Source organism: Ipomoea triloba, chromosome 4, assembly GCF_003576645.1.
Source record: "Ipomoea triloba cultivar NCNSP0323 chromosome 4, ASM357664v1".
NCBI lineage: Eukaryota > Viridiplantae > Streptophyta > Magnoliopsida > Solanales > Convolvulaceae > Ipomoea > Ipomoea triloba.
In genome coordinates this window covers 30,959,083-31,014,573 of record NC_044919.1, presented here as the reverse complement: position 1 = coordinate 31,014,573, position 55,491 = coordinate 30,959,083, and the positions used below count along the sequence as shown (strand labels likewise).

The 55,491-nt window shown below is 36.0% G+C and overlaps 7 protein-coding genes and 1 pseudogene across 8 annotated transcripts; all 8 read left to right on the top strand.

Annotated features, from left to right (window-relative positions):
• The first annotated feature begins 4,198 nt into the window (after positions 1-4,198).
• Positions 4,199-7,236, top strand: LOC116016328 (UV-B-induced protein At3g17800, chloroplastic). The gene is made up of 2 exons (XM_031256542.1): positions 4,199-4,728; positions 6,188-7,236. The coding sequence occupies exons 1-2, from the start codon at positions 4,346-4,348 to the stop codon at positions 6,957-6,959; spliced, it is 1,155 nt and encodes a 384-aa protein (XP_031112402.1). The 5' UTR covers positions 4,199-4,345; the 3' UTR covers positions 6,960-7,236.
• A 1,161-nt stretch (positions 7,237-8,397) lies between these two features.
• Positions 8,398-11,160, top strand: LOC116017218 (chloroplast envelope quinone oxidoreductase homolog). Its single transcript, XM_031257756.1, has 4 exons — positions 8,398-8,696; positions 9,112-9,253; positions 9,895-9,986; positions 10,199-11,160. The coding sequence occupies exons 1-4, from the start codon at positions 8,619-8,621 to the stop codon at positions 10,886-10,888; spliced, it is 1,002 nt and encodes a 333-aa protein (XP_031113616.1). The 5' UTR covers positions 8,398-8,618; the 3' UTR covers positions 10,889-11,160.
• Positions 11,161-12,592: 1,432 nt separating this feature from the next.
• On the top strand, positions 12,593-14,679 carry LOC116017405 (annotated as a pseudogene).
• A 3,613-nt stretch (positions 14,680-18,292) lies between these two features.
• LOC116016159 (protein FAR1-RELATED SEQUENCE 5-like) lies at positions 18,293-20,905 on the top strand. The gene is made up of 3 exons (XM_031256322.1): positions 18,293-18,386; positions 19,484-20,300; positions 20,434-20,905. Exons 1-3 carry the CDS (start codon positions 18,293-18,295, stop codon positions 20,903-20,905), a joined length of 1,383 nt encoding a protein of 460 aa, XP_031112182.1.
• Positions 20,905-21,873, top strand: LOC116016158 (protein FAR1-RELATED SEQUENCE 5-like). The gene has a single exon (XM_031256321.1). It carries the CDS (start codon positions 20,905-20,907, stop codon positions 21,871-21,873), a length of 969 nt encoding a protein of 322 aa, XP_031112181.1.
• Positions 21,874-24,776: 2,903 nt separating this feature from the next.
• LOC116016157 (protein FAR1-RELATED SEQUENCE 5-like) lies at positions 24,777-25,745 on the top strand. The gene has a single exon (XM_031256320.1). It carries the CDS (start codon positions 24,777-24,779, stop codon positions 25,743-25,745), a length of 969 nt encoding a protein of 322 aa, XP_031112180.1.
• A 15,580-nt stretch (positions 25,746-41,325) lies between these two features.
• On the top strand, positions 41,326-43,467 carry LOC116016156 (xanthotoxin 5-hydroxylase CYP82C4-like). Its single transcript, XM_031256319.1, has 3 exons — positions 41,326-42,264; positions 42,839-43,087; positions 43,159-43,467. Exons 1-3 carry the CDS (start codon positions 41,326-41,328, stop codon positions 43,465-43,467), a joined length of 1,497 nt encoding a protein of 498 aa, XP_031112179.1.
• A 1,700-nt stretch (positions 43,468-45,167) lies between these two features.
• On the top strand, positions 45,168-48,038 carry LOC116017185 (xanthotoxin 5-hydroxylase CYP82C4-like). 2 transcript variants are annotated; one of them, XM_031257718.1, is made up of 3 exons: positions 45,168-45,329; positions 45,455-46,477; positions 47,163-48,038. In XM_031257718.1, exons 2-3 carry the CDS (start codon positions 45,545-45,547, stop codon positions 47,790-47,792), a joined length of 1,563 nt encoding a protein of 520 aa, XP_031113578.1. In that variant the 5' UTR covers positions 45,168-45,329; positions 45,455-45,544; the 3' UTR covers positions 47,793-48,038. The 2 variants fall into 2 exon arrangements, with proteins under 2 accessions (XP_031113578.1, XP_031113577.1); XM_031257717.1 differs by having other exon boundaries at positions 45,168-46,477.
• Positions 48,039-55,491: the final 7,453 nt, after the last annotated feature.

Sequence of the window (55,491 nt, the reverse complement as noted above, 5' to 3'; positions counted from 1 at the left end):
AGGGTGCGTTTGGTTCGCACATGGGAATCGGAATCGGAATGGGTATCAAATACTTGGTAAGGGTAATGAGTTTTGGTGAAAGTATTTAGCATGTTTGGTAGTTGGGTGGAATGGGAATGATTATTAATAGTTGGGGAAGAAATGATGAAGGAAGATGAAACCCTTATTTAATAAGGGTATGCGTTTTGCCATTAATGGGGTATTCCAAACCCATAGTAGCATTCACAAAACCTATCAACCAAACACTAACAATCACTTTGATACCCATACCTTATGCCTAAACCCCCCAACCAAACACACCCCTAGTTTAATTTATTGTTTGACAGTTTTCAAAAGAGAAATAATTAAAAATCTAAGTTGATCAAATAGTGCAATTAAGCATTATAAAAAAAAACTTTCATCAAGACCCATTAAACTAATCAAAAAGTGCAATTAAATTTTAAAACTATATATTCAACATGTTATAGCTTACATGACTAATACGTGAAAATTGCATGTTATTAGTTTAAAAGGGTCTGTATTGAGTTTTTTAGGAATGAAGTTCAATTGTATTATTTTTGCAGCTCGATTTGTAGTTTAATTGCTGACATAAACTAGTTAATGTTAATTCTAAATTAAGGTAATAAGGCAAGAAAGGATATGTATTCAAATCAATATCACAAAACTCATATGACATTGATAAGATAATGTGTATCTCTTCTTTTTTTTAATAAAAAAATTTGGATTCAAATCTATGAAAAATATTTTATTATCTTTTGCAAATTTTTTTGTTTTGAAATACCATCTTTTATCATTTTACTCGACACGAAAATGAGATTAATATGAAAGTGCAACCCCTGTTAATTAGATTGAGTAGTCAGTCCAAAACCAAAGCTTTACTGTGAGTCTGTGTCTTTGTGACACCCCTTAGGGGGCGTTTGGTTCGGGTTATATAGGATAACTAGGGTTATATTGGGTTGTTTATCTAACATTCCTATGTTTGGTTGGAGTTATATAACATTCCCATGGAATCAAACATTGCCTCCACATCACACTTTTTCTTGTTTTTTAGGGAATGTGATTCCCTTGCTCATCTTAGGTAATGTTAGATTCCCTTGCCATTTTACATTCTTTGCCCTTAACATACATCAAGGTGAAAGCTTGATTTTTGAACTTTATTTTATTTATTTTATTTTTATGAAAGAGGACTAGATATGAGAAAACATAAATTTGGAAAAGAAAGAACATTATATTGTAGCAGTTTGACACATGTTCATATTTGCAATATGAGAGTATTAAGGTAAAATAACCATTATAACATAAACAATAAATTCAACCAAACATGCATGTTTATATTATATAGCCTAATTTTTACCAAACACAGGAATCTAACATTCCCAGTAATCTAACATTCCCAGCAATCTAACATTCTCTAAGGTAATCTAACATTCCGTGAACCAAACTACTCCTTAAGACTTAATCCCTTTTCCGTGAACCAAACTACTCCTTAAGACTTAATCCCTTATCCATTAGAATTAGAAAGATACCTGAATGGTTCGAATATTCTTGTATGTTCTCCTATCTCGAAACGACAACTCTTTTGTGTGTTTTGCTTTTTAGCTGTAGACTTGTACTTTTTGTCGGATAATATTAAAAAGATAAGCATTGTGATTGGGCCACTCGATGTTCCAGGTGTCCACAGTTGCATTATGCCATTGGTTAATTTTTTTATTTTTATTTCTTTTTTGTAAAATGCCATTGGTTAGATGAGTAGTAGTTATCAACAACTTTGATAAACACAAAAAACAAAGTTTATCAAATGTTAAGTAATAACTGATTAAGACAGAAAAAAGTAATTTTTTTAGAGCGTTTTAGCAATTTTAAGAACGGTGGGACCATCTTACAACCTGGCGTTGTATAATTTTTCTTTTCTTTTGTTTCACAACATATCAGTATCCCAACTATTTTGAGGTCAGGCTCGGTAGACCTTCACAAATTTTGATTCTTATTTTAAAAAGAAAATTGTTCGAAATTCTCAACGCACAAATGACATTACAGACTTATCGTTGCAATAGTAGTTAGTTTACAAATTGCCTCAACTCGAAATGACAAATGGTTGGGTATTTTCGGGTACCCAATCATTCCGAACCCTAATATGATGGTTTGGGTAGTGGCTAGTTAGGTAGGGAAAAGAAAACTTTTATTATCATGAGTTTAGGATAGATTTGGGGTAGGAGTGGAGTATCCATACACGGTATCTAATAAATGTTTATATATTTTTTTATGACGAAATAAACTCGTAACTATTATCTAAAGGTGTAAACGGAGTAAGCCTTGTTCATGTGTAAGTATCAAAATTATAATTGAAAAGAAAACTCGTCACGCATTAAGAGATGTGTTTAGGTAGCTAGTAGTGAGCTGAGGTACATAGTCTCGGCATCTAATAATACATGTTTATATATTTTTGGATAACGAGAAAATTTCGTGACCAATACATAAATGTATACACTAATAAATCATGTCATGTTAACTCTGTAAGTATGAAGATTATTATTGAATAGTTATTTAGATGCTTATAAGCTTGGAATTGAAGTTACATGTTCTGGCCCATAACACAATTATTTGATGATCATGCACAATCTTGGACTAGGGTTCACAATGTAATGTGGACTCTGCTGCACGTATATGTGTCTTATATTGTAAATTTTTGTGTTTTGTGTTATATGAAATTTTACACCGAAACAAATTAGTAATTGTCTCTTATGTTATGAATTTTTTGTATTTTGTGCTTTAAAATTGTGTCTATGAACACAAATTATGTACCTAAATCAGATTTAAAAAAATAAGTAAATATATAACATGTGTATGTGTCTTGTGTCTTCTTTTTTTTTTTTTTTTTTCTTTTTCTTTTTCGTTTCGTGTTATGAAATTTTATACCTTACGAATATAAATTTTGTACTTTGTCGTTTCAATTTAGGATCCATAATGCTGTATGACCCTGATCAATGATATAAATTTTAAATCGCGCATGCGTTAGTGCGTTACTTAGTGCTCAATATAAAAATGAGTGGCGTTGATTAAGATAAGATGATTTGGTTCCTACCAATCTTATTCTAATATTTATTTATTTATATATAATGAGAGGCACCTGTCCTTATCCCTTGAAGGCCGGACGCTTAACTTATTTCTCTGTGTATGTTGTCTTTTAATTTTTTGCAAGCCTGTGTATGTTGTCTTTGAAGGTGTTACATGCCCAATCATTATTGCATGGACCATGGTCCACACAGTTGTGTGGACCAAAAATAAAAAGTACATTATTTTTGTATTGTAAGTACATTATTTTAGGGTACACTATTTTTGTACTGAAGGTACATTATTTGATATATACTATCAAATAATGTACCTACAGTATAAAAATAATGTACCTTCAATACAAAGATAATGTATCTTTTATTTTAGGGTACACTATTTTTGTACTGAAGGTACATTATTTGCCGTTACCTGCATGAGTCATGCTTTTATTTTTAGAAAATCATAGTGTTGGGCTTCTTATTTAATGTCACTTAGCTTGTGAATAATAATTAGAATATGGTTGAAATAAGTCAATATAACATGGTTTTTGAATTTAAAAAGTCTAATTAAAGCATTTAAATTTGACAATAGTCTAATTTTGTTAGCATGTTAGCAATTAGTTATTGCTAACTGTACTTAAATACTATCTTTTTCGTATATTTTATTGTTATTTTCAGTACTCAATATTAAATTAGAAAGAGATGAGACTTGCAATTCTATAAGTGTGTTTCTAAAAAAAAAGTACTTGTGAATTAGACAATATGTAAAGTGCATTCATGTTATAGAAAATATACTTGGTAGTTGGTAATGTTGCGAAATACACTCTAAGTTTGATATAATTAATTTATGTATAAACTTAATAGATATTTACAAAATTGGTTGAATAGTAGTTGTGTGAGGATGTGAGCCAATAGGACACGACACAACAATACAAATGGATATTTTATATTTATCTATAATTTAAAAAAAAAATCTATCTATATTCTATAATATCTAATCTGAATGAATGAATGGGTCACCCCGGGCCCACATCCACAGATTCTTCGCAATCCCTATAGCTACAGCCCACCGTTTCCCCTACGGAAATTCATTCTTTTTTACTCCATTTTTATCCCTTCTTTCTGCGACTGATAACGTTGTTGATCGTTGGTTTATCACCACCTTATCACTCTCTCAGCTCCCATCCCATACAAGATTCCTTATAATCTCTCTCTCTCTCTCTCTCTCTCTCTATTGTACTGCGCTTATCTTTTTTCTTCCTCTTTTTGCGTGGATTTCGGTTATTGGTTGTTGAATGGACTGTGGGCTCTCTTCGTCCTTTCTCAATTCTTCGCCTTTTGCGGGGAAGAGCGTTTTGGCGCCGACGCCGGCGGCGGCGTCCAGATTCGGGTTCCCGAATTCTCGGGTCGGAGGGTCCGGAATCGGGTGGCGGAGAGCCTTTGTTGTGGCGGCGAGTGGGGGACGGGCGAGTAGGAGTCAGTGTGAGTTCAGTGGGTTGAACGCGCCGCTGGAGCCCACCACGCCGTCCGGGAGGTTCTTGAGCACCGTGTTCCAGAACGATCGCGAGTATTTCCCGCTCGCCGTGGAGAAGCAGCTGGAGCAGCTGGCTTACGACAGGGATGAAGCCGCGGCCAGGATGACGCTGAGCTTGGCCTCCGATGAAGCTTGCCTCCACAGGTAGTTTTCACTTTTCCTTCTGTAATTCTGTCACAGATTCGTTACATTTCCATGGATTTTCCTCTCAAGATTAGAGTTTTTTTGCTTTTGCATCGGTAGAAACATGTGAATTTTGAAAATCTTCACCATGGTTGTCTAGAACAAGATTTTAATTGCTTGCAGGAAGGTATAATTCTGCTTTACTGTCTGGTCTAAAAGAATGAATTAGCCAATTAGGTATTTAGCCCTGTGTTTCCGGTTCACAGATCCTTCTACATAAGACGAGCCCGATCAAGATAGAAATGTAATACTAATGAGATATGATTCTATTTGAGAAAAAATGTAATACTTTTAAAACAAGTGTAATATTTAAGTGTTGGAAGAGTTACTTAATGGAAGTGTAATACAGTATAAATACTTGCAATTAAATGTAATATGAGTTTTAAAACAAGTGTAATATTTAAGTGTTAGAAGAGTTACCTAATGGAAGTGTAATACAGTGTAAATACTTACAATTAAATGTAATATGAGTTTGGTCAAGATGGAAACGTAATACTTATGGTGAAAAATGTAATCTTAATCAAAGTTGATCCTAACTTATTTTGAGGAAAAATATAATATTTTAAAAACAAAGTGAAATATTTAGGTGTAAAACTTAGTACTTATGAGGGAAAGTGTAATACTTACGAGAAAATGTAATATTTAGATGTTGAAGAGTTACTTATAAGGAAAAGTGTAATACAATGTGTACTTATGCGTTCCCTTCCCTTATGAGGGAACCGTATAGGAGATTTTGCCTTCAGCAATATAAAATACTGCAAATTTTAGAATGAATGACTCTTAACTATGACTTCATTGTTGCTTGTTCTCCTTATGTGTTAATATATATGTGTGTGTGTGTGTTGCTTGATATGACCTTATTGTTCAGGCTGATCTCTTGGCAGCAAGCTCATTTTATCCATTCTTTAACTACATTGCACTCCTCAGGAAAATAAAGCACAAAAATACTTGGGGATTGCATGGATGGAATCTCTCAGGAACAGCTTGGCCTGGGAATCCATGCTTGATGCTTGTATTTGTGTGTTTCTTCATCTGCTTGTCACATTTTCCTAGGAGCTTTTGGATGATGAGATACTCGGGGCGAGTTTGTTTTGTTCAGTAAAGCCACCTTGTTGGAGTTCCGTTCCCATGGATGATGAGATTGTTTGTTGCTTGGAGATCCGCTAATGGAGTACACATTCTGTGATTGCCATGCAGTACCCCGGTTTTATAAGAGGCAAGCTAGAAACGATAGATAGATTGATAGGAAGTGTTTAGGCGGCTAGATTTTTTGCGAGAAATTATGTTAATGTAGGTCAATTGATTCCTCTGTCTGGTAGGATGTATGCTTTGTTTTATTGCTCGAAGCTTGATAGTTTACTGAGATGAAGAACGTGCTTTCTCGTGGTTTTACTAAGCGTTGAATGTGGTGAATTTCCAGGAGGATTGCCGATTTGAGAGCTCTGGACTGTCGAGCTGCGGTTGAAGATGTGATGTACATGTTAATACTGTACAAGTTCTCGGAGATCAGAGTTCGTTTGGTTCCCCGGCTCTCCAAATGCATTTACATGGGCCGGCTCGAAATATGCCCTTCGAGGGACTGGGAACTCGAGTCCATCCACAGCTTGGAAGTTCTCGACATGGTGAAGGAGCATCTCACGACCGTCGTCGGATGGAGAGCCAACTCCAAAGTCACGGACAACTGGGCCCCCACTCAAGTCCAACGTCTCCATCTCTGCAGGGTCTACGCCGCATCCATTTTGTACGGCTATTTCCTCAAGTCCGCCTCCCTGAGACACCATCTCGAACAGAGCCTCGACGGTCTCAGCCACTTATCTACGCGAGTCTGCCCGTTAGGATCCAAGAACGTCGCCTTCAGCCAGGGTGGCGGTATGCAGCCGTTGCTAACCGGCCCTATATCATTCATCCAGGGCGAGAAGCAGGAAACGCTCAAGTCCTACGTGATGGGTTTTGATCCAGAAACGCTGCAAATGTGTGCAAAACCGAAATCCAAATCGGCCATGAACCTGATCGAGAGGCAAAGCAGTGCGCTGTTTGGGGACGAAAGGTCGGGCCTCCTCGAGAACAATGAAGTGATTTCGACATCGTTGGCGAGTCTTAAAAGAATCGTGCTGGAGGCCATTGCCTTTGGTTCTTTCCTGTGGGACACAGAAGAATATGTGAACAACATATATGATCTTGAGGCCAACTAATTGAGTGGAGAAGAGCAATGGCTGCCATAGTAGTTTCCATGTGTATAGAGTTTTTTCTTTACTGTAATGTTGTATAGTGAGCCACCCACAACCTAATGTACAGAGTCCTCACGGAATTGTGAGTGATCGAACAGATAATTTTGGTTTGATCTTTTGTTTAGTCTCACAGCTATGTGTTTGGATTTCCTGGATCTTCTCATCTTGTGTGGTGGTTTAGTTCTTTTCCCTGAGCTTAAAGACTTAAATCAATAAGTTGATTAATGAAGAATTTTCACCCGATCCGACCTTCATATTTATAAGTATGTGTAGGAATCAATGTATTTTCCATATCAAGAATAAATAGTTCATGAATTTAGATAAGAGATGTGAACTACACTATAAAGATCCATTGAATCGGTGACCTTCAAATATGATAATCGTATTTTATTCTTTTTTGGACTCGCTATAAACAATTGTTACAGAAAAATAAACACGTGTCACATTTGTAATTGAAGCATCAACATGTTTAGTTGGTATGACTCTAAATTAAAAATGTAACGTATTCTAATTCCTTTTTATTGAATATTTGGTTAAAATTAATATATGTGACAACAAATAAACATTGTATATTAAATAAGACAAAAATAATACTTGATAGTATGAAACTAATTAAAAAGTTCTCAAATAAAAATGAAAAATAATTCCTATGTGTCCCCAAAATATCAATAAATAATATATTATATGTTGAAGAAAATTAATATATAGCTTAATAGTCAATGTACTCATGTGTCTCCAAAAGATCAATTTGTTTGTCCAAATTATAAGGGTTTAGCTAGGAGAGATTGGAGTTGTATAATGCAAATTATAAAAGGTTTGGCTAGAGCAAGGCCATTGGAGTAAGTCACGCGTGGACATGACTTGCACAAGCATGTGAGGGTGATTGCATTTTCTTTTCCGCTCTTTTATTTCTCAGTATTGTTTGGTGACTTTGCTTCACCGTTTTTTTTTTTAAAGAGTACTCAAGACCACTGAATTTGTTCTTTATGATGGTTACTAGTCGGTAATTGTGTAAGAGTAACTTTGGATACGATTTATGTAATACTTGTCTTTTCTTTTCAATGAATCATAAAAAAAAAGAAAAAAGATTGTTTTATTTGTCCTTAAATAACTTTAGCCTTTTAGGTAAGAATTATGAGTATTTAAAAAAAAAAAACAAATTAGGTATGTTATCTTCTATACATTTAGTTTTATTTTTTTAAACCAATTATAATATTAAGTACGAATATCAATCTTAAAAATAAAAAAGTACGAATATCAATCTTAATCAAGTGGGTGAAAAATTTAGTCCAATTACTCTAAATTTGTAATGACTCGAATTGAATGATTGGCATCTATGTTTATGGGTAGCAATATGAAATATGAAGAAAGTGAACGTGGACGTTTGGGTGGCATTGGTACATTGCATTGTAGACTGTAGAGTAGAAAGAAGTGATTGGACTAGGCAGGAAGTAGCGAGAAAGGTGTTTTTCGTCAATTCAGGCACGTACCGACACTCCGACATTGCAATTCTGGAAAATATCGATTCATACAATCATACATACACTGTCCCTCCGGCTTTGCAGAAGAAGATTTGCATTCTGCAACTACTTGGTAAAAAGGCGAGAGCTTTTCGGGTCGGGTATGGCTGCCGCCGGGACTGTGAGGCTTATGCACGCGGTGCAGTACGACAGCTACGGCGGAGGAGCCGCAGCTTTGAAGGTTCTTTTTTTCCTGCAATTATTTTTTGCTTCTTTCTGTCCTTTTCACTGCTGTGTTGTTGCTTAAGTTCCTAGTTTTCGGCCTTCTGTGATTCTTGAAGATGTCTTGTTATTTTTTTTCCTTGATTGTATAGTTCTGTAGCGATTTTATACTCAGTAGTCAGCAGAGTAAATTGATTTTTCCCCAAATAGAGAGAGGGAGAGAGATCTAAGGTTTATGTCAATTGTGTATGAAATACATTACTGTGGTTGCGGGTTGCCCCGGATTAGTGTTGTTCTAAATTTATAAGCTGTACTGCTGTAGTGCCCAGTAGACAATGAAATGTTTAATTCAGAGTGGTAATCAACAGATTTATATGCCACAAAATGATATAGGGTTGTGTGAGCTTGCAATTGATGGGCTTTGTTTGTTGCAGCATGTTGAAGTTCCTGTACCTACTCCCAAGAAAGGTGAGCTCTTGGTGAAGATGGAAGCAGTAAGCATAAATCCAGTTGATTGGAAAATTCAAACAGGTGCCATACGACCCATCTTTCCCCGCAAATTTCCTCATATTCCAGGTATGCTCGTTCTGCTTACCTATCTTTCATCTGTCGTATTAGGGCCAACACTAACTGGTTTTTGTAGATGTGATTGTAAGTACTTAAAAGAAACTTAGATAACGAGATGATTGATTGATGTTGTATGATGCTGATATTGTCCTGTTTTCCCCTTCCCGGAAAGAAATGACGAAAGAAGAACAGCCAATTTACCACACTCCCGTAACCTCCCTTAGTAACTCGCCAATTCCCATCCCCCAGGCAACTGCCACCGGCCTCCCACTAACCCCTAATGGCCTAATGTGGCATCTAGAAATGAAACCAATTGTCCTTGGAATTATTTCCCTTGTTTTGAAGTTGATTTGATGCACTAGTTGTGACTAGTCTTCTGGCCTAACTTTTGTTTGTTGTCATTATTTTTCCATTTATAGTTCGCTGCTGCATATTGATTCTCCCTGCAGCCTAATTTTTAGCGGCCTTTGTTTTCATTGCTATCAGCCACGATGTTACCAAATACCCATTGCTAAGTGTACCAAGATGTGTGTTGAACAGTTACCCTTATAATAGATCTGTTTGTATTCTTCTATTTCTTTCTTGCATTAGTTTTATATAGTAACTTCAATCTCGCTATAATCTTTCTGTTCTTTCTTGCACGGGAGCAGCTAGTGATGTAGCGGGAGAGGTAGTGGAGGTTGGTTCTGGTGTTCAAAATTTCAAAGTAGGTGACAAAGTTGTGGCTACAATCAGCACTCGTGTGAGTATCATTACATTTGGGAATATCCTCTAGTCATAAAATTTTCTGATCAAATGAGATTTTTCGTTTAAATGACTTAATATGCTATGACATATGATAGTATCAAATGTGCATTACTCAAAAATCATTGGCACAAAAATGGATGATAAGATTTGGCATTTTGAAGATCATTTGTGCATTCGTTAACTTGATAATTGTTATCACGATAACAGGACGGAGGTGGATTAGCGGAGTATGCTGTGACAAAGGAGAGCTTGACCGCTGCGAGGCCACCCGAAGTATCAGCAGCTGATGCTGCAGCCCTTCCCATCGCTGGCCTTACAGCTCACGAGGCGCTAACCCGAGTTGCGGGGGTCAAGCTCGACGGGAGCGGTCCTAGGAAGAACATCCTCGTGACTGCTGCCTCCGGTGGCGTGGGCCACTACGCTGTCCAACTGGCAAAGCTGGGGAACACACACGTCACAGCCACGTGCGGGGCGCGCAACATCGAGTTCCTGAAGAGCTTAGGCGCAGACGAGGTCCTCGACTACAAGACCCCCGAGGGAGCAGCTCTTCACAGCCCATCGGGCCAGAAATACGATGCTGTCGTCCACTGCACCTCGGGAATTCCCTGGTCAACCTTCGACCCCAATCTCAGCGACAACGGCAAGGTAATCGATCTAACTCCCACCCCCGCCGCCCTCTTAACGTTCGCCCTCAAGAAGCTCACCTTCTCAAAGAAGCAGCTGGTGCCATTGATTTTATCTGCCAAAGCTGAGAACCTAGACTACCTGGTTAAACTGGTGAAAGAGGGGAAGCTTAAAACTGTTATAGACTCAAAATACCCTCTGAGCAAGGCAGAAGATGCTTGGACTAGGAGCATTGAGGGACATGCCACAGGGAAGATAATTGTGGAACCATAAAACATTATATATAATGTTGTATGAAATGGATAAAATGGATGTGTGGTCTGTTAATGTCCTCAATAACCAAGTAGTTGGAACCATTACAAGGTTGTACTGATGTATGATGCAACTAGGAATATACTATAGTTGTTGATATCCCTCGAGTTTCATATCCTAAGTGTGTATTTGGAAGTGTTTTTATTGTCACACTTGTGTAAAATCGTCTTACGGATTTTAATTCGTGAGATGGATCAAATCTATGATTTAATATCTTGTTACTTATATCCTAAGTATGTTTTTATCCTAAGTATGTTTTTAATATCCTAAGTATGTTTTTATTATCTATGATAATAGCTTGTTACTTATGATACAAAGCATAATACTTATAAAATTTAATATCAATTTGAATTAACTAAGGGTGTGTTAGGAATGAGTATCAAAGTCATTGTTATTGTTTGGCTAACAGGTTTTTAGAACACTACTATGAGTTTTGATTACTACTTAATTTCAAAACCCATTTCCTAATAAAATAAGGATTTCATTACCTTCTTCCTCCGCTTCCCCAACTATTAATAATAATTCTCATTCTACCCTACTACGGGTTGTTATGCCGTGGACCCAGGTCCATCTTGCAAGGTGGACCTGAGTCTACATTCACATACACTATACTCTACATTCACAATTTGTAAACTCCACATTCACACATTACAGGATTATATGTTTAGTAACTATACTCTACATTCACATACACTATACTCTACATTCACAATTTGTAAACTCCACATTCACACATTCAAAACTCTATATTCACAGGTCTTATACTCCACATTCACAACTTGAGAACTCTACATTCACACATTATAGGGCTACAAATTGCTAGAACTTCTTAACTCTATTACAGATTCACACATGCATAACTCTACATTCACGATTTCTATACTCCATATTCACAATTTGAAACCTTCACATTCACACATTTCTGGGCAACTCTACATTCACACAATCATAAATCTACATTCACGATTTCTATACTCTACCTTCACACTTTGAAACCTCTACACTCACACATTTTTTGACAACTCTATATTCAGCAATATGTTTACTAATTAAAAAAAAAAAAGAGACTAAAACAATGTAGTTTTGGACCCAGGTCCACCTTGGTCCACAGCATAATTTGCCCCCTACTACCTTGTGGTCTAGTGGCACTCGGTTTACACTCCCACATGGAAGGGAGTGAGTTCGAGCCATTTACATTGTAACAGAGTCAGTAATTAAAAAAAATAAAAATGAATAGTGAATGTGATATGCAAAATGAGAGAAATTGAGTAATTCATAAAAATGAAGTGTCACTTTCTCTTTTTGAAATGTAAGAAAAGCTCATTATAGAAAGTTTCCGTTGATTGTGGACAAACTGGGCCGTTACTCCTGTTATCGTACCTCACAAGGCAATCCATGACTGCGAGGTGTGCGGTTACCACATCCCAGAGAGTTTCTTGAGCGAGACGACAGCAAAAACTTAGCCCAATTAATTTGAAATAAATTTAATGAATGGAATTGATTAATCTGAAATCAAATGAGTCAGCTGTTTGACTAACAAACATTTTTTAAACTAGTAATATTTTTGGGTAGGAATATGGGAAAGTGAGCTGAGCTTATAAATGTTGGACTAGGCACGACCGCACGAAGTAGCGAGGAACGTGTTTTTCGTCAACGCTGAAAAATATTGATTCATTCATTTTATTAGCTGTCCGGCTTTGCTGATTTCCATTCTGCAACTACTCTTCAGTTCACAACTTGGTAAAAAGATTAGAGCTTTTAATTCGGGTATGGCTACCGCCGGTAGAATTATGCACGCGGTGCAGTACGACGGCTACGGCGGAGGAACCGCCGCTTTAAAGGTTCTTATTTCACTAAATTTTTCCTGCAATTGTTTTTTGGTTCTGCCCTTTCCACTGTTGTTGCTTAAATTCCTAGTTTTCGGCCTCTTGGGTTTCTGGTTTTCTGTGATTCTTGAAGATGCATTGTTATTTATTTTTCTAAGGTTTATGTAAATTGTGTATGAAAGAATTTTCTGTGGGCAGAATATAGTTAATACTGCTACTATACCAGCCTGCAAATTTGTGTAATTGCCCATATCAATCAGCCATTTTTGTTCTAAGGGCCGCTTCCTCTAGGAGAAACTTGTAAACTTGTGGTTACCAAGTCAACAGTCTGGCTATGTTTTCCCTCAGTTTAGTGTACTTCTAAATTTGTAGGCTGTAGTGTCCATTAGACCATGAAATGTTTAATTCAGAGTGGTGATCAACAAATTCATATGCCACAATATTATGTGTTTATGGATAGATGGCATCAAAGGCATTCATATTGATTTGTGAGCTTGCAATTGATCGATGGACTTTGCTTGTTGCAGCATGTTGAAGTTCCTGTACCTACTCCCAAGAAAGGCGAGCTCTTGGTGAAGATGGAAGCGGTAAGCATAAATCCAGTTGATTGGAAAGTTCAAGCTGGTTCCTTACGACCCATGTTTCATTCCCCGCAAATTTCCTCATATTCCAGGTATGTTCTGCGTACTTATCTTTCTGTCTGCACTCTTGTACTCTATCTGTCATATTAGAGCCGATGGTTATTTGGACCTTTATATGATTAGTGATTTTGTATCTGTTTGTATTCTTTTCTTGCATTAGTTTTATATGGTAGCTTTAATCTTGCTATAATCTTTCCGTTCTTTCTTGCTCGCATTGGAGCAGTTGTTGATATAGCGGGAGAGGTAGTCGAGGTTGGTTCTGGTGTTCAGAGTTTCAAAGTAGGTGACAAAATTGTGGCTGGCTACAAACAGCATTGGTGTGAGTATCATTACATTCCAATGTTTTGGTCTCAATTTTGTTTCTTGCAACACTTTCTATTTGATGAAGATGTATGGATAAACATTTGGGGATATTATCTCGTCATATAATTTTCTGATCAAACAAGATTTTTCGTTTGAATGACTTGATATACTAGGATAGTATAGGATTTTGCACATTGAAGATAAATGTTATCACGAAAACAGGATGGAGGTGGATTAGCGGAGTATGCTGTGACAGTTGCGAGGCCGCTTGAAGTATCAGCAGCCGATGCTGCAGCCCTTCCCATTGCTCACGAGGCGCTAACCCGAGTTGTGGGGGTCAAGCTCGACGGGAGCGGTCCTAGGAGGAACATCCTCGTGACTGCTGCCTCCGGGGGCGTGGGCCACTACGCTGTCCAACTGGCAAAGCTGGGGAACACGCACGTCACAGCCACGTGCGGGGCGCGCAACATCGAGCTCGACGAGGTCCTCGACTACAAGACCCCCGAGGGGGCAGCTCATCGGGCCAGAAATACGACATAGTCATCCACTGCGCCTCGGGAATTCCCTGGTCTACCTTCGACCCCAATCTCAGCGACAACGGCAAGGTAATCGACCTCACTCCCACCCCCGGGACCTACTTAACGGTTGCCCTCAAGAAGCTCAGCTTCTCGAAGAAGCAGCTGGTGCCATTGGTTTTATCTGCCAAAGCTGAGAACCTGGACTACCTGGTTAAACTGGTGAAAGAGGGGAAGCTTAAAACTGTTATAGACTCAAAACACCCTCTGAGCAAGGCAGAAGATTCTTGGAGTATGAGCATTGAGGGACATGCCACAGGGAAGATAATTGTAGAGCCATAGAACTATATATATATATATATATAATGTTGTATGAAATGGATAAAATGGATGTGTGGTGTGTTTAATGTCCTCTAAGAACCATGTAGTTGGAACCTCTATGGTGTAACTAGTAATATACTATAGTTGATATACATTTGTTGCTGTGAAATTACTTCAAACATCTTGTTATACATTAAATATTAAATGTGTATTTCTTCTCAAAAAAAAAAAAAATATTAAATGCGTATTTTTTTTTTTTTTTTTGTATTTTTGTATTTTATATTTTTTATATATGTTTTTTGTCCTTGAATTATATATGTCAACTATTTTTGTTTCTCAATTGTGTGTGAAGGGTTTTTTCTGTTGATGATTGCTTTTTTTTTTTCTTTTTTTTTTTGGTACATGTTTTGTTTAGGTATAAACAGTTATTTTGTAGATAATAGATGAATAATAAGATACACTAAATTTAAGACAAAATAACTTTTTGACTGGACATATTTTTGTATTTTAATGTGGCTTGCTCTTGTCATGTGTCGTGATACAAGAGAACTGAGAAAAATTATGGATCACTTTTTTTTAAAAAAACAAAAATTATGGATCACTTTTTTTATTAGATGAATCAGAATACGTCATGTAAGGAGGAAATAAAACACGGGATAACAGATTAAAAACCCTAACGTTGCCTCCCTTTTCTCTCTAAAACCTGCTCAATTTCGGCTTCCACCGCCGGCCTCCGGCCGGAACTCTAATGGAGCTTTGAGCCAGCGATTTTGCATTGGTCACCTTCTACGTTTGCTCTCGCTCTTCTTCCGCCCCGACCACCGTCGCAGCTCCGTCCGCCTCCAACCACCGCCACAGATCTTCTTCTTTAGTTTTTTCTCCCTTTGAATAAAATAATAGTAGGTAGGTATTGGGTTTGTGTTGGTAGTCTTGAACTCCCAACTCTACTTTGACTTTACCCACTTTTTATTTTCTCTATTATTGTGTTTTCCTCTTGTTACTTTCACGAGCATTTTTCTTCTTTTTCCTCTCATTATTTTCACGAGCTTTTCATTTTCATTAGCATAAATCGTTTAGTTTGGTTTCGGCAAGTGTTGATCTTATCCTGGGCGAGCAAAAAAGAATGATGACGAAGATCCAAATATTTGATGAAGCTTTAAGTTCCCTGAAGGAACATAGCTTCCTAGTTATGAAACAGTCTGTGATTCAAGTTTTCTATAGCATAGTTAGAAAAGTTGTTTCTATGTCTGACTATAAGGAATGATTTACCATTTCATTGATCATTGATGTAAACGTTTTATGTTATGAATTAATGAAATAGCTACGTTTATCTTTAAAAAAAAACACGGGATAACAATGGGAAAGACGGTAGTAATATTGCATAAATTTGCAAACTTTATAAGTGCACTTTGAAATAAGATGAGAGATAAATTTAGAATTATACATTGACGGAAGATGTATACTTGTATAGCTTGCATGGATCGGAAGCATAATGGGCTCGAATCTGTCAATAAGATGGGCCAAATACATAAGTTGGCCCAATCGAGGTGATGATTGTGGTCAAGAACATGATTAAATTATTGTGTGGATCATGATCCACATATTTATGTAGACAATGAATGCAATATAAATTTTTAATATACTAAAAATACATTATTTGACAATATATAAAAAATCATGTATCTTTCAAATGATTTACTTTTAATATATTATAAATATACTTTTTATTTATGGTTCACACAAATGTGTGGACCATGGTCCATGAAGTAATGATTGTCTTCCACGCCCATGTTATTGGCAAATTATTGTATAGACCATAATAAATAATGTAATTTTAGTACACAAATAATATACTTTTTCTGAATATAATGTAAATTTTAATATACTAAAAGTATATTATTTTTGTACTAAATATACATTATTTGTTAGTATGATCCACACAATAATGATTGTTTTCAAGATTGTACCAACCCATTGCAATATTAATTACACACATACATGTCTTAATATTATTTGTGTACAACATACTAATATATATATATATATATATATATATATATATATATATATATATATAGTACTACTGGCTTTATTACATTGTAGTATATGTTTATCTATATTTTCTCAACTTGTTGAAACACAAAAAGTTAATATCCTTGATCTCATGACTTTTCATTTGGGAGAGTCGCTACATGCTACTCGATCATTGCTCAAGATAAACTGATTACAGCTAGTATCAATATTGTGTGGTGATGCAGGGACCTACCTACCTGCAATTTATGGCACGATATATATTGAATGCGATGGCATATTATTTTTCTCTTATGAAAATGCAAATTTAATTACAAATTTTAACTCTTCTTCTTGGCTTTATCCTATTATTGTTTAAAACGTTTTTCCCAACAATAGCAATCACGACAACATTTTATCATGCCCTATTAATCAGTAAATTATTGTCCACACAGTACTATGCGAATCAATAAAAATATATTATTTACGTACTAAATTTACACTATTTCATAGTATGACTCACAAAATGATTGTCATCAGAGATGGATCCACCATAGGGACAGTGGGGGCAGCTACCCCACTCACCCCACCCCTACCCATACATAGCCCTTATATATATATATATATANTATATATATATATATATATATATATATATATATATATATATATATATATGTATATATATATATATATATGTATATATATATATATATGTATATATATATGTATATACATATATGTATATATATATATATACATATATGTATATATATATATGTATGTATGTATAGTACATTTTTAGATATAAATATATAAAAATAGATATAAATAACAATTGACTAGTTATTTTGATTGGACAGTGTGTGTGTTTACTTAAGAAATGGTAAGGGTTTAAATCCTTCAATGTGTAACTTTTTGTATTTATAATGTTTTTTTATTTAAATTATAAATATTTTTTCTATTTAAATTATTTTATCAAATTAATTATGTTTCATATATTGTTATTTAGTAATGTTGTCCACACAGTACTATCCGAATCAATAAAAATATATTATTTACGTACTAAATATACACTATTTGATAGTATGACTCACAAAATGATTGTCATTAGAGACGGATCCACCATAGGGACAGTGGGGGCAGCTACCCCACTCACCCCACCCCTACCCATACATAGTCCTTATATATATATACATACATATANGGATCCACCATAGGGACAGTGGGGGCAGCTACCCCACTCACCCCACCCCTACCCATACATAGTCCTTATATATATATATATATATATATATATATATATATATATATATATATATATATATATATATATATATATATATGTATGTATGTATATATATATGTATATGTATATATATATGTATATGTATATATATATACATATATGTATATATATATACATATATATATATATAGACCCTTATTCACATGAGGACTATATAGTATAGAGGACTATAAGGACCAATCATAGCCATCCATAGAATTTTAATAAATGGTTGAGATGTAATGTGAGGGATCACATGGATTAGATCAGATTATAAGGTGAAGGTTAATTTGGACCATTACTAATTTACTAGTGGCTGTAATTAGGGAATGAAAATAATTGCCTTTCAATTGACTCCACGATCCATTATTAATTATGGCAACAAATCATATGTAATGGCATTACCATCTCATTAGTTCTGACCGTGTGAAGGCAGCACAAGTGGTTGTAAAGAGAAAAACATGGAGGCAATTAAGTTGTTTGAAGATGACAATAATATGGATGTAGAAGGCAACGTGATGGCAGAGGAAAACATTGTTACGGCACCAAACGACGGTAAGTTACGAACCTCCCATCGATTTCGATTATTTTTTAAAGGAATACGACTTCTGATAATTGTGTGCCAATCGTGTGTGGGGTGTGTGCCACGGTGTACGAATTATTGAAGGGGGAAAACCTCCATAATGGTATATTTAGTTGGGTTAATTCTGGTGGAGAAGAGTGTTAGCAGTATAGAATTTATGTTATGACTATTGGAGATTTATGTACTTGGGTGTTGCATAAGATGAATGTAGTGTGAACCATTTGGGAGGATTTTGGTAGGGCTAAAAAATGCGAGTACAAATTCATAAGTTTATGGACTAAGGTGTGTGCATTTGATAATAGTAATTTGTGCCCATGATGTAAGTATTGTGTAAAACCAATGAGATTATGCTAGGGAAAAATGGCAGTAGGTTAAATTTGATTTGGAAGAGTAGTTTTGATCAGCTCCATATAGATGAATATTAATAAATACATTATCGTTTATTAAGAGCACAACATACTGGTGGTATATTCATTAATATGGGAGTGAGGTGTATTTATTGAGTAGGGTGTGTGCATTTCTTTTGATAATTATGTGCCAATAAGTCAGTTTTTGTGTGCATGACGAGGGCTTATGATTAGTGCGTGAAAAATGGCGTGTTGTGTTGAATTCATAGTGGTTAATGATTTGGAATAATACTTTTGATCATCTCCATATAGATGTATATTAAGAAATAAAGTACGGTTTATAAATAGCATATCATAATGGTGGAAAATTTAGTAATGTGGGAGTGAGGTGTATGTATTGACTAGGATGTGTGCATTTGTGTTTATAATTATGTGCCAATAGGTCAGTTTTTGTGTGCAGGACGAGCGATTATGGTGGCGTGAAAATGGCGTGTTGTGTTGTATTTGATGTGGTTATTGAGTTGGGCTCGTAGTTGTTTTCGATTACATATACATTTATGTCTTAGAAATTATTGTCTGAAGTATTGATATGAAGTTCGGATTTATTGTTCTTGTTTACATTATTTAATAATGTGCAGTTATGATCCATGTAGAATGATTGGGAAAGGCTAATTATTGATATAGTGTAAGGCTGATAATTTTAAATGTACAACCTGTTGCAGCGGAAGGGAATATTGAGTCATCTGGTGTGCATAGTTGGCAAGGAGATACTAATTATTTTATTCCGGAGTGTTGTGAAAAGAAAAAACCTGTCATCGGGCAACAGTTCGCATCAATGGAAGAAGGTGTGGCGTTTTATAAACTTTACGCAGTTGAAGCCGGATTTGATGTACGATGCAGCACAGTGAGGAAGAACAAAGAAGGATATATAGAAGTTAGGTATTTACTTTGTTCACGGGAAGGGCACACAACAAGCACAAATGACGGGACTAATTGTAACGATGAGGATGCCACACCAAACACAAAAACACGACGACGCGTGTCGAACAGGGTGGGTTGTAATGCTAGGTGTGTCATTAGGCGAAGAAAGGATAGGGTGTACGCAATTACTATTTTTGAAGAAAAACACAACCACCCACTGTGCTCAGAGTCTGGTAGAATGTTCCTGAAGATAAACCGTTCGTTAGATGTTGGACACCAAGAATTCATATCAGCGTGTGCGAAAGCTAACATAGGAACCTCTAAAGCATTTGAACTGTACGCAGAATTAACGGGAGGTTTTGATAAAGTGGGTGCGACTTGTGTGGATTTTAGAAATTGCAAGAGAGACGTCAATGCATATCTACATGAAGCTGACGCACAAGCAGTGGTAGACAAGTATAGGAAAAAACAATTACTATTTCCAACCTATACCTTTGAATACGAAACAGATGATGAACAGCAACTACGAGGGCTATTCTGGGCCGACCCAATAGCCAAGGAGAACTTCCAAAGATTTGGAGATATGGTATCTTTCGATGCTACATACAGCACGAACAGGTGACTGAAAGGATATCATGCAAATATTTATTTATGTGATACACTATTAATATGTAAAGTATATTGTGTGCATAGAAGGGAATTATTGAATGCGTATTAAAAAAAACTTTGAAATTCCAATTGAAAATTGCAGGTACAATATGGTATTCGTGCCATTTACAGGGATTGATAACAACAAGAAGTGCGTCACATTTGGAGCAAGACTCATCTCAAAGGAAAACAAAGAATCATATGCGTGGCTGTTGAATGCATTCAAGCGGTGTATGGGGCACAATCCTGCATGCGTAATAACACACCAAGACCCAGCAATGAAGGAAGTAATACCCCAGATTTTCCCGGATACACGCCACCGTTTTTGTATGTGGCACATCATGACGAAAGTAAATGAAAAGGTGGGAGTGAAACTAGCCAAGGACGAAATATTCCGGAGAAAATTAAATGCAGTGGTGTGGGATGAAACGTTGGGTCGTGAAGAGTTTGAGGTCAAGTGGCACGAAATAATGACAGAATATAAGCTACAAAAAGACAAATGGTTGACACAATTGTTTGATGTGAGATCGAATTGGATAGAGGCGTACTTCAGTGACTTTTTTTGGGTGGGCTAATGCGAACAACATCACGATCCGAGGCAGAGAACAGCGTATTTGGGGCATGTATCAATGAGCACGGAACATTGCTAGAGTTTTTCACACAATTTGAAAGTGCGATTGAATTGCAGCGTCACAAGCAAGCAAGATTAGATGCAGAGTGTGAATCGTCACTCCCACCCACAAAGACACCATTGCTGATTGAGAAGCACGCAACCTCTGTGTACACAATTACCATGTTTTATGATGTGCAGACGAAGATATTCGAAGGTTGTTTTGCATGCAAAATCACAAACAAGGAACAAACAGATGAGAAGTATGTGTATACGGTCAAGGAAGGGCACATGAAAATTTTCATGGTGAAATACGTAAGAGAACATATGGAAGTAAAGTGTTCATGTGGGAAGTTCAACAGGGTTGGGATTTTGTGTAGGCACGCTTTTGTAGTGCTAAAGGACAATGACGCTGAGATGATTCCAACAAAGTACGTACTTGACAGGTGGAAAAAAAATTCATGTATACAGGAAACAAGCAGTACAGGCAAAGGAGGAAGTGGCAGATGCAGTAGAGAAGAAGAAAATAGCAAACTAGCATCAAAACTGTGTACAGAGTTCTATAACTACTTGGCACTTTCGAAGGAGAACACAGTAAAGATGCAAGAAATGCTGACCTTTATGATGGAAAACAAAGAAAAAATGGTGACTAGGAATGCAAAGGCACAGGACAAAAGCAAGAGTAGTGAGCTATTGGAAACATTTTATGGGGCACAGACAAGCAGTATCATAACAGTCAAGCCACCACAACTGTCAAAAAACAAAGGAAGCGATAAGCGATTGAAGAGTGGACGTGAAAAAGCGGTAGAAAAAAAGAAGCAAGACGGACGAAAATGCCATTACTGTGGTCAAAAACCAGCACGTCACGACTCTCGTAACTGCCTATTGAACCCAAATTCAAAAGAAAATCTGAAGAACAAGGAGAAAGCATAGAATGTGACTTATGACTTGCGGTGGTAGATGAAAATTACTATATCTAATAATTACTGAACGAATAATTATATTTATTGTTAAGACTGATGTTGTTATTTGCACTGATGGATTGGCAAAACTTCTTCCGACAATTAGTAAAATTGAAGTTATAAATGTTGTGCAATTTTTTACAAAAGTACAGGGGTCATGAGATTATTAATTGTTCAACTAGTTCTGTGGTTGGTCAGCTAAGATGGAGTGACTAACTGTAAAATCATAGTATGGGTTGGGCTATTTGTAAGTACTCACATTAAATGGTGTGGCAGTGACATATACACCATATGCCACATAACAATCTGTGAAAGAATATTGGGTGTCGTGGTGTATGAAACATATAGAATTATGTGATTCATAATACCAGCAGTGTGGTTGCCAAACACCTTAATAATGTATGCCTTTATTAATTTTGAACTTAAAAATGGTGAGCAGTTTTTACTTAATTATGCTTGTCAGAACAGAATTAATTGGTTAACTAGTTTTGTGCCTAAGTACATAATATTATTATGAGTTAGGATATTTGTGCATATGTTTAGAATGTAGTGTGCCAATGGCGAGTATACTTTCTGGGTGCTCGACACATTGGTATCGTGTGCAGTTATCATGAGTAAGATGTGCGAAGAGCAATTACTCGTGTGCCAATAACAGTTACGCAATTATCATATCCTAAGTAATAATATAGCAACTTGTGTGACGAAACATTTCGTATCCATAGTGCGTACGACATATCATAAAACAGACTGTATCCAAAACAAAAATAGTTGCATGCCAAAAGTATTACCACAGTGTTTCAAACAGAAAAAGAAAACATGTTTGCAATCCCATATGTAATGACCAGAAGAACAGAATAATAAAATGGCGTAGCGCGATCAAGTGCCAGCAGAAGACCTTGAATGAAAGGCGAGTGCACGCGCAACGTTGCTGGTACGGTGTGTGTTAACATCTGAGGTGCAAATCTCCTTAATATAATGCAAACGTAGGCGATTAAGCTCTGACCTATCACCCTTTTTCAAACCACACACCCAGCTATTTACACCTTCCCCACAATAACTCTCCATGTGCCTCATGAGGTAGACCCCACAATCGATTTTGTTCTTGTGATCCCGCCACTTCATCTGCATCCTTTTAGTTGCCAAATTCATGCACTGACCAGCCTTGAAAGGCTCACCCTCTCTTTTAAAGTATTCATGCAACAACAGTTTCTAAATAATAGGTAGAAATTACAATGTCAAAACGTTAAACAATTAAAGACAAAAAGTATTATATGCAAGTGTAAACAACCACATACCACATTGTCTGGAGTATCACCATATTTGTTCGCAGTTGACTCAGTTGAGGGAGAGTTGTCAATAATTTCGAGACGTCCAGTCTCAAAGTCAGCGCACAACAAGTAGTAATGTTCTTTCTCAAGGATAGGGAAGAACAACTGAAACATAATGGGATTGTCCAAAAATGAAAATGGGAAAAAGTAATGACAATTGGATATTAATAACAAGTAATAAATAGTCGTAGTCACATTTTAACACACACATGGGCACGCAAAAGAAGCAGTAATTGGCACACAGGAATAATGTTCTTACAAGATTAACAAAACTCCACTGCTTGTAAGGTCCAATCGCAAAATCAAGGGCCAAAGCGTCCCTAAAAAGAGACAGTTTGTGGGCGTCTATGTCGTGTATCTTTAAACCAACAACAGTGTTAATCTATGACAGAAACAAAAAGTATAAAACAACCGTTAACATCAATGACTGGTTTATAAAACATGTTTAAATAAATAAACGCACCGTGGTTAAAGGGGAGGTGAAAACCCTAGCTGGTGTAGCAGGTGACTTAGTCCGCTCACGATGATTCAGAATACATGACCAGGCATTAATCACAGAAATAGTAACCTCCATCCCAATACCCAAAGACCGAAGATCGTCCCGACAAACAGTCCGACCATTATAAGAGAATAAAAACTCTTGCCTACAATGAACATGTAAATGTTGTAATTAAACCTGAACAAAATGTTGGACATTAGTAAAACCTTTTATATGAAATGAGTACTTACAAAGTGTCACTCCCAGCCTGAAGCACCCATTTTGCGAAATGCGCATCGTCAAGTAAAGTATGNACAATTACTATTTCCAACCTATACCTTTGAATACGAAACAGATGATGAACAGCAACTACGAGGGCTATTCTGGGCCGACCCAATAGCCAAGGAGAACTTCCAAAGATTTGGAGATATGGTATCTTTCGATGCTACATACAGCACGAACAGGTGACTGAAAGGATATCATGCAAATATTTATTTATGTGATACACTATTAATATGTAAAGTATATTGTGTGCATAGAAGGGAATTATTGAATGCGTATTAAAAAAAACTTTGAAATTCCAATTGAAAATTGCAGGTACAATATGGTATTCGTGCCATTTACAGGGATTGATAACAACAAGAAGTGCGTCACATTTGGAGCAAGACTCATCTCAAAGGAAAACAAAGAATCATATGCGTGGCTGTTGAATGCATTCAAGCGGTGTATGGGGCACAATCCTGCATGCGTAATAACACACCAAGACCCAGCAATGAAGGAAGTAATACCCCAGATTTTCCCGGATACACGCCACCGTTTTTGTATGTGGCACATCATGACGAAAGTAAATGAAAAGGTGGGAGTGAAACTAGCCAAGGACGAAATATTCCGGAGAAAATTAAATGCAGTGGTGTGGGATGAAACGTTGGGTCGTGAAGAGTTTGAGGTCAAGTGGCACGAAATAATGACAGAATATAAGCTACAAAAAGACAAATGGTTGACACAATTGTTTGATGTGAGATCGAATTGGATAGAGGCGTACTTCAGTGACTTTTTTTGGGTGGGCTAATGCGAACAACATCACGATCCGAGGCAGAGAACAGCGTATTTGGGGCATGTATCAATGAGCACGGAACATTGCTAGAGTTTTTCACACAATTTGAAAGTGCGATTGAATTGCAGCGTCACAAGCAAGCAAGATTAGATGCAGAGTGTGAATCGTCACTCCCACCCACAAAGACACCATTGCTGATTGAGAAGCACGCAACCTCTGTGTACACAATTACCATGTTTTATGATGTGCAGACGAAGATATTCGAAGGTTGTTTTGCATGCAAAATCACAAACAAGGAACAAACAGATGAGAAGTATGTGTATACGGTCAAGGAAGGGCACATGAAAATTTTCATGGTGAAATACGTAAGAGAACATATGGAAGTAAAGTGTTCATGTGGGAAGTTCAACAGGGTTGGGATTTTGTGTAGGCACGCTTTTGTAGTGCTAAAGGACAATGACGCTGAGATGATTCCAACAAAGTACGTACTTGACAGGTGGAAAAAAAATTCATGTATACAGGAAACAAGCAGTACAGGCAAAGGAGGAAGTGGCAGATGCAGTAGAGAAGAAGAAAATAGCAAACTAGCATCAAAACTGTGTACAGAGTTCTATAACTACTTGGCACTTTCGAAGGAGAACACAGTAAAGATGCAAGAAATGCTGACCTTTATGATGGAAAACAAAGAAAAAATGGTGACTAGGAATGCAAAGGCACAGGACAAAAGCAAGAGTAGTGAGCTATTGGAAACATTTTATGGGGCACAGACAAGCAGTATCATAACAGTCAAGCCACCACAACTGTCAAAAAACAAAGGAAGCGATAAGCGATTGAAGAGTGGACGTGAAAAAGCGGTAGAAAAAAAGAAGCAAGACGGACGAAAATGCCATTACTGTGGTCAAAAACCAGCACGTCACGACTCTCGTAACTGCCTATTGAACCCAAATTCAAAAGAAAATCTGAAGAACAAGGAGAAAGCATAGAATGTGACTTATGACTTGCGGTGGTAGATGAAAATTACTATATCTAATAATTACTGAACGAATAATTATATTTATTGTTAAGACTGATGTTGTTATTTGCACTGATGGATTGGCAAAACTTCTTCCGACAATTAGTAAAATTGAAGTTATAAATGTTGTGCAATTTTTTACAAAAGTACAGGGGTCATGAGATTATTAATTGTTCAACTAGTTCTGTGGTTGGTCAGCTAAGATGGAGTGACTAACTGTAAAATCATAGTATGGGTTGGGCTATTTGTAAGTACTCACATTAAATGGTGTGGCAGTGACATATACACCATATGCCACATAACAATCTGTGAAAGAATATTGGGTGTCGTGGTGTATGAAACATATAGAATTATGTGATTCATAATACCAGCAGTGTGGTTGCCAAACACCTTAATAATGTATGCCTTTATTAATTTTGAACTTAAAAATGGTGAGCAGTTTTTACTTAATTATGCTTGTCAGAACAGAATTAATTGGTTAACTAGTTTTGTGCCTAAGTACATAATATTATTATGAGTTAGGATATTTGTGCATATGTTTAGAATGTAGTGTGCCAATGGCGAGTATACTTTCTGGGTGCTCGACACATTGGTATCGTGTGCAGTTATCATGAGTAAGATGTGCGAAGAGCAATTACTCGTGTGCCAATAACAGTTACGCAATTATCATATCCTAAGTAATAATATAGCAACTTGTGTGACGAAACATTTCGTATCCATAGTGCGTACGACATATCATAAAACAGACTGTATCCAAAACAAAAATAGTTGCATGCCAAAAGTATTACCACAGTGTTTCAAACAGAAAAAGAAAACATGTTTGCAATCCCATATGTAATGACCAGAAGAACAGAATAATAAAATGGCGTAGCGCGATCAAGTGCCAGCAGAAGACCTTGAATGAAAGGCGAGTGCACGCGCAACGTTGCTGGTACGGTGTGTGTTAACATCTGAGGTGCAAATCTCCTTAATATAATGCAAACGTAGGCGATTAAGCTCTGACCTATCACCCTTTTTCAAACCACACACCCAGCTATTTACACCTTCCCCACAATAACTCTCCATGTGCCTCATGAGGTAGACCCCACAATCGATTTTGTTCTTGTGATCCCGCCACTTCATCTGCATCCTTTTAGTTGCCAAATTCATGCACTGACCAGCCTTGAAAGGCTCACCCTCTCTTTTAAAGTATTCATGCAACAACAGTTTCTAAATAATAGGTAGAAATTACAATGTCAAAACGTTAAACAATTAAAGACAAAAAGTATTATATGCAAGTGTAAACAACCACATACCACATTGTCTGGAGTATCACCATATTTGTTCGCAGTTGACTCAGTTGAGGGAGAGTTGTCAATAATTTCGAGACGTCCAGTCTCAAAGTCAGCGCACAACAAGTAGTAATGTTCTTTCTCAAGGATAGGGAAGAACAACTGAAACATAATGGGATTGTCCAAAAATGAAAATGGGAAAAAGTAATGACAATTGGATATTAATAACAAGTAATAAATAGTCGTAGTCACATTTTAACACACACATGGGCACGCAAAAGAAGCAGTAATTGGCACACAGGAATAATGTTCTTACAAGATTAACAAAACTCCACTGCTTGTAAGGTCCAATCGCAAAATCAAGGGCCAAAGCGTCCCTAAAAAGAGACAGTTTGTGGGCGTCTATGTCGTGTATCTTTAAACCAACAACAGTGTTAATCTATGACAGAAACAAAAAGTATAAAACAACCGTTAACATCAATGACTGGTTTATAAAACATGTTTAAATAAATAAACGCACCGTGGTTAAAGGGGAGGTGAAAACCCTAGCTGGTGTAGCAGGTGACTTAGTCCGCTCACGATGATTCAGAATACATGACCAGGCATTAATCACAGAAATAGTAACCTCCATCCCAATACCCAAAGACCGAAGATCGTCCCGACAAACAGTCCGACCATTATAAGAGAATAAAAACTCTTGCCTACAATGAACATGTAAATGTTGTAATTAAACCTGAACAAAATGTTGGACATTAGTAAAACCTTTTATATGAAATGAGTACTTACAAAGTGTCACTCCCAGCCTGAAGCACCCATTTTGCGAAATGCGCATCGTCAAGTAAAGTATGAGATGTGTGAACATGATCCGAACCGACAGCAACGGGCCGAATGGAATCCAGAACAGGACGAACAGGCCTAACTGCCTTCAATGGAGCACCACAATCAGGAGAAGGAGTGTCACGGTGCACAACCTGTCACACGACGAGAATATTAGGCACACAATGAAGCAGCGAATTCAAAAGAATGAAAAAACCTACCTCAACAAGTGTTACAAAGTGTTGAGCTTCGGCATTGACATTAACTNATGGATTGGCAAAACTTCTTCCGACAATTAGTAAAATTGAAGTTATAAATGTTGTGCAATTTTTTACAAAAGTACAGGGGTCATGAGATTATTAATTGTTCAACTAGTTCTGTGGTTGGTCAGCTAAGATGGAGTGACTAACTGTAAAATCATAGTATGGGTTGGGCTATTTGTAAGTACTCACATTAAATGGTGTGGCAGTGACATATACACCATATGCCACATAACAATCTGTGAAAGAATATTGGGTGTCGTGGTGTATGAAACATATAGAATTATGTGATTCATAATACCAGCAGTGTGGTTGCCAAACACCTTAATAATGTATGCCTTTATTAATTTTGAACTTAAAAATGGTGAGCAGTTTTTACTTAATTATGCTTGTCAGAACAGAATTAATTGGTTAACTAGTTTTGTGCCTAAGTACATAATATTATTATGAGTTAGGATATTTGTGCATATGTTTAGAATGTAGTGTGCCAATGGCGAGTATACTTTCTGGGTGCTCGACACATTGGTATCGTGTGCAGTTATCATGAGTAAGATGTGCGAAGAGCAATTACTCGTGTGCCAATAACAGTTACGCAATTATCATATCCTAAGTAATAATATAGCAACTTGTGTGACGAAACATTTCGTATCCATAGTGCGTACGACATATCATAAAACAGACTGTATCCAAAACAAAAATAGTTGCATGCCAAAAGTATTACCACAGTGTTTCAAACAGAAAAAGAAAACATGTTTGCAATCCCATATGTAATGACCAGAAGAACAGAATAATAAAATGGCGTAGCGCGATCAAGTGCCAGCAGAAGACCTTGAATGAAAGGCGAGTGCACGCGCAACGTTGCTGGTACGGTGTGTGTTAACATCTGAGGTGCAAATCTCCTTAATATAATGCAAACGTAGGCGATTAAGCTCTGACCTATCACCCTTTTTCAAACCACACACCCAGCTATTTACACCTTCCCCACAATAACTCTCCATGTGCCTCATGAGGTAGACCCCACAATCGATTTTGTTCTTGTGATCCCGCCACTTCATCTGCATCCTTTTAGTTGCCAAATTCATGCACTGACCAGCCTTGAAAGGCTCACCCTCTCTTTTAAAGTATTCATGCAACAACAGTTTCTAAATAATAGGTAGAAATTACAATGTCAAAACGTTAAACAATTAAAGACAAAAAGTATTATATGCAAGTGTAAACAACCACATACCACATTGTCTGGAGTATCACCATATTTGTTCGCAGTTGACTCAGTTGAGGGAGAGTTGTCAATAATTTCGAGACGTCCAGTCTCAAAGTCAGCGCACAACAAGTAGTAATGTTCTTTCTCAAGGATAGGGAAGAACAACTGAAACATAATGGGATTGTCCAAAAATGAAAATGGGAAAAAGTAATGACAATTGGATATTAATAACAAGTAATAAATAGTCGTAGTCACATTTTAACACACACATGGGCACGCAAAAGAAGCAGTAATTGGCACACAGGAATAATGTTCTTACAAGATTAACAAAACTCCACTGCTTGTAAGGTCCAATCGCAAAATCAAGGGCCAAAGCGTCCCTAAAAAGAGACAGTTTGTGGGCGTCTATGTCGTGTATCTTTAAACCAACAACAGTGTTAATCTATGACAGAAACAAAAAGTATAAAACAACCGTTAACATCAATGACTGGTTTATAAAACATGTTTAAATAAATAAACGCACCGTGGTTAAAGGGGAGGTGAAAACCCTAGCTGGTGTAGCAGGTGACTTAGTCCGCTCACGATGATTCAGAATACATGACCAGGCATTAATCACAGAAATAGTAACCTCCATCCCAATACCCAAAGACCGAAGATCGTCCCGACAAACAGTCCGACCATTATAAGAGAATAAAAACTCTTGCCTACAATGAACATGTAAATGTTGTAATTAAACCTGAACAAAATGTTGGACATTAGTAAAACCTTTTATATGAAATGAGTACTTACAAAGTGTCACTCCCAGCCTGAAGCACCCATTTTGCGAAATGCGCATCGTCAAGTAAAGTATGAGATGTGTGAACATGATCCGAACCGACAGCAACGGGCCGAATGGAATCCAGAACAGGACGAACAGGCCTAACTGCCTTCAATGGAGCACCACAATCAGGAGAAGGAGTGTCACGGTGCACAACCTGTCACACGACGAGAATATTAGGCACACAATGAAGCAGCGAATTCAAAAGAATGAAAAAACCTACCTCAACAAGTGTTACAAAGTGTTGAGCTTCGGCATTGACATTAACTNACATATCATAAAATAGACTGTATCCAAAACAAAAATAGTTGCATGCCAAAAGTATTACCACAGTGTTTCAAACAGAAAAAGAAAACATGTTTGCAATCCCATATGTAATGACCAGAAGAACAGAATAATAAAATGGCGTAGCGCGATCAAGTGCCAGCAGAAGACCTTGAATGAAAGGCGAGTGCACGCGCAACGTTGCTGGTACGGTGTGTGTTAACATCTGAGGTGCAAATCTCCTTAATATAATGCAAACGTAGGCGATTAAGCTCTGACCTATCACCCTTTTTCAAACCACACACCCAGCTATTTACACCTTCCCCACAATAACTCTCCATGTGCCTCATGAGGTAGACCCCACAATCGATTTTGTTCTTGTGATCCCGCCACTTCATCTGCATCCTTTTAGTTGCCAAATTCATGCACTGACCAGCCTTGAAAGGCTCACCCTCTCTTTTAAAGTATTCATGCAACAACAGTTTCTAAATAATAGGTAGAAATTACAATGTCAAAACGTTAAACAATTAAAGACAAAAAGTATTATATGCAAGTGTAAACAACCACATACCACATTGTCTGGAGTATCACCATATTTGTTCGCAGTTGACTCAGTTGAGGGAGAGTTGTCAATAATTTCGAGACGTCCAGTCTCAAAGTCAGCGCACAACAAGTAGTAATGTTCTTTCTCAAGGATAGGGAAGAACAACTGAAACATAATGGGATTGTCCAAAAATGAAAATGGGAAAAAGTAATGACAATTGGATATTAATAACAAGTAATAAATAGTCGTAGTCACATTTTAACACACACATGGGCACGCAAAAGAAGCAGTAATTGGCACACAGGAATAATGTTCTTACAAGATTAACAAAACTCCACTGCTTGTAAGGTCCAATCGCAAAATCAAGGGCCAAAGCGTCCCTAAAAAGAGACAGTTTGTGGGCGTCTATGTCGTGTATCTTTAAACCAACAACAGTGTTAATCTATGACAGAAACAAAAAGTATAAAACAACCGTTAACATCAATGACTGGTTTATAAAACATGTTTAAATAAATAAACGCACCGTGGTTAAAGGGGAGGTGAAAACCCTAGCTGGTGTAGCAGGTGACTTAGTCCGCTCACGATGATTCAGAATACATGACCAGGCATTAATCACAGAAATAGTAACCTCCATCCCAATACCCAAAGACCGAAGATCGTCCCGACAAACAGTCCGACCATTATAAGAGAATAAAAACTCTTGCCTACAATGAACATGTAAATGTTGTAATTAAACCTGAACAAAATGTTGGACATTAGTAAAACCTTTTATATGAAATGAGTACTTACAAAGTGTCACTCCCAGCCTGAAGCACCCATTTTGCGAAATGCGCATCGTCAAGTAAAGTATGAGATGTGTGAACATGATCCGAACCGACAGCAACGGGCCGAATGGAATCCAGAACAGGACGAACAGGCCTAACTGCCTTCAATGGAGCACCACAATCAGGAGAAGGAGTGTCACGGTGCACAACCTGTCACACGACGAGAATATTAGGCACACAATGAAGCAGCGAATTCAAAAGAATGAAAAAACCTACCTCAACAAGTGTTACAAAGTGTTGAGCTTCGGCATTGACATTAACTNCAAAGTGTTGAGCTTCGGCATTGACATTAACTACACGGCCAGAAACGTTCACAGGGTCTACAGATTGTGCATGCTAAAAAAAAAAAATTAATAGCAACAACCACGGGAGAATGAACACCAAACGTAAAAAACATTTATGCAGAACCCCAAAAGAGGGCACACAAAGACCTTATATGAAACACAGAGTACTAGCTACTACGTATAACAATGGACCAACAAAGCACAATAACAAAGAATATGCCTTGTTATTAATAAAGCTTACCCGCTCCATGGGAACATCAACTCCTACATTATGGACAATATGGGATTCATCCACCACACGACCAGACACATGAACATGGTCTACAGATTGAGCATGCTAAAATGAAGACAAAAAAAGTTAGTCGCCTCCAATACGGAGGCATAAAGACAAAGTAAATCAAAAATTTATTCAGTACAGCTGACAATGGCACACAAAAACCTGTTACTAGGCACATGATACTAAATCATATGGATAACAGTGAAACACAAGATCAAAAGAGTTAAAATATTAAACGTTGGAGTTCAACAGAAAATACCCGGTCACTGGCGCAACCATGTGACGTATGGCCTTCGTTAATGTCCCTTGCAATATTAGCCACATCAGCCCACCCATCTCCACCCATATCTTGCGAAATGCCTAGGCTAAATGAAGGAATGTCCCCCAAAGCAGGCCTCTCCATTATAGCACGCTCGACCTCAGCTAACGCACAGATGTTATCCGGGTTATTCCAGAACTCATCATCATACTGTGTGAATGTCGGCTAAGATGATTGACCATCAATCGTAACAGGAATGGAAGAGTTCTGCTTCAACCCGGTAAGTATCTGATTAACGTCTAAAAGCTGACGAAAATTGACATCCCCGCTTGCAACGGCATTAGCCTCATTCACCAATTGAACAACACACCGGATGCATCTCGCAAGCTCACCAGTCTTCTCAACCAAACGCTCTAGTATTGGCTAAATGCAACAAACAACAACACGTAATGCCATAATTCTAAAAATTAAATACGAAATACTAAATAAATATTCCAATAATACAGGAGCACATAATGGTAAGTGCAGCAATAAAACCTTTTGTTGACGAACAGGAGCAGAAGACGGCCCAGCCGAATCACAACCGGGCACTGCAGCGGACAGGCGAACAAAAGAAAGCTCAATCTCCCCGGTTCCAAACCCACCTAGCCGAATTTCTGCGATCTCACGAGCACGAAGCACCTCCCAAGTCAACCCACAAAAAGCGGGTATATCCCGGGGCACAGCACGTAGTGGTGGTCGAACCCGATCACAATACAAAACCTAACAAATGACCACCGATGGCCGAAAAATAGAAATGTGTTGAAGTTAACGAATACAAACAAACACTAGCACACAAAAATCAAGACTAGGCAAAAAAAAAACTTACAATTAAGAAGAGCATAGGGCCCGTAAACCGTGAGTCGTTGCCTGTGCGCCACAAAGCATGAGAAGAGACAAGCTCCTCGATCAAGAACCGACACCAGTTCAAATGAGGCACAGCATCGACATCGTCCACATGATGAAACACACTCTGATTGCAATACCCGTTACTCATGCAAAAAATAAGTGTTGAAATCAACAGAACCATAAACTGTCGCTTAAACCACAGCCCCCCATCAAGATCTTGCTGAATAAAATCTGACACCTCAGCCGGTGTAACATCATAACGATCTTTCCCAAAATTAGCACGCCACTTATTTAGCAACTTACTCTTCACATATTTATTCCGACGAGAAACAACAACATCACCACGTGGGAACCCAAAGATGGACTGCACTTCCGCCTCTCCCACCGGTAAAACCTTGCCCTCACCCAACTGAATACACATCCTCTCAGCATCAAACTTTGACAACAACCACCTACCCAACTGAAGTGGCAACTTATTAATCTTGAGCTCGAGAATAGCACCAAAACCCAACTCTTTAATGTCCTTCTTCTGTTGCGCAGTGAGATCCTCCAAAGCCTTAGCCATAATAGAAGTCCGCAGCCTAAATGAGGCACGAGGAAACCTTTCTCGTTCCTCCGTAGTTAACACATTATTCGGGCGTTGACGTGGTGGTTCCTGACTATTCCTCTGTAACGATGGAACANAAAAAACATTTATGCAGAACCCCAAAAGAGGGCACACAAAGACCTTATATGAAACACAGAGTACTAGCTACTACGTATAACAATGGACCAACAAAGCACAATAACAAAGAATATGCCTTGTTATTAATAAAGCTTACCCGCTCCATGGGAACATCAACTCCTACATTATGGACAATATGGGATTCATCCACCACACGACCAGACACATGAACATGGTCTACAGATTGAGCATGCTAAAATGAAGACAAAAAAAGTTAGTCGCCTCCAATACGGAGGCATAAAGACAAAGTAAATCAAAAATTTATTCAGTACAGCTGACAATGGCACACAAAAACCTGTTACTAGGCACATGATACTAAATCATATGGATAACAGTGAAACACAAGATCAAAAGAGTTAAAATATTAAACGTTGGAGTTCAACAGAAAATACCCGGTCACTGGCGCAACCATGTGACGTATGGCCTTCGTTAATGTCCCTTGCAATATTAGCCACATCAGCCCACCCATCTCCACCCATATCTTGCGAAATGCCTAGGCTAAATGAAGGAATGTCCCCCAAAGCAGGCCTCTCCATTATAGCACGCTCGACCTCAGCTAACGCACAGATGTTATCCGGGTTATTCCAGAACTCATCATCATACTGTGTGAATGTCGGCTAAGATGATTGACCATCAATCGTAACAGGAATGGAAGAGTTCTGCTTCAACCCGGTAAGTATCTGATTAACGTCTAAAAGCTGACGAAAATTGACATCCCCGCTTGCAACGGCATTAGCCTCATTCACCAATTGAACAACACACCGGATGCATCTCGCAAGCTCACCAGTCTTCTCAACCAAACGCTCTAGTATTGGCTAAATGCAACAAACAACAACACGTAATGCCATAATTCTAAAAATTAAATACGAAATACTAAATAAATATTCCAATAATACAGGAGCACATAATGGTAAGTGCAGCAATAAAACCTTTTGTTGACGAACAGGAGCAGAAGACGGCCCAGCCGAATCACAACCGGGCACTGCAGCGGACAGGCGAACAAAAGAAAGCTCAATCTCCCCGGTTCCAAACCCACCTAGCCGAATTTCTGCGATCTCACGAGCACGAAGCACCTCCCAAGTCAACCCACAAAAAGCGGGTATATCCCGGGGCACAGCACGTAGTGGTGGTCGAACCCGATCACAATACAAAACCTAACAAATGACCACCGATGGCCGAAAAATAGAAATGTGTTGAAGTTAACGAATACAAACAAACACTAGCACACAAAAATCAAGACTAGGCAAAAAAAAAACTTACAATTAAGAAGAGCATAGGGCCCGTAAACCGTGAGTCGTTGCCTGTGCGCCACAAAGCATGAGAAGAGACAAGCTCCTCGATCAAGAACCGACACCAGTTCAAATGAGGCACAGCATCGACATCGTCCACATGATGAAACACACTCTGATTGCAATACCCGTTACTCATGCAAAAAATAAGTGTTGAAATCAACAGAACCATAAACTGTCGCTTAAACCACAGCCCCCCATCAAGATCTTGCTGAATAAAATCTGACACCTCAGCCGGTGTAACATCATAACGATCTTTCCCAAAATTAGCACGCCACTTATTTAGCAACTTACTCTTCACATATTTATTCCGACGAGAAACAACAACATCACCACGTGGGAACCCAAAGATGGACTGCACTTCCGCCTCTCCCACCGGTAAAACCTTGCCCTCACCCAACTGAATACACATCCTCTCAGCATCAAACTTTGACAACAACCACCTACCCAACTGAAGTGGCAACTTATTAATCTTGAGCTCGAGAATAGCACCAAAACCCAACTCTTTAATGTCCTTCTTCTGTTGCGCAGTGAGATCCTCCAAAGCCTTAGCCATAATAGAAGTCCGCAGCCTAAAATTATTCGGGCGTTGACGTGGTGGTTCCTGACTATTCCTCTGTAACGATGGAACATGGGCTTCAACAAAATCGTCATCATCATCATGGGATATTGATGAAGACGCCACCACCGGTGCAACCCTAGCCCTTTTAGCTGCGGCGAATAAACCATACGGACATAAAAATAACAATACTTGTTCTCTTGTATGCATTTCAATCATAATACTAAAAAACACAAAATAAGGCACACACCCAATATTAAATAGGCACACATCAAACAGAAACCGGCCTTTCAAAATTATTATTTAAATACACCATATGAAGCACACATTCTATATCAAAAAGGCACACATCGAAACTGAAACTAGCATACATAGTACACATAAGTAGTATGTAACAAAATCACACATTATATGTCAAAGAGGCACACATCCAAACTGAAACTGGCATACATAATATAAATAAGTACTATGTAACAAAATGAATAAAATACACAACCAATTAATATGACACACCATACCTGTTCTCTTCTATGCCTGTGAATATTATTATTTAAACACACCACATGAAGCACACATTATATATCAAAAGAGGCACACATCTAAACTGAAACCAGCATACATAATATAAATAAGTACTACGCAACAAAATGAATAAAATACACAAGCAATCAAAAACTAAAGGAAAAATAACAGAACATGGGATGAAGCACACATATTATATGAAAGAGGCACACATCCGAACTGAAACTGGCATACACAATATAAATAAGAACTATGTAAGTAAAACATGTTAGTCCGTGTATGCACTTGCACAGAATAAAGTACACCCTGGCATCTATTTGCATACAATTTGGAATACAAATTGTGTAGGTGTGCTAGTGGGATGGTTTAAATTTTTGATTAAATATTCCCTTACATACTAATTATACATAGTAACCTACATACTGCCAATCATAATACAAGAAACGTTTGGAGGATACATATACATTGAATGTCCCATTACACAGTAAGTATACATACTAGTAAAAAAAAAAAAGCACAAGTCAGAATATATTAGTAAAAAAAAAAATCACCGGACAAATAATTGCTGTGGCACACAAATAATTACACATAGGCATCTAAATACATACCACTTGGCACCGAAGTAAATGACCAAAAAAAATGTATTAAACTGAGATTTTTTTTTTTGAAAAAAGGAAAACACATAATGTGCAAAGAAAAAAACCCAATGAAAAAAATCACATTTGAAATCACAGTTCCATTAAAATCACATTTCCAATTACAACCACACATTACTAACAGGAGTTTGAGTGTTTGTAAATCAAACAGTAAAAAAACAAATAACAATAAACATCACATAACGTGCCACCAATAAACTGAAATAAGGCACAAACTACACAAAACAATGGCACATAATTAAAAGCACTTGTTCAGTACACATTCTTAAATGAACCGCACAGCATTAACATGGGTTTTCCGAAATGCAAACGAAAGAAACAACAAATTCACACTACGTCATTAACAGTTTATTCGAATACAAATTCCAAATAAGAATAACAATAAAAAAAAAACCATTAGTCAGAATATGTTATTTAAAAAAAAAAAAAAGAAAACAAAACTCCTACAATTTTACACATAGTCATCTAAATCCATACCACTTGGCACCAAAGTAAATGAAAACAATATATATATTCACTTGTGATTGTTTTTTTTGTTTTTATTTTATTTGTTGTTCTAATTGAAAGAATAAAACAGATACTAAAAAAAATCAATAATAACATACGTACATATGATTGGAAGAAAAAAAAATGTACTGTGCACCCCGGTACAACAACTGAAACAACCGCCCCGCTCCCCCTCACTGCAACTCTACCCTCCCATCCGCAACCCACCACCCGCCGGACTAAAAACGCAGCAACAGCAATGAGTGTCGCCGGTCACAAGCAACAAACCCTATCAGTCGAAAAAAATTAAAAAAAAAAACAGAACTGAAAAACGGCAACCTACCTCGCCCAGCAGCCCTAGCAGACCTCTCCAAACGAAGACGAGAACCATTGCTCCCTGCCATAGCCGCGCCGGAGAAACAAGAAGCTCTACCGCAAAGAGAACCTTCAGCCTTACGTCGCTCAAACTGCCAACTCAACCAATGAAAAAAATGCCAAAAACGAAACGTGTATTCTCCTTATTGGAATCCGAAAAATCGGCAGCACCCAAAATAAAACACGCAAAAGACAAAACTACCCTCCCCATATATTCTGTGCGAAACACCTCCTAAATTAATCAAATACTTACTTAAAAAACACTTAAATCTAACCATTAATCTTATAAGATCAACGGCTAATTACAGTCCTATTAATCCTATATAATCTAATGGTCCTAACCTGAACACAATCCTATATATATATATATATATGCTAAGGATCTTGTGGTTTAGTGACACAAATTGCTCCCTTATATGGAAGATTGTGGGTTCGAGTCGTTCATATTCATCTAACTGAATAATTTACTTTTATTGTTTAATTTTGGTAGTTTGAACGGTATAAAATCCTGAAAAAAAATTAAAATCATTTTCATCCCAAATAATAACACTACACTATCGTTAAAAAAAAAATTCCTTTAAATATTATACTTTATTATCAATTGGTTGTATTTGTCAGTAGTTGATTGCTTTGGTCCTAAAATCAACCGATCCACACAATTACTAAAAGGAAAATAAATAGAGATGCCAATTCAATCATTATTTCAGGAACCAGTGTTGAACATAAATAAAAAGTAAAATTTTAATATAATAAAGATACAATATTTATATACTAGATATAGTTTATTTAAAAGTATATTATTTGAGTAATGCAGATACATTATTGTATATGCATGTTATCAAATAATCTACAATCAACATATAAATAATATATATTTAATATATTTAAAAAATATATTTTATTCATGTTCCACTTAAAATTTTGCCATGTCAATTAAAGTGAGCCAAAATTCACAAGTCAGCTCCTTACTGTAATACGTAATGGTAAGTTAGGGTCAAAAAATTTTTATTTGTTGAAATTATAATATAAATGAAATAATTTAGGAATAAATCATTTTAATTAAGTAAACTTTTTCTATAAATTTATCTAAATATGTAAATGATTAGAGATTATATTAACCATAAAAAAAATTATTTTAATTTTATATGCTACGAAAATAAATACTTGACCAAATATATAAAAATAACTCATATTACTATATTGTACATTTTAAAATCTGTTTTAATATTTTTTATTTAAATTCATAATAACAATTTTTTTTGTGCATAGGTTCCTGTAAAACTTATGAGCAAGGCTCACCAACCCGAGCCATACAAAGTAAACTAGGTTACACTGATAACCCAGCCCGAGAAATTTTTTATTCACATTGACTCTATCGACAATGGTAAATATAAAATAAAAAATTATATATAGATTTTTTTAGTACTTCTGACTCTGTTATAATATAGTATCTATTCATAACTACTTCATCAACGTACTGAAACACAAACTATATATAGATTGATTAATGGCAATCAATGACGGATTCAGAAAAATATCCCAGTGAAGGTGAAACATGAAATAGGTAACACCAAGTTGCTCCCTTATATGGGAGGTTGTGGTTCGAGCTTCAGCGATATTAAGCTTTTGTGCTTCAATAGGTTGAAAAAGTAGTAATAATGAACATATACTTCATTGTAATAGAGTCAGTAGTATTGGATATAGACGAAAAATAAAAGACATCAAAATCAAAATTTTATACAAATATTAATAATAAAAGACATCAAAATCAAAACTTTATACAAATATTAATAACAATATATGAAACATAATTAATTTGATAAAATAATTTAAATAGAAAAAATATTTATAATTTAAATAGAAAAACATTATAAATACAAAAAGTTACACATTGAAGGATTTAAACCCTGACCATTTCTTAAGTAAACACACACTTTCCAATCAAGATAATTAGTCAATTGTTATTTATATCTGTTTTTATATATTTATATATAAAAATGTACTATACATACATACATACATACATACATATATATATAGACCCTTATTCACATGAGGACTATATAGTATAGAGGACTATAAGGACCCATCATAGCCATCCATAGAATTTTAATAAATGGTTGAGATGTAATGTGAGGGATCACATGGATTAGATCAGATTATAAGGTGAAGGTTAATTTGGACCATTATATATATATATATATATATATATATATATATATATATATATATATATATATATATATGGAAGGGTTCAGATGCGGTAAAGGGTTCCCATGCGGTTGTAGGGTGATCTATTTATTATTATTATTTTTAAAGTTAAACTGATGCACCTTAAACTTTTAACTTACGCACCTTAAGTTGGATTATCATAAATATGACTTTATAGAGATAATCTTATAAAGAATATTGTTCATGTTTTGAAACTGCAAAAAAAAAAAAAAAAGAAAAAAAAACTTTAAGAAGGGAAACAATTCACCTTAAGAAGAAAAATCACGCACCTAAAGACTTAGGACGACGCACCTTAAGTTTCAACAACTTATTCAGTTTAAGCATACAAACAACGCACCTTAAGAAGAGCATAACGCACCTTAAGCACAAAAACCACGCACCTTAAGAAGAACATAACGCACCTTAAGCACAAAAACTACGCACCTTAACAAGAAAAATCACGCACTTTAAGAAGGAAAACACACACTTAAGTTTCAACAACTAGCGCACCTTAAACTTAAAACCACACACCTTAAGCACAAAAACCATACACCTTAATTAGTTTGACTTATATGAAAAATGATCAAATTGCCACTGCATTTTTTTAAACATTGTTAATTCTTAACGTTGATTCAATGACTCTCCTCTCACTGCACAATCGCACCTGAACACCATATGTAACCACATTTGAATATATATATATATATATATAACATAACTGAGTTTAATTTGTCCATAATTGATTGAGTTAAACTAATAAGTTAAATTAAAAGCTCAAATTTGCTAAATGTGTATAAATAAGAAAAATATTTCATGTTCAATGATCTTGTAGTCTAGTGATAGGAAATGAATTTTTCAAATGGGAAGTCATGGATTCAAGTTTAGATGTAACAGTATTGACTCTTTTTCAAATGGGAGGTCATGAAAAAAATAGTTCAGATAGAATTACTTACTCTATAAATAGACGTCCATTGAGCAGACAAAAGCAACTTGCAAACTCTATACACACTACTGCATGTATGCCATGGATGCTCTCATTCGTGTTCTAGCCATTTCAGGGCTTTTCATCCTTCCTTTCCTCTACCTTTCCTTGCGAAAACACAAAAACAAGACCAAGAAATTACCGCCGGAGCCGCCCGGCGGTTTGCCCATTTTCGGCCACCTTTACGAATTCAGCAAAGAAACTCATCTGGTGAAGACTTTGGCAACCATGGCCGAAAAAATCGGGCCGGTTTTCATCATCCGTCTCGGCCTGCCACGTGTCCTCGGGGTCAGCAGCTGGGAAGCCGTGAAGGACTGCTTCACCACCAACGACAAGGCGTTCGCCGGCCGCCCAAACATATGCGCCGGCGTGTACCTCGGCTACGACAACGCGGCGTTGGCCTTCACCAACGGCGCGTTTTGGCGGAAGATGCGGAAAATGGTGGTCGTCGAGCTCCTCTCCACCACAAAACTCGACAAGTGGAAACACATTTGGATCTCGGAGATGAACTTCTCGGTGAAACAACTGTACCGTTCGGTGACGAAGAACCGCAAGGTGGAGGTGGACATGGAGGAATGGATTGGATCCGTGAACTTAAATTTCATCTCGAAAATTCTCGCTAGGAAGAGGTACAACTACTCCGTGGAACACGGCTTCGACAACAAGGATGCGGTGGTTATGAGACAGGCGTTTAAGGATTTCATGACGCTGACCGGAGAGTTCAGCTCGGCGGACGCGTTCCGGTTCCGGATATTTCACTGGTTGGACATCGAAGGGATTGTCCGAAGCATGAAGAAAGTTTTCGACGTAATGGACGTGATTCTTGATGACTGGGTCGACGAACATGTGAGGCGAGGCCGAGGAGAGCTCCCCGCCGGCGAAGATCCTGACTTCATCGACATCATGATGAAGGTGGTGGACGAGGAATTCCTTGCCGGTACGGATTACACTCGTGACATGATAATAAAAGCAACTGCAGTGGTAAGCTAAGTACACTATTATACACTACTACAAATTCGTTTAATTTACCCTTTGTAAACAAAGTACTTGTAACCACAACTTTACTACGTTCAAATCCAATGGGAGATGAGTACTTAAGCTGGTTATTTCAATGTAGTCCTTAGTCCATTAAGCTAAGATTAAGAATTAAGTAGACTTTATCCCAATCCTATATATACTCTCGGATAGTGACGTACGATCAGTACCTAGCTAAGTTGATCGGTTGTTGCTTAGGTAACAACAAAGTTTCAAGTTTAATCTTCTTATTTTGAGTTTGTCAGCTATGAGATGATGCACACCCTTAGTAGTGACTGTGGACACCCAGTCAGGTTGGTCGAATTGTTTGTTTTGTAACTATAAAGATTCAGGGTTGACTTTCTTGATTTGAGTCTATTATTAACTATGAGCTAGTTTACCTTTTGTGATCCTTTGCTTGCTAGAGTAAGAAGGTTGAGTTTATCTAATACATATAATTTGAGTAGTGATTGTGGGTTAGTTAATTACCCCAAAAAAAAAAAGCTAATGATGAAAGTGAAATCCCATTTCTTTGTGACAGACGATGCTTCAAGATGCTGCAGAGACCGCGGTGTCGAACATGGTATGGATAATGGCCATGTTACTAAACCACAAAGACGTAACGAAGAGGATTCAAGAAGAGATAGATGCAAAAGTGGGCAGAGAGAGATGGGTGGAGGATTCCGACACCGACAACCTAGTATACCTCCAAGCAGTGGTCAAAGAATGCATGCGCCTATACCCCGTGGTCCCTTTCATCGTACCGCACGAAGCAATCGAAGACTGCGAGGTCTGCGGTTACCACATCCCAAAAGGCACACAGTTATTCGTGACGTATGGAGGCTACATCATGATCCTAAGATATGGCCGGAACCCGAAAAATTTAAGCCAGAGAGGTTCTTGACCGAGTCAGTCCCAGACGGTGTGGCTCGACAATTCGGGTGGATGCCGTTCGGGTTGGGGAGAAGATCGTGCCCGGGATATGCATATGCATTGAGGATGACACACTTCATATTTGCAAGGTTGCTTCAAGGCTTCGATTTTGCCACGCCTTCGGACATGCCCGTGGACATGAGTGAGGGCCCGGGGATTACAATGCCCAAGGCCAAACCTATAAAAGCATTGCTTACGCCGCGCCTGCCCGCTGCGATCTATGAGTCGTACGATTGAGAGTCTAAAGTTTCATTCTTTGAACTTTGGACATAACGAAATCGTTCGAGGTATAATTTAGCGTTGTTTGTTGGAAAAATAAAGTGGGTTTAGCGATTAATTAATTGATCACTAATCCCTTGTAATATAATGCATTTGCGTGTATTCTGTTTGTTTATGCACTGAGTTTATCAAATGTTAATTACATGGAGTATGTGACTTTCTCTTTATCTCTCTTAAATATGTTCATTATTGTAAACATTTCAACTTATAATTTAATGAATTAACTCTTTATTTTAGAAAGAAAAAAGAAAAACTCAAAATCTTGCAAATCAAATCATTGCCAGAGTTTTATCTTCAAGTTGAAAATCTAAAACCCCAGCTACTTTTAATTAGGAAATTGATAGCAAAATAATATCCCCTCTGCCTTTTTATTTTTCCTCTTTTAATCTTTCTGCTAGCACCATTAATTCTTTTTACCCTTTTCTTTACTTATCTTTTTAGTTCTTTAATTCTTTTTTACCTTTTTAATGATTTATTTTTTCTTTAATTCTTTTTTGTTCCCCTATTGTATCACAAAATAAATTTAATCAGTTTTAATATTAAATTAATTCATCAAGACTCTTATAAAAACATACTAGTATTTTATATACGCTATGTAGGTGCAAAACTATATGCCAATTCAAATATTAATACTCATGTTAAAATCTTAATTATATTAAAATATTTTTTAAATAATATTATATAATTTTTAATTTATAGTTGTAGAACTTATATTATATATTAAAAATATAGTTGATAATTTTAGTAATAATTATGATATGATTAATATTATTAAAATCAAAATTTTAAATATGATAAATTTCTAAATATAAGTATGATAACATTTAATTAAAATTTAAATCAAATCAAACTTATTTATTGTCATTTAATTAAATTTTTTTTAAAAAACTTATTTATTGTCAACTATACTTATCAAAGAAACTTTGAGTCAGTGTCCTTCAGGTTTATTTTTAGATCAACGAATAAGTTTGCTCATGCATTAGCTAGGATGACTTGTTCTCAAACTGGTGCTTGCTGTTGGATTTCTTCTATTATGCTTTGTATTCAACATTTGATTTAATGAAAGTTATTTCCTTTGTTTTTCAAAAAAAAAAATCCAAAAAATAGTTGTCACAAATATTATAAAAAATAGTGACCAACAACTATTTATTACAAAAAGTATCAAAATTTGTGTCTATTGTATGTATATTTTGTCACAATTACATTTGTTCCCGCCATAATTATAATGCCGCCAATATGCATATACATTTAGTGACAACTTAGGTTACGACACTATAATTCTAGTAATAGTGATAGCTTATTTGTAACAATTACTTAATTGACATGCAGAATTACCATATTATTCATGACAAAACATTATCACAATTATCACAAATAATAGTGACAAATTATTTTTTTTTGTCACAAAAAGTATTATTTATGATTAAATTATGAAGTGTCATATAGAAGATTTGTCATTAAATAATGTCTTAATTATTGTAATAACCTGAAATAAGTTTGACCATTTAGGCTGAGACTGAATACTAAACCATCCCTACCCAACCAATCAGTCCCATAATGGCAATTCACTTTTGTGGAGTGGGAATCGAATTTACAGTCTCTCCACAATAGGTGACATCTATGGGATAATATATTTTAAGGTCAATAATGGAGTGTAACAGTTTCATGGAGGCCATTCATCACTTTCCTTTCTACTAACCAATGATAATAATGTTGCCCAAAGTGAATCCTCATCTATGTTCTTTTGTGTATTATTTTTCCACCTGTGCTTGCTACGGGAGCTGACATAGGGAATCATCACTTATAAGAATCGGATTCAGGTTTTTTAAACTTTTTTATTACAAAGACAGCTCACTTGCCATCAAAACTACTTTCTTTTGTATATTATGCTAGTAGATTATACTATAATTCAGGTTTATTTGTATGATTGACTCAAATCAAGTAGGTAGATGAATTGGAAGCTTCAATGTGGTAAATGTACGTGTATATATACAGACGTCCATTGAGCACAAGAGCAAATTAAACACACACTGCCATGGATGCTCTGACTCGAGTTCTAGCCATTTCAGGGCTTTTCATCCTTCCTTTCCTCTACCTTTCCTTGCGAAAACACAAAAACAAGACCAAGAAACTCCCGCCGGAGCCGCCCGGCGGTTTGCCGATCCTCGGCCACCTTTACGAATTCAGCAAAGAAACTCATCTGGTCAAGACTTTGGCGACCATGGCCGACAAAATCGGCCCGGTTTTCATCATCCGCCTCGGCCTGCCACGTGTCCTCGTCGTCAGCAGCTGGGAAGCCGTGAAGGACTGCTTCACCACCAACGACAAGGCCTTCGCCGGCCGCCCAAACATATGCGCCGGCGTATACCTCGGCTACGACAATGCCGCGCTGGCCTTCACCAACGGCGCGTTTTGGCGAAAGATGCGGAAAATGGTCGTAGTCGAGCTCCTCTCCACGACAAAGCTCGACAAGTGGAAACACATTTGGATCTCGGAGATGAACTTCTCGGTCAAACAGCTGTACCGTTCGGTCACGAAGAACCGAAAGGTGGAGGTGGACATGGAGGAATGGATTGGGTACGTGAACTTAAATTTCATCTCGAAAATCGTGGCGAAGAAGAGGTACAACTACTCCGTGGAACACGGGTTCGACAACCAGGATGCCGTGGTTCTGAGACAGGCGTTTAAGGATTTCATGACGCTCACCGGAGAGTTCAGCTCGGCGGACGCTTTCCCGTTCCGGATATTTCACTGGTTGGACATCGAAGGGCTCGTCCGGACCATGAAGAAAGTTTCCGACGGCACGGACGTGATTCTTCAAGGCTGGATCGACGAACATGTGAGGCGAGGACCGCTCCCCGCCGGCGAAGATCCTGACTTCATCGACATCATGATGAAGGAGGTGGACGAGGAATTCCTCGCGGGTCAGAATTACACTCGTGACATTATAATAAAAGCAACTGCAGTGGTAAGCTAAGTACACTATTATACACTACAAATTCGTTTACCCTTAGTTTTTTTTTTTTGGTAAAGATTCGTTTACCTTGGTAAAGCAATTAACCAAGATTACAAGTTCAATTCTAATGGATGATGAGTAACTTAGAGCTTAGGCTTGTTTATTGTAATGTAGTATTGTCTATTAGTATAAGATTACAAATTAAGTAGAATTTATGTAGTGCATACTCTAGAGGCCTAATCGGCGTCTAGGAGGCCTAGACAGTGCTTAGGCGGCCTAATCGCCTCCTTAGCCGGCCAACCGCCTAGACATACTAGGCGGCCAGCCAAAGCCTACTGACTAGGATAATTTTTGTAACATTGGATAATGATAGCCATTACCTAGCTAAGTTGAACGGGCTATTGCTTTAGTAAAAACAAAGTTTCAAGTTTGATCTTTTTATTTTGAGTTTCTCATCTATGAGATGATGCACACCCTTAGTAGTGACTGCAGGACCCAATTGGAATGTTTTTGTGGTAACAAGTTTTAAAGTTGACTTTCTTGATTTGAGTCTATTAATTATGAACTGGTTTACCATCATTTCCTTGTTAGGGTCACAAGATTGAATTTATCTAATGCATACGATTGAGTAGTAACGGTGGGTTAGTCACCCAAGAAAAGCTAATGATGAAAGTGAAATCCCAATTCTTTGTGACAGACGATGCTTCAAGATGCTGCAGAGACCGCAGTGTCGAACATGGTATGGATAATGGCCATGTTACTGAACCACAAAGACGTAACAAAAAGGATTCAAGAAGAGATAGATGCCAAAGTGGGCAGAGAGAGATGGGTGGAGGATTCCGACACCGACAACCTAGTATACCTCCAAGCAGTGGTCAAAGAATGCATGCGCCTATACCCCGTGGTCCCTTTCATCGTACCGCACGAAGCAATCGAAGACTGCGAGGTCTGCGGTTACCACATCCCAAAGGGCACACAGTTATTCGTCAACGTGTGGAAGCTACACCGGGATCCCAAGATATGGCCCGAGCCCGAAAAATTTAAACCCGAGAGGTTCTTGACCGAGTCGGGCCCGGACGGTCTGGCTCGGCAATTCGGGTGGATGCCGTTCGGGTTGGGGAGAAGATCGTGTCCGGGATCTGCGTATGCGTTGAAGATGGCGCACTTCATATTTGCGAGGTTGCTTCAAGGCTTCGATTTCGCCACGCCTTCGGACATGCCCGTGGACATGAGTGAGGGCCCGGGGATTACTATGCCCAAGGCCAAACCGATAAAAGCACTGCTTACGCCGCGCCTGCCCGCCGCGATCTATGAGTCGTACGATTGAGAGTTTAAGGTTTCATTGTTTGGACTTTAATTTGGACATAACGAAATCGTTGGAGGTTTAATTTAGTGTTGTTTGTTGTAAAAATAAAGTGGGTTTAGCGGTTAATTACTTGATCCCTAATCCCTTGTAATAATGCATTTGTGTGTATTTTGTTTATTTTTGCACTACGTTTATCAAATTTTAATTACATGGAGAATGTGAAATTCTCTCTTTTATCTCTCTTAAATATGTTCATTTTACTTGGCATATGAGATCGATAATAGGATTGAATTTTTCTAGATCAACTTAAGTTAAGCATGCTATGTTATTGGCTGAAGCAACAAGATAATGAGTTGAGATAAAAGAGTTAGTTGGGCTAGAAGCACAAGATCAGATATCGTAGAACGCGTATGAATAATAATCGAAGTAATCTTAATTTTTATGAAAGTAAGTTAGTATAGATATCCTTGTTCGGATAGGCCTGGTTGAGTTATCATAACCTTTTCAATCCTTTTTAGTTTAAGAGTAAGACTAAGACTTGCATATGTTTCTCTTTAAATTAAATAGGACTTTATCCTAAAATTACATATTACCATATCTTATAAGAATAATAAGTTTTTCCATTCCTTGAATTATATATTGCAATTATCCTTATATTTAAACTAGATAATTTTCTATTTGATTTACAAGTTACAAAATCTAATTTCATCATTTACTAATTAACTTTATAATTATATATGGATTGAATATTGATTGAAATATATAAATATATATAGACTAATAATATATGCATGTGGTTTACCTTTCTTATATAGGCTATGTTTGGCAAACCTAGCTGAAAAGGTAGCTGAAAGCTGAAAAGTAGCTGAAAACTGAAAAGTTATAAGCTCGAAGCTGAAATCTGAAAGCTGTTATGCTTAAAAGTGTTTGGTAAAATTAGCTTTTTGATAAGCTGATAAATGTAAAAAGACTAAAAAGGACATCTTCATACAATTTTAATAGTTTTAAATTTAAATAGGTTTGTTTATGTATTAAAATATAAAATAGTGAAATCAATATATTTTAATAAAATATAAAGTAAGAACATATATTTGAAAACATATAAAGTAAAACAAAATGTTTATAATTCATAAGATTAGTTCATACAAAAATCAATGTTCAAACACAAATGTTAAATTGAAATTACAACCAAATATATTGAAGAGAAAAAGTCAAAAAGGTTTAGCCAAAAAGGTTTTAGTTGGGAAGGGTAAATGATGTCATTTCTTTAAAATAATAAGGTTAAAGATGGAAAAAAAAGTTAGGAAGCTACTAGCTTATTTTGAAACGCTACTTGTGGTAGTTTTTCAAAATAAGCTAGTAGCTTTTTAACTTTTTTTCCATATTTATCCTTATTATTTTAAATAAATGACATCCTTTACCCCTCTCAATTAAAACCCTTTTGACATTTTCTTTTTCATTATGTTTGGTTGTAATTTCAGTTTGATATTTATGTTTGAACATTAATTTTTGTATGAACTAATCTTATGAATTATAATTTTTTTTTTTACTTTATATATTTTCAAATATATATTCTTACTTTATATTTTGTTTAAATATATTGATTTCATTATTTTATATTTTAATATATAAACAAACCTATTTAAAATTAAAATTATTTAAATTGTATGAAGATGTCCTTTTTAGTCTTTTTACATTTATCAGCTTATCAAAAAGCTAATTTTACCAAACACTTTGAAGCATAACATCTAGCTTAATAGCTCTTCAGATTTCAGCTTCGAGCTTATAGCTTTTCAGTTTTCAGCTTTCAGCTACCTTTTCAGCTAGGTTTGCCAAACATAGACATTATCAAACAGAGCTTATAGCTTATTAGTAGCTTAAAATAAGCTATAAGCTCCTAAATAAGCTCTGCCAAACAGAACCATAATTTACAGGTTATTACACAAGAATAAAGTTTATTCAATATATACATTCAGGTAATAATTACAAATTTCTCTTTTTCATTCAAAATAACAATAATAAAACTATACTTTAGTGAAAAAGTTGTTCAATTAATTAGTAATTGATACTGAAGCACACTGGCATTAGTGCAATAATCGAACCTTGACTGTTGCCTTATCTTTTTGGCCTATCCGCGTCAATTACTCCCAATGGGAATAACATAAATTATATTGTATTCAACACAAAACATAACCACATATATCCATTTTTGGACTGCAACATTCGATGCCAGGCTAATCACATTGGAAAGTGATGCCTGAAACAAAGATCGAGTGAGTAGAGTATATAACTTGAGTCTGGTTCTAATATCACTGACTAAGATTAAGTGCTTACCACTTATGCTAAAAGCAGTAATGAAGACGTAATTTTATTTTCATATACCGCGATACATTTTTGAAATGTTGGGGGCTAAATTTGATCCTTTAAACCCTTACTGGCTTCCGCCAATAATCCCCCAATTACCGGGTGTTAACTTGGTCTTTACCGACCTCTGCCCAACATAGTCTTTTGCACATAATTTTCTTAGTCTGATTTATATCTTTTATATAGTTTGTGGTCTATTATACTAGAGCATGGTTTACCAAGTGCATAATTTCTCATCATAAAAAAAAAAAAACTTGTATAATGTTATAATTAATTGATTATCAAATCATAGAATTTCTTAAGCCTCACAGCATGTCATGTTAAAGTGAAATTTGTATAAGTAGAATACATATATGCAGTACTACAAAACCACATTAAGGTGGCGGAAAATTCACTTATACGCAATTCACTTGCTATATGTTATTACGTTATTTTATTTTATTTTTATGTATATGATATGATATTTTTATTATTGTAAAATTAATTTAAATTTGGCTTGAATAGTCTCCACAGAATCGAGCTCTTGTTTGGGATAAAGTGAACCAACAAAACTAAGCTTGGAATATATTCATGGGCATGATAATGGTGTTCTGTGCACTTCTCAAGTCCAATCCAGCCTTTCTTCCTTTCTAGTACAAGTAAAAGATAAAGCCCAGCATTTACTTGTTCTCATATTGAAGTTATGAATCTTGGCTTTCAATTTTGTAAATAATAAATTATAGCTCTTGTGCTTAAGTTTGCATTGCCATAACGTCTTTCTCCAAATAAGAGTCAAACATTATAAACAATTCCGAATCAAATCTAAATTAGTCGGTTCTCAAAAAAAAAAAAAAAAATTCTAAATTAGTCATGATTATGAACCACACTCAAATCTCATACTCATGTACAACCACACAAAATTACCACATCTAAATGATGTCTTTGATTTACGAAAAAATTTGTATTCATTACTCAAAATGTACTGTAAGTGAAGCTTGCTTTGTGATTCTCTAGGAAAGTATTGTGATCTACAAGGAGGTAGGTTACCATATATAGCTGACCAGCTCAAACTTAAAAGATAATCAATAGGTATATCTCAAAGAATCGAATTTAGAATCTTACTAAATTAACTGTTTAATCAACTTACTTAGGATTACCCAAAATCCAAGTAATGTCTACTATGAAGGATGGGTGCCAGCTGCTGTATAGAGTATAGACAATGACCTGATTTACATATTCAGCCCAATACACCAACCAATTATCAATTCCTTTTTTTTTTTTTTTTAATGCGGCCACATCAATAATCAGTTGATAAATAAATGTTGATATTTATTAATCAATTTATAATATTATTTTTTTATTCGAAATGATTAAAATTAATATTAATTTAAACGAATTATTATGGTTGAACAGAAATATAATGACTGGAGAAACAATGGTCAAGTTTTGTCGTGAGGGCTGAGGTTGTGTTTCCTTGTCCTCATTCCGTTAAAACGTGTTTCCTAATAATTACCCAACAAATCCATTTCACCATTTGATTGCGTCTCAAATAGTACATTATTTATATCATTTCGGTTTTTTCTCATAATATATTATGGAAAATTACTGGTCCGCACAGTGGTACGTGGACTATAACAAAAAAATATTTTTTTTAATATAAAAGAAGTATATTATTTGTGTACTAAATGTACATTATATAAAATAATGTTAGTACTCAAATAACGTACTTTTCCTGAACACAATGTAAATTTTTAATATACTAAAATTACATTATTTATGTATATATTGAATATAACATTATTTGATAGTATGATCTATATATAGAGCTATATAGATCATGGTTCACACAATAATTATTGATATATTATGGGGGTGTTTAATAAATAGATGTTCACTTATTGGGTTAGTGAGTTTGACTAATTTATAGCATTAATTGATTGTAGAAAAGTGTTTGGTAAATTAGTTGTTAGCTGATAGCTGATTACATGTAAAATGACTTTCTCAAAAAGCTGATCGAAAAAGTTGCTTTGAGCGGCTTTTTAAATTTCAGCATTTTAAAGCAATAAGTTGTTATAAAAAGTTAATTAGTCAAATACTTATATTGATTGTTTATCCAAGTCAAACAACTAATAATGGTCAAATAAGTTAAAATTAACTAATAAGCTAACTATATTATCAAACATGACAATTATTTTACATGGGCAATATTAGGCTAGAATATAGGTGGGCTGACTTGTGCATAACTTGTGCATCATAACTAGGGAAGACAATTTCTCCCTTACCTCTCAGGATCCATGATCTCCACTCCAAAGGAAGAAAGACCAAAGTTCAAGGAACAATGAAGAATAAAACAGGAGAAAAAATAAAGGCAAATTTTATAAAAATTACAAATTTCAAAATTTGTAATATTTATGAAATTGTTCGAATTACTTTTTTGTTTTTAACCTTATTTTTAACCGTTAGATTTATTAAATAAACAATTCAAATTTAAATAAACAATTCAAATTTGTTCATAGTTCTCACAAAAAAAAAGAGTGATTCTCATATGAACCAAAGTATCAATTTGACGATGCGATTGACTTGGAGCGGGATTCACCGTCTACGAAAATTCTCCGTAGAATATAAATAAAAAAGATTTTCTATTTTCATTGAGACTCCCACTCAAGTTCGTTGCCATCCTGGCCAAGCCTTAACTCCAACACAATCTTAAATGTCCCTAAATTTTATGTAATTTTACATGTATTAACGGTCGGTCTAATAAGTTGAATATTAAATGTTTTAAGTTTTATAAACAAGTATGAAAATTGAGACTCGAACTCACTCCCTTCCATGTGAGAGTGTAAACCGGGTGTCACTAGACCACACGGTTTTTTGACATATTTTTAATATATTATAATGAGTTAATTCGAGCAATGGTCCTCCGACTATGTTGATTTTTCAAAATTAGTCATCGACTTTTAATTTGGACAATTTAAGTCCCTTGACTTTCAAATTCTTTCCAATGTTGGTCCTTTCGTCAAATTTTGGTTAAGTTGAGGTAAAATGAATGTGTAAAATTGTCCGTTCACCTGTATAGTGTATTATTACTCGTATTTCTCCTGTCCTATACACTATATATATGAATATAATATCAGTCGAAGAGACTTCGACTGAGATTATATGGCTTCGATTAAGACTTCGACTGAGATTATATTCATATTTACAGCATATAGGACAAGAGAAATATGAGTAATAATACTCTAAATAGATGAACGGATAATTTTACCCCTTCATTTGACCTCAACTTAACCAAAATTTGATGAAAGGACCAACACTGGAAAGAATTTGAAATTCAAGGGACCTAAATTGTCCAAATTAAAAGTCGGGGACTAATTTTGAAAAATCAACATAGTCGGAGGACCATTACTGAAATTAACTCTATTATAATACACCTAAATAATTTTTTAAAAAAAGTTTCATTCAAAATTACTATCAATAGAACATAAATATTAATTTTATATTAGTCTATACCACGCCTTAAATTATCATCAATCACTTTCAATTATACTTTTTAGAAAAATAAAGAAAAAACATTTTCTTTATTTTCAGACAAAATATGTTCTGTACAACCTTTGATTAAGATATTTGGATAATATTATTTAACCTCAATTATGTAATTTCCCTCGTCACCTTCTAAATTAACAGAGACAAGATAGTGTCCGTTCAATAATGTTTCTTTGTTTTCTACTTTTCTAAGATATGTAATTATTAGTGTTGTTATATTATTGTTCTTGTTGTTGTTATATTATTGTTCTTGTTGTTTTTATTATTATTATTATTATTATTATTATTATTATTATTATTATTTTATATTATTCCATTTGGCATATATTTAGGAAAGGATTTCAGTAGATTTGCCATGAAAGTGATCTGCCTCAATTCCCTCAAACACGTCACTCTCTTCATTAAATGAAATTAGTGCTTAAGTATTACTCCGTAACATTCAATATATTGAAAGTAAAAACAAAAATAAAATTTGAATAATTAAATCTGGTTGCTAAACATTATTGGTGTTCCCAAAAGATTAAATCCCCAACCCCAAGAGCCCGACAAAGTATTTGAGAGAATGTAAATCAGAGGCGCAGAAGCTAGATCTTTATTTACTGTGCACAAGGAGCCCCCATTGCTATTAGTGACTCGATCCTGAATCATTGTTCTTAAATTTTACTATTATAACCAACTGAGCTGTCCCTGCGAGTTTCTGTTCTTAAACATGGTCAGGGACAAGTAGTGCTATTAAAACGAGCTTAGGCCGACTGCTTGACTTTTCAATCGTTATATCGTGGATCAGGGTCCACAAAGCACTGTACTGTGGACCATGATCCAATACACAGAATTTGATTCAATAATACACATACACAAACACGATATAATGAACATGAATTATGTGTATTATGTTAAGTGTTTAATTCATGTTCATTATACAATGTTTATGTGTATGTGTATTATGAATATGAATTTTGTACATTATGAACATGAATTCTGTGTATTATGTGAAGTGCTTAATTCATGTTCATTATATCGTGTTTATGTATATATGTATCATGAACATTAATTTTGTGTATTATAAACATAAATTCTGTACAACTATGGGGTCAAATTCTGTATATTAGACCAAGGTACACGATATAAATTGCATTGCCTTGCTGCCTAATAAGGTAAGGAGTAGGTCGTCAATCATATTAATAGTAATAAATTAATTAATTTTTATTTAAATTTTTTCATTTTGAGTTTTTAAACCTTATTTGTTTACTAGTATTTTCTTTGCGCGATGCGCAAAAATCGATGTCCAATATTAGTACTTTATATTAAAATTTTAGATTTATTTAGATTTTAGATATTTATATTATTGTGTAGTAATAATAATAATAATATTAATATTAATGTAAACTATTTTTTTTTAAATTTGATATTTATATTTTATGAAATAACTTATATAGTACTCCAATATATGATGTCTATATATTATTACCATTGAAGAAGATAAAAAATAAATAGTGGATGTATGTGCATGACAATAATATTGAAAAAGATAACGGAACTTATAACAGTAGGATTGTTTTTTATCAAAATATTGTATAGTACAACTCTTGTAGTATAATGTATAAAAAAAGTAACGAAAAAAAAAAGAACGTAAATGAATGGCATAATAACTTTCATTCACGCTTATTAATTTTTAGATTCTTAAAAAAAAAACTTTATTTGTTTAAACAATATAAACTATCTAAATGGCGGGCTAACATTTTCCAGTCCTGCCCTGTCAACGCGATTTAACAATACTAGGTCAACAACGAATATCAATAAGTTTTTGGGTTGGTAAGTTTTTATATTAATTGAA

Excerpts from the sequence above, each read along its gene's own strand:
- LOC116017218 (XM_031257756.1), top strand. The coding sequence starts at position 8,619 with ATGGCTGCCGCCGGGACTGTGAGGCTTATGCACGCGGTGCAGTACGAC. Across the intron at positions 8,697-9,111 it reads GAGGAGCCGCAGCTTTGAAG|CATGTTGAAGTTCCTGTACC; the intron begins GTTCTTTTTTTC and ends TGTTTGTTGCAG. Across the intron at positions 9,254-9,894 it reads CAAATTTCCTCATATTCCAG|CTAGTGATGTAGCGGGAGAG; the intron begins GTATGCTCGTTC and ends GCACGGGAGCAG.
- LOC116016156 (XM_031256319.1), top strand. The coding sequence starts at position 41,326 with ATGGATGCTCTCATTCGTGTTCTAGCCATTTCAGGGCTTTTCATCCTT. Across the intron at positions 42,265-42,838 it reads TAATAAAAGCAACTGCAGTG|ACGATGCTTCAAGATGCTGC; the intron begins GTAAGCTAAGTA and ends TCTTTGTGACAG. Across the intron at positions 43,088-43,158 it reads AAGCAATCGAAGACTGCGAG|ATATGGCCGGAACCCGAAAA; the intron begins GTCTGCGGTTAC and ends CATGATCCTAAG.
- LOC116016159 (XM_031256322.1), top strand. The coding sequence starts at position 18,293 with ATGGAGGCAATTAAGTTGTTTGAAGATGACAATAATATGGATGTAGAA. Across the intron at positions 18,387-19,483 it reads TGTTACGGCACCAAACGACG|CGGAAGGGAATATTGAGTCA; the intron begins GTAAGTTACGAA and ends AACCTGTTGCAG. Across the intron at positions 20,301-20,433 it reads GCTACATACAGCACGAACAG|GTACAATATGGTATTCGTGC; the intron begins GTGACTGAAAGG and ends TGAAAATTGCAG.
- LOC116016157 (XM_031256320.1), top strand. The coding sequence starts at position 24,777 with ATGCGAACAACATCACGATCCGAGGCAGAGAACAGCGTATTTGGGGCA.
- LOC116017185 (XM_031257718.1), top strand. The coding sequence starts at position 45,545 with ATGGATGCTCTGACTCGAGTTCTAGCCATTTCAGGGCTTTTCATCCTT. Across the intron at positions 46,478-47,162 it reads TAATAAAAGCAACTGCAGTG|ACGATGCTTCAAGATGCTGC; the intron begins GTAAGCTAAGTA and ends TCTTTGTGACAG.
- LOC116016328 (XM_031256542.1), top strand. The coding sequence starts at position 4,346 with ATGGACTGTGGGCTCTCTTCGTCCTTTCTCAATTCTTCGCCTTTTGCG. Across the intron at positions 4,729-6,187 it reads GATGAAGCTTGCCTCCACAG|GAGGATTGCCGATTTGAGAG; the intron begins GTAGTTTTCACT and ends GTGAATTTCCAG.
- LOC116016158 (XM_031256321.1), top strand. The coding sequence starts at position 20,905 with ATGCGAACAACATCACGATCCGAGGCAGAGAACAGCGTATTTGGGGCA.